This window comes from Gastrolobium bilobum, unplaced genomic scaffold (assembly GCF_033153095.1).
Source record: "Gastrolobium bilobum isolate Gb01-03AN ecotype WA unplaced genomic scaffold, APGP_CSIRO_Gbil_v1 utg82612, whole genome shotgun sequence".
Taxonomy (NCBI): domain Eukaryota; kingdom Viridiplantae; phylum Streptophyta; class Magnoliopsida; order Fabales; family Fabaceae; genus Gastrolobium; species Gastrolobium bilobum.
Window position 1 is genome coordinate 1 of NW_026898510.1, and position 54613 is coordinate 54613.

Sequence of the window (54613 nt, forward strand, 5' to 3'; positions counted from 1 at the left end):
GCAACATCAATGGATTGAATAGTTCAAAATATATAACAAAGCATTCAAATGATTCAAGTAAGTGCAAATATGCCATGAAAGTGGATTTAAACCTCAAAGTGCTCAATATATCATAAATCCAACACAAATTATCCATACAAATCAAGACATACAAATATAAGCACATGGTCCAAGTACAAAGCATTTATATCACAAAGATCTAAGATATGCAAATAATAATACAATGCGAAGCATCAAATCCTAGTTGAACATTGTATAGAATATTGCAAGAGATATGACAAATGATTTTCTCCCATTTTTGCTAGCATAAAATAATATGCGCAAGTTGTAGGCATATGACTAGCATGACTTTGATAATAGCAAGCATAAGATTCGTAGACATGTATTAAGGAAGTGGCTTTAATAGCATAAATCATTCGAAATATCTACACAAATATTTATAGCAATATTATGTCATATGCAAGCAATTAGAGAGATTAGGAGACTTAGCCAATTTATGGAGTATTTTGCAAATTAAACCTTTTTGAAGTATCTCCAATATCGTTATTCTCCATTCCTTTGTAAGCTCTTAGCTTTGTTCTTGTTGTTGAGGTGAATTTTCAATTATGACTTCGTTCTTTTGCTCTCATCTTTTTCACTTTTCTTATCACCAAAAGAATGTAGGTCAACTTTCCTACAATATAATCATCACAAACATTCTTTCTAGGCATAATAGAGTTAGTCTTTTTAAAAACAAGAATTATTGACTCTTCCATTGTCATAATTATTTTATACGCCAAGTGATGGATATAAAAAATAAATGCTAGGCTCTCCTTCAAATCATGCATACTAGTAAAATATAAGTCATATGATTACACATGCATGTATTAAGAGAAATATATCCATTGTTATGCATATAAAAATATCAATCAATAATGGATATGTAAGATATTTTAAAAATTAAATAATTGATGATGGCAAGTCATAAGAATTTCAAAACGAAAAGGTTGAACTAGCCATTATAACATAAGATGGATCAAATAAAACATGTTTTACCTAACCAAGTAAGCATGTGAGAAAGATGAAAATATTTTGCATCAAAAGCACATATTCTTTGAGTGTAAACTAAGAACATTTGAAGTATCTTTCCTTAATTTCTCATTTGTAAATCTTTTCAAAGATTGAAGTTTGGAACTTTCTAAAATTTTCTCTCAATATTAGATAACTTTTTTTTTCAAAGCAATTGGAGAGAGTATTACATATATATCATGTATCCAAACATTTTTCCAATTTTTAAGATAACAAAAAGGTGAAAGATACTTTCAACATCTTGAAATGGTTCTCAAGGGTATAAGATTTTTAAAATCTTCTTTCAAATGACATAAGAGGTTTTTCTTCAAAATCAAGTCAAAAGCTCATTTAATAAAAAGATTTTCACAAGAATTGTATCACTTAGAAACAAGATGATTATTGATTAAAGTTTCATCTTGCTATTGGAATCAAAATATGTAAATATTCAAACAGTGTTTACTCAATATGCAATGACAAAATTCAAGATATAAGATCTAATTATACATTTTTTTCCATGCTAACCATATTTCTCATGCAAGGAAGGAACAAGTATCATATCATCCATACTATAGAATTCCATAAGAGTTAGGGATAGTGATACTTATCGAGATCAAATATGATGTGATGTTCCTTATTCATGGTGATCATAGCCACTTGAGCTTTCTTCCTTTGAGTTTTCCATTTGTGAGTAAGTGAAGAGAGTCTCTTTTGGTGCTATTCAGTCATCTCTTTCTTTGTCCACATATGCTTGACACTTTAATATTTGGTTGCCATATTTGATTACCAATTGTAGAATTAACTTTTAAAGCTTTTCAAATAAAAGGTTAGCAACAAATATCATTTAAGCACATCTCCAAGCATAAATTAGATTGATGAGCAACATAAGCCATTTATCATATTCTTAACCACAAATATATATATATATGCAAACATAAATGAAGCACATATTATCTTGAATCTTAAAATGTATATTTAAGCATAGTCAAAGCATGATTCAAGATTAGCAAGAAATATATGACCATTATTAAAACATATTGGGATATTTTGAAGCAAGTAATGATCATATAAGTCATGTTATTATAGATGGGAAATTTTAAACATAATCACATGTTAATCCAAAAGATATTACTTCTTTTCAAAAAACTAATACTTGAAAGATCATGGAATTAGCATTTTACACAGATTTTTCTTGTTTTAAGAGTATGGCATATGTCAAGCAATTAATACAAGAAGATATTTAATTTCCTAATCTTCAAGTAAGCATGTGATACATTTAAACACATAACAAAGAAGTCAAATCATTTTTGTGCATGTATAACTCCAAGTAAAAACAAGGATATACTATAAAGGTCAAGTTCAAAAAGATTATCATGCTATTGTAACAAATACATGAGCCTACTAGCATATATAATAACATTTAGTGCATATTGCTAAAATAACACATCAATAGAATGTGTAAGCATATCAACTAAATCTCAAAGAATTCCCTAATTATTATGTATATAGCATTTAGAGCACAAAGAGGGATAGAAGTAACCGAATTTGAATTCTTTCAATTTAGAATATGGCTCCTTGAGATTATCATGAATATCCTTGTACTTTATCATGCTTGCATCCCTTCTTGGATGTTGGATACTTTTATGCTTTCCAAGTCTCACGTTGAATAAACTTATTTCATTTGAATACATTCTTGAGGTAGTTATAATCCTATAATTCAAAACACTTTTGGTATCCACTTTGGATCCATAGAGGTTAGTCATTGATCATCAATTCATTATTCTCTCATAAAGATAAATAATACCACACACAAATTGAGCATAACAAGTTAAATAATCATTTTAGCATTGAGCACAAAGTCAATAACATTTCCACAGTTTCTTTTTCATAAACCCGTAATCTTGTAATTAAAACTGGGAATTCATCAACACTTAAAAAATTCTGAATTTTGGATATGTTATAGTACACATCTCGAGCTTTCTAACAAGATATAGATCATGTCAATCAGAGTTCTATAGCTCAAGATATGATCAGTTAAATTTGTTGCATTGAAATAGAGTATTTAACAAAACAGTCACATCCCCGAATTTACTGGAATAATGTACGCTTCCAAAAATTCTAAAAAATTTCAGTATTAAACTTGATTGAACTATCTTTGTAGTGCCACTGGTTTCATGCTTAAAGGATTTGTATAGCTCAAGTTATGTTCATTTTAAGTAAACTATTCCGTAACAGAATTTATGACAAAACAGCTATGTTCACGAGATATCTAGGAGCATTATACATGACTAAAAATTATGAAAATTTCCAGAATTAAATTTTGTCAAGTTATCTTTCAATGGCCACCGGTTTCACTTAAAAACAATTTCTGTAACTCAAGATATGCATAAAACAATTCAGCTGTGTCAGAAATCAACATATAAGTGAACAACAATATATATAATCATGTTCTATTCATAATTTTAAACATTTAAATCAAGAGCATATTATTTTATCCATTACCTAAGGCCTAAAAGATATATATCTCATATTCATTGGATTCACATGTGAATAAGCATAAGAGGTAATTATATTTGATACCTTGGCCTTTGTAATCAAGTGAAGACTTTTTCTAACCCATTGCTTCTCTCTTTGGATTTTGAACCTTTTAGGTTCCACCTCGCGGATGTGAGAAGCTTTGGCTGTAGTTCCATTACTTCTTTGATTGATAATTCCATCATTGGGCCTAGTAAGCATTTTCCTTGATGATTCCTTTTTCCCTTGACCTCTTTGTCCATCATTTTGAATAATTTTCTACGCATTGGAGAAGCTATGAGGACTTTTTGGTACCCATTTCATCTTGGGTCCTTGAGCGTTGGGAATAACATTTATAGAAGTTTTGACAACCCAAGCCAACTTGTTTCTCATGTAAGAATTTCTTCTATGATAGCACAAATGAGAAATATGTCCTACTTTACCACAATAATTACATACAACGTGTTTGCAAGATAACTTGTTCTTTTCAAGCTCAACTTTCAAATTTTTGACTTTCTTGCTATTATCATTATTCAAGCTATTATTTCCACAATCATTTATAGTTCTTCCATGTACAAAAGTATCATTATTATTTTCATTTTCAAACATGGAATATGAGCATGTAAGATTATCAATTATGGAAAGTTTGGATGATAATTCCTCAACTTGATTATCAACATCAATGCGATTTTTAAGAATGATTGAGGGTTCACATTTCAAGGATATGTCATCTTCTTGAAAATCATATATATTTTTCAAATATTCAATTTGATTTTCAATGAAGAATATACTTTGTATAGAAGCCAAATTTCTATTTTTCAAGTTCAACAGGTTATCATTTAAATCATCATATGCACATTGCAAATTATCATGTTTAGGACTATAATCAAGGTTTGTATTATTTACCTCAACTAGAATGTCATCATTGTCACAAAGAGGTTTTGAGCTTCTTTGATCACTTTTAATCTCTTCTTGAGTGCATTCATCATCTTTTTCTTCTTCCAATGGATTTTGCTCTTCTTACTCTCTATATGCATCTTTATGCACAAAATTATCATTGACAAGATAGATAGCAATAAGAATATCCCATATATCTTTAGCATTCATACAATATTTAATCTTAGCATATGCATCATCATATACACTTTTTCTAAGCATTTGCATAGCCTCAATATTAAAGGCAAAACATCTTTTATTGAAATCATTCATGCATTCTTCTATTTTCAATGAAAAACCTTTATCTACAACATGCCACATACAAAGATGAATTGATTTAATAAAAACTTCCATTCTTTTCACCCAATATTCAAAATCATTACCATCAAAGAATGATGGTTTATCACATTCAAAGCCTTGCATTTTTTGTTTGATTTAAAAATAAATTATATTGGAAGCCCCAACAAAGATCTTTAACTCTAGGCGGTTAAACCTCTAACTGAGCACTAGACTCTGATACCACTTGTTAGGAATGTGGCTTCCATACTCAAGAGGGGGGGTGAATTGAGTATTACAAGATTTTCGCAAAAGCCCCCTTCTAGTTTCTAAATAATCATTTCAAGCAAACTTTGATATATGAAAAGCTAATCAATACATTCAAACAATTCTTAATATATAATATATCACAATTATAGAATTTATTCTAGCACATTCAAGATATCAAAGAAACAATTAAAGTGCTAGAAATAAAGAGTATAGAGTTTAGAGAATTGCAAACACAATATATTCTGGTTCGGTCACCACCACTTGTGACCTACGTCCAGACTGAAGCCGCTCGATCAACTCTTTCACTAATGGTCAAGCTTCACGGGTGCTTGACAAACCTTTACAATCTTCCAAGACTTCGGGTTCTTGGATACCTTACAATCTCCAAGTTTACGGGTACTTGGCAACCTTACAATTCACTCCAAATTTACTTAGGTATTTGGCTACCTCTCAAACAATGGGTCTCACAACCCTTTCAACTTAAGAATATAAGGATAGAAATATTTGAAAATGAATATACACTCTCAAAGTGTGGATATACAACTTGAAGCACTATGAGTATATGAATTTTCAAGATATGAGCTCAAATATGTTTGATCTTTGAAAGATATGAAAGAATATGCAAATGATAGTGTAAAATCTCTCAAAATATGCTTAATATGTGTAGGAATGATGCCCAATGCGTTTTAGAGTCATTGGGAATGTATATATAGTGTTTCCATTGAAAACTAGCCGTTTATAGCCGTTATATGCATTCTGTCACAGTGGTAATCGATTACCAAATGATGGGTAATCGATTACCTCAAATGGTAATCGATTACCATATTATGGTAATCGATTACCAACCTGACAGCAAGAACATTGTTTCGTATTTTTGGCATAATTTGAGTTATACTTGTCAGATTGATGTGATCTTGGTGTCGTTGAAAAGATAAAAGAAAGATTTACAACTTATATGAAGAACACAAGATCTAAATCCATCATCTTGGATACGAAAAATGTATGGAAGGCAGAAGCAAAATTATGCAACAAATTTTAAGTTCAAATGTGTTCTAACTTTTTTCTAACCACTTTTTGTGAAAGATCTTGACTTGATAAATATGTTTTGAAGTTATAAAATATGTCAAGGATCTTTTCCATGAGTTTTTCAAATTTCTTTCAAGTATATAAAGGTTATGATTATGCAATTCGAAACACACGTTTACTTTGAGAAAAACTTTGAGCTCATGCAATGCAATCTATCATATACCCTTACATATATTCTAAGTCCTAAAAATATATTCCAAATATGATTTTAGACTTAGCTTTATGTCTTGTGTCTTGGATATTTACTTGAACTTGATGCTTTGACTTGTTGGATATGACAATGCTTGACACTTTGTTGGTTTTGATCATTGGTGTTGCTCTTCTAATTATTCTTTGTTGCTCTTGATTCAATGATCTTGCCACTTTGATATGACATCATTCTTCTTGTGTGGCTACATCATACATATTCAATATCCATATATGGTTGATGTTTTTTTTTTCTCTTGATCAAAGCTCTTCTCTTTTTGTTGTTGCCATTTTGTTATCATCAAAACATACCTTGTATCTACAGGTCATTGACACGGTCGAGGTATTGGGTCACTGGTTCAACCAGTAGGTCACTGGTTTAACCGCATGACCCGGTAATTATATGCAATTTTATAATTTATATTAAAAAATTATAAACATACTCAAATATCTAAAAAAAATGATAAAAATTTCAAATATTTTAATATAAAAAATAATAAATGACATTATTATCCAATAAAAGATCATACAAAAATATAATGATCGTAATACGAGACTTTAGGTTAAGAAAATGACATTTCTAACTATAAATCAAATCAAAATTTTCTGTATAGTGCATAATTGAGATAATATTAGTGTTGTAGGTACATAACTTATGTAAGTCAATAAGCAAAAAAATATTCAAATATGTCCATTATGATTTTATTTTTTTTTAAAAATTAGATTATTTTTTTTGGGACCGGGCCGGTTCACTGGTTAACCAACCGGGTCACCGGTTTTCATGAAAATCGGTCGGGTCACACCGGTTCTGATGAATAACCGGTTCGTTGCTTCAACCGGACCGGTTATATGATCGATTTACTGGTTCCCGGGTCGACCCGGCCTGGTCGGTTCGAGTTTCATAACACTGAGCAATACGGTCTATCCAGGACCTAACAAAAAATAATTTTCTTATGCGGTAGGAAAATAATTATCTTATGTATTAGGAATAAAATTATAAGTGCAAATCACATCTGAGAGTATAGAAAAAAAATAAAGATGAGATTCACATCTCCTTTGTATATATTAAAATTTTATTTATGGGAAATATAATCGTTACTCTTTTTTTTTTTGAATACTATAACCGTTACTTTTTAATATAACAGCCAGAGAACTTAAAAAAAAAACTAAACCAAAGATCTTCTTAGTTGTTTGCTAGTCCTTTTTAAAAAACTAATCTCTTTTATTTATTATTATTATTGTTGTTAGGGAATAACATCTGTCATTTTAAAGGATATAAGTTTATATCCTTTTAGATCCTAACCGTTGATTTTCGTCCATCAACAGTTATAATTTATTGGATCAAAATTATTAATTAATTAATAATAATTTTGATCCATTAAGTTTGACCTAATAGATTATAACCGTTGATGGACGGAAATCAACGGTTAGGATCTAAAAATATATAAGCTTATATCCTTTAAAAGGATAGATACTTTTCTCTTGTTGTTATCATCATTGTTTCTTTTTTAAAATCTTTTCTTGCTTTTTTATCTGGTCAATATAGGATAGCAGGTCCATAATTTATAGCCAAGCAAGCACTCGCATGTTTAATGATTTAAAAACAAAAGTAGATTATTTTTCTGCGTGGTACTATGAAATCAATCATGCACGCATGAACAAAAATTCATCCAAAAATTAAACTAAAATGAGTGTTTATATTGGACTTGGTGATTTAAAGTAACATTTTTTTTTTCCAAGAATGAGGTAGGAGACTAACAGAAAACTCGACTTGTCAGGCAAAAGTTTTCCATTTTGGTTCAATAAGCTTGATCGCGGAGCCATGCAGATCGGCACATCTAAAGGCAATGGAAGTTGCCAAAGAGGCTGGTTGTTTGCTTTCCTATGATCCTAACCTCCGTCTACCGCTGTGGCCCTCGGCGGAGGAAGCCCGCCAGCAAATAATGAGCATATGGGAAAAGGCTGATTTGATCAAGGTCAATGATGAGGAGCTTGAGTTCCTTACAGAAAGTGACAAAATTGATGATGCTTCTGCTATGTCATTGTGGTCGATCTAAATGCTTGCTTGCCAACTAGGTGCTTTCAACATTGCTTTTGAGGAGCGTCATGTTGAACAATAAAGTATACAATTTTTATTAAGATATACTCAATTACAACTACTTTCACACTCTTGAACTTTATAAATACTACTTTGAATTATACATTTACACCCACTTATTTTTATTATTTATTCTTGTCAAAGAATAGAGAATAATATATTTTACACTCCCCGTTAAAATCGGCATTATCCTTGCATAATTGCAAAGAGACTGTTTTCTGAATTCGAACCCATGACCTTTCAGTCATGAAGGAACAATTTTACCACTGCTCCGGTTCGCCCCCTTTAGAGAATAGAGAATAATATAAATTATTAAAAAAACTTTTACCCAACAACTTAAACTTTTTGGAGAGCAGAAGTAAAAATAAACGTGTGGAATAAATACATTTACATAAATATATATTTTCTAATTTTAATAAATAATGCATTAAGTTTTCGGTAGTAATACTGAATAAATTTTCATTTTTCTTAATTTGAATCCACACACAATGGTACCATTTGAAGAAAGTTTTTTTTTTGGTGAGAAGGAATAATGTTTTGCTATCTTGCTTTTTAGTCTGGTTTTTCTACAATTGTTTTCCTTTTATATATATATATATATATATATATATATATATATATATATATATAGGGCTTATCGTTTCTCAAGCTGCTTGAGATAATCTTATCTCCGACTACTAAATCATAACCGTACAAAGATGGATCAATGATAATAAAGAAAGAGATAGAAAAAGGAATCATAACCATTCAAAGGTGAATCAATTAATATAAGGAAATAAATTAATAAAACGACGTAATTTTAGATTGTCGGGGATGAACTTATAGCTGCTTGAGAAATGTTCTCATATATATATTACACTTGAGTTGAGACAATCAGGCGCTTCATTGATTAATTTCTATTTTTTATTATTTTATTTTATTTTTGTAAATACATTGATTCATTGTTATTGCTGAGAAAGAATATTAGAGACCACAACAACGTAGACCAAATCCCTTATCAAAGAGGAATCAAGGAATGCATAACAAGAAAAACCTCGATTTGAGTGGTGATTACTTTTCATTTTTCAGTAAAGCTGATTCCATGGATATAGAGCTTACAAAAATTGAAGATAATTTTAGAGATGGAAACTTGTCGACGAATGAATCAGATTCAGCCAATTGGATTCCAAATTCCAATCATGATGAACAAAGAGAGGTATATTTAACTCTAATACAAGATGACAAAGTCTAATTGGCCGGACCTCAGGATCATCAATAATCAATTTTAGTATCCAAACATGTTTTTTTTTTCCAGCATTTTTCAGTCCAATAAAATAGAATTAAAACCAAGTTTTAGTTTTAAAGCAACTTTATTTGGTTCACGAAATGTGAAACGAATTATTGTTAACCAATCAATGAAAGGAATAGTTATACCAGTAAAATATAAATGCGTAATATTATTCTCATGTTATCGGAGAATAACATTACCTTTCTGCAAACACATTTAATAGATAAGTCTTATGTTGCACCGACATCGACACAGGATACAAGATACGACACGACACGATACTCCGACATATTAATTCTAAAAAATATTAAATTTTGACATGTTAGGACACATTTTGATACTGTATAATATCTTTAACTTATGAAGTCTATATTATATTTAATATTCAATAATTTAATAAAAAAATAAAGCTACACTTATAATACCAATCAATTTTATAAAGAAACATAAGATATCCTAAATGTTTATATTAAACTCAATAAAATGATAATCGTAATTGAACGAATCTAATAGTTGGAATTCAAAATGTAACGCAATGTAACCTTTGAACCCTTTTTGAGTTTTTACAACGAGTATTGGAGTGTCAAAAAGTGTCGGAGTGTCGGTGAGTGTCAGACACGACACATCAGGAGTTTTGAAGTATCGGTGATTCATAGGATAAATCTCATAACAAATGTTTCTCTCACCTCATTTTTTTTTCTCTCATGAATTTTTATTTCTGCAAGAAATAATATTATTTTCCGTAATAGGAGTATAGTATTACCCAATAAATAAATATATATATATTTATTTATGTGTATAACACAATCAAATGTATGTTTCAAGGAAGAAATTTCAATTTCAAATATTTTATTTAAATTGATAAAAAGGGCGAAGGAATGTTAAAAGTGAGTTCAAAAGGGAAGTTGGGGGATGAAAGGAGGATCCGTGTAAGGCAACAGTTACCAAAGTGAGTGTCTCATCCAATCCAAATAGCCAATGACGTGTGGGAGACTGCGCCAATGTTATAGTATGATATGAGACAGTTATACTTTCACCTCTAGAATCTCCGGATACAGGAACTTTAGGAAAATTAATTGGACATTGCGTCAAGACTTTGCTTTTCCCTTTTCACTTTTTTTTTTTTCTCGACTAAACCCCATGAACAGAAAGAAATTACAAATCAGAAATTAATAAGTTAGACATATTTCTAGCATCAGCAACTATAAGTTCCATCAACTGAGGAAGAAGATCTTTAAAAATCTTGAAATGAAGATTATTAGTCTGCCCAGCTTTAACTAACCAATAAGCACATTTGTTGTTTTCTGTATTTGCTTTTCCCTTTTCACTCTTTATATTCTCTTTGTCATTGCATATTTTTAAAGAAATGTTTGTGTTAATATAAATTCAGATTTCATAATGAATTTTTTATGATGGAAATAATAAATTTAGCATTAGAAACTTCATTCAAAATTAAAAATAATATACATGTTTATAAAATTTAATAGTACGTTTGTTGTTATTGTCACACAAAGTTAACACAAGTACTCATTTAAGGGAGATGATTTTTCTTCTTTTATCTTTTAGAAATTAGAGGCAATTTGTTCCTTACTCTTCAACTGAATGGTTTGGCGTACAAAACGATCAAATGAATTCGGTTTGAATGAAATGGAATGATTATTTTCGGTTTATAGTTTTGGTACCAACAAAAAATTATAAAATAGATTTCTATAAACAACATAAGTGCTCCTTTAAAAAGTTGTACACCTTCGGATGCAAAAAATATATTAATATTTGTAAAAAATAAATTCAACTCAAAAATTTAAGTTGTTTGGCAAAAATCTTTTTAATTGTTTATATTATTCTCTAACATATTCCCTCGTGCAAGAGTCGGTTGAGATTGAAATGTGGATATTACACAGATCCATTTTTTGTTTTGTTTTATCTTTTGCTTATTTAATTTCATTAGAAATTAGGGGTAAGGATCGAACTCGTTAAATTATGGTTACTAAAGCTCTGATACCATATATATTCTTATACCGGTGTAAGAATAAAAAGTCTTACACCAAATCTTGATAATTAATTTGTTTATATCTAATGGCTCAAATATTTGATAAATTAAAACTGTTAGATATAAAAGATCAACGATTAAGATTGAGAATGTAACTTATATCAATATAAAATAATCTTACCTATATACTGATGAAATTGATAGAACATAACAAAAATGGTGGGTCAGATTTATGTTGTTTTCATTATAAAATTTGCGTCTTTTTCTTCGACAACATATTTTTATTGTGTTATTATTGAATGAAAGAAAAGGACCTAAATTCATAGTGACATTCGACCCTGATTTTTGTTCTTTGTTATTTTCAAGGTATTGGTAGATAGCTTTTTTTTATTTTTTTATTTTTTATTTATAAACCACAAAAGAGATATTCAAGTCGGGAACATTCATATTATGATAGGATTAGCTTTCTCATATGGGATTTTTTGCATTCAGAATGACTTGAACACAAGATCTTACTTAAGCGAAATCCAACATGTACCACTTGAGCCAATCTCTTTTGCTATATTGGTAGATAGCTTTACCATCTCTCTTTCTTTCCTTTTTTGTCTCCTTTTTTGTACAACGTCTAGTTTTCTTTTAACAATTATCCCTAAGTAAAATTTTTGCAACTCAGAGAACATTACGATATTATAAGCCAACATTAATGATTAATGTTATCCCGGTTGTTAGGAATGAATGATGTTCTCGGTGATTAATGTCACTTTATCATTTTAAATAAAAAATTAGATTTCATTACTTTATAAAAATAAACTTCTCCAATTTATAAATTTTGAATTAATAGTTCAATATTTTATATATTTATAATGGGTATAATGTTTCTTATGTTGTAGGAAATAAATTCATTTTCTACACATACATAAAAATATATGGGGCTCATGTGAAAAGAAGAGAAAAAAAAAATATGGGTTCCACACACTTTTATATATATGAGTAGGAGATAAATTTATCTTCATACAACATTATAAACAATAAGCTCATTTACAATTTATATATTATAATTATTAACATTATTGATAATCATAGATACAAGTAATAAAGAGATTGCACCCCTTAACCAGAGGTCTTAAGTTATGTGAATGAAAGAAAAAATTATCTTGTTAGAATCGCCTCAATTGTGGGTTCGACAAGTGCTTAAACCAAAATAATCAGGTAATTGATGAACCAGATGAAGACTATAAAAAATTCGTTAGTCAACATTTTTGTAGATAGATAAATTAAAAAAATTCATATAACTCATTCATTAAAAATTTTAACATGAAGGATCCAATCTCATTTAATTATTAACATAATATTTAAACTTTTATTACTGAATACTCAACAATTTAATATGTATCATAATCATTTTTCAAAACATATACATGATTACAACTTTATGCATTTTAAGTTTAATTTGGACTAGTAATATACTCGAAAAACCATTTAAAGTCCACTGAATTAAGTAAAAAACCCGCATGATACAACTCAAAAGTATCCTTACTTAGTAGCAAACGCGTAGAATGCGCACACACCATCTTGCAAGATCCTTTCAGTGGTTCAGAATTAGTCACCACCTCATACAACCAATGATGGAATGACATGGATAAACTTTTAGCTCAATCGTGTGGGTTGCCATGAGATATCCCAAGATAAAAGAGAGTTGTAAAGGTCTCATAAATGAATCAATCATAATATGTATGGGTATTTGACCCATTTACCCTTTAATTAATTAAAAATTACTAACTCATCCTCGTTTAAAAACATATCATCCATCTGCCCCTATTTGACCGTTGACCTAATTATGTACTCGAGTATATGGATGAATACTCGGGTATATTGGGCAAGAAAATGAATACCCAAGTATAGGACATTCCCTACCCGGGTAGTGTTCATATTCTGAGAAATCTGATGAATTATGTACCCGAGTATCACTATGGATACTCGAGTATCTATCACAGACTGGATTTTTTAAAAACCTCTCCTATCTCATTTTCCCCCCTAACCAATACCCAGGTACATCCTCATAAACCAGAAACCATACCCCATTCCCATTCAATTTCGTCCCGTTTTTCTTCAAATTAAACCAGTTATTTCACCCATTCAAGTGTCACGAACAAAATCCCTATCTTTTTGGGGCCTTCCATCCATGTTTTTGGAGCACAATTTGGGACCAGCTATTTGGCTCGGATTTTGGGTGTTTTTGGCTCGGATCTCTGTTGCTTTTGTGGGTTCTTCTCTTGGTTTGTTATTTCTATATCATTTAAAGCTTTTTCCTTTGAGTTTTGCTTTTCCTTATGTTGATTTTGAATTATGTTGTTTTGTGTACTGTTATTCATTTATTTTTTGAGTTTCCAATTTACAAGACTTCAATAGGTTTTGTTTTACACGAGTATCTGAAATATATTCTTATCCTTTGTTATTTTTTTAGGTTGAAATTCTTCAAAAATGACTGACAGACGTGGTTTAAGGAAAAAGTTATCGATCAAGCGTAGGACAAAGCGTCGTCATGATAGGTCCTCATCCTTTTAGCATGAGCCACATTATGAGGAGGCTGTGGACATGCCTTTTGGGTATTTATTTGAGGATGATGTTGCAGCACACGGATGGTTCATGAAGTCCTTCATGAGTCGTGGCATATGTGAGCTGAAATTGCTCGATTCAACGTTCTTCATATTGGAGAGGTTCAAGATTGTGACGCTGTTGGAACAAACACATTTCCTTGTCCATGTTGAGATGGAGTGCCCCTATTCGGATGTATGGTGAGGGCATTCTACCATAACCTCCACAGATCATAGGCGATCTGACTTTCCGCGTCTACGGTAGTGATATTGTCATGACTGCCTCTATCTGGACGGAGCTCCTAGGCTATGATTTTGATGCTAATGCAGACGCAGTCTAGTATAGGTTACCCGAGTATACCAGCTCCATATGGACATCCAAATTCTGTTTCATGAATTTTTTGTTTATGACTTATTTTGTCACATCATTTACTAGTACCATATGACTTGAGGAAGGGGTTTGTGACTTCATATGGGGTACGGACGTTTCGGGGGCGTAATGGTATCAAATGCCAATCCGGGGTGCGTAATGACACTCTCCATAATACAAACCATAATAACAACCATAATACAATCCATATCACAAACCATAGTCCAATACAAAAGGCAATGTATGCAATAGGGTGAGTACAACACACATTACAAAATATTCAACAACCTCCTCTAATCCTCATTGGACATGTACGTATATTATGACCAACTTGCTTGCAATGCCTACATCTACTATGGCTTCTTGAAGACTGAGATTTAACACAATCCATCTTATTCTGTATTCTTGAAGATTTTGGTTTTCCCTTTACGAGTACCATGTTTGCATCCGAAATCACCGTGCAAGTCATCTTCACCATACAACAACTCCATCACATTATCAAGGTGCGCCCAATTAATGAAGGAATAATGCTGATTTTCATTCCAGAATGGCTCGATCTCTTGCCCTACATCTAAAGCATTTTTTTTTTGTCAAAAGCTATAACAAAACAAATATGAAATGTTCAATAAAAATTGTGATTTAATAACTTACCACTACTAACTGGGTCAACATGAAGTGGTGATATGGTCGAGAAACTCAGGCTTATCGCATTCCTGTCAGTGTCAAAATCACCATCCATGTTAGTGTATGATGAATCACCTTGAGGATTAACACTCTCAGGTTCCCCTTCCTCATCGTTGTCCATATCCTCCTCCTCCTCCTCCTCATCCTCATCCTCATCTGTCTCCCGCAATGTTATATGACTTAATCTTTGAGCAGGTGCAGATAAACTGATAAATGTGTCTTCTTGACCAAAACACTGTGGAGGAGTGCTTGTATTCGTCGGTAAAGATGAAGACTGACCAACGTCAACTTCAACATATATCTTAATAAATTTTAATACTTTACAGTCAACAACTGCATCTGCGACAAACTCCATATCTTCATCATCATTGATATTGTTACCAATGTAGTATATTGTATCTGTATCAATTACAGTCTCTAACTTGACTATCATGTGATGAATATATTGGCTGCCTTGTACCTCAATTTTTGATGAATTATGTCCTTCAGTTCACTGTAAATAGTGCCTTGTTTGATTTTCATTATTTTCGTTTTTCCTTCAAATCAGACACTATTGGGACCTTCAATTTGCCTCCCATTGTGGTAGATAACTACATAATAAGTGCCTGAACTTGAGCTCATCTTTCAACACAAATTTGGTTTAGGGTTTGGCTTGGATTCATATTTTTTTTTAAAAAAAAAATTGAATTTGTAAGTGTATTGACAATGATTTCACAAGATACAAGCTTTAAAGACCATGAGATGGAATATAAACTTCATAGCATGGAATAGAGATGAGAGACGAGAGAGATTTTGGGGTAGTAAACGTGTGAGTGACAAATAAGGCACAAACTCACTCATTTAAGGGTTTCTGTCTCACGTATACTCGAGTATCTGAGGTTTGATACTCGAGTAGGATGATTCATACCCGGGTAAATAATTCCAGAAATGATGAACATCTTAAAGCATGATAATATACTCGAGTATATTGTTCTGTATTCGAGTATAATTTTTGGTTAACGGTCAAACAATGATACGTTGATGTTATGTTTAAGAAAAATGTCAAATATTTTAAATAATTTGTAAACAAGGGGCAAAGTGATAATTTTTAATTATTTAAAGGATAAATGTATCATTAGAACCGCCACACAAAAACGGTCGGTTCAACCTACAAACATGCTATGATGATATTTGGTTTTTGGGTTTTATTTTTCTCATGTTACATGAGATAATTTGTTTCGTACAACACAAAAAAATGAATAGGATCCACTAAAAAAGAGAGAGAGAAAATAAAAAAGTGAATCTCATCTATTTTTTTGTGTGTTGCATGAGACAATTTGTCTCATGCAACACAAAAAAAATGAACGAGACTCACTAAAAAAGAGAGAGAAAAAATAAAAAAGTGTGCCATCCAATTTTTTTATCTCGTCAAAATTTAAAATTGCACCAAAAATATACGACTCCTCGACCAATCCAGGGTCCTAGACAATTGCCAAATTAAAGCTTAAAAAATAGTTACAAAAATCAACTTCTAAAAGTCAAATAAAAACTATCCACTTATTTTAGAAAATAATGATGAAAAATTGACACCGACAATCAGGAACAGATCAAAAAGCACCATTCATGCTGGTAATCAGTCGTTGGATTTTAAACATGTAAGGCAAATTTGAATTTGATTAGCTACCTCAAATAACAAGTACCATGAAAACTAACAACAAAGGGTAAACATAATTTCCGTCAAATGTGATTAATTTCCAAACTGGTAATACAAATATTCACCAATAAATCATTGATTTTAAAAAAATATAGATCTAGCCAACAAGATTAATTTCTAAGTTATGATTTAATTAGTTCAACCAATTATTACCAATTCTTAAGTAAAACTTTATTTTCGTTGGTGCCCATTTAAGTGCCCTTTTGAAGGCGCCCCCGCACCAAACGGGCAAGGAAGATTAAAATACAATTTCCCAGCAGGTTGCAGGTACCATTCAAAATTAGAAGAGAAAAAATGATTATTCAGATTCATGATGGGGACTGGGGACAGTCTAGGCCTGCAGGTTTCGCTTTCTCATTCAAATTAAAATAATGGGACTATTTTCAAAAATAAAATAAAATAAAATAATGGGACTACCCAAGTAAACTCTTATTAAGACACAAACTAGAAAGCATGCATGCTTACGATAAAACACAAATATGATGATATAATAAAATTTGATATATTCACACAAACACGCAGGTAGTTTAAATTATTTAGGAAGTATATTATTATTAAAAAAACCCATTCTTATCATATATATATATATATATATATATATATATATATATATTCTTCTAAATTTTAAATTTAAATTATTTTAGATTAAATTTGTATATTCTTATACAATTTAAATTTTTTATTTTAATATATATTTTAAATTTTACATGAATAAATAATTTTTTTCAATTTTAAATAATTTTTATTAAATATTTTATTAACTTATACTTTTTTATGTTTTATTCAAATTTTAAAAGTACTTATATAGTATATGAATGCATTCTAGTATATAACAACCATTTATCTTTACCCAAAATATTTGTTTATCTCTTATATATAATCCAGAATTGCTAAGTGTCTCATCAATTTTTGAAATTTCATTTGAACTTGAAAAAAAATACGATCTTGTTCTATCCTAGGAGTATAAGTGTCAAACTAGTGGATATGATAGGATAAGAGTAGGATATGATACGGGGCTAATAAGCCTATATCATATCCTGTATTTGATGAGCACCTGATTAACAATCTGAAAAAATTATGTAGAAGGAAAAAGCAGAAAGAAAAAATAAAATATAATCCAATAAATATAAATATATTGGGTAGCGTTGGGACATATTGGATAACGTGAGGATATATTGGGTATCAAATATTGGTATTCTATCATGTTGAATCTTAGCCCAGCTTCCCCCATATGATAAGAAGTTAGGATAAAATGAGACAATAGGATAAGCTAATCATATTTTATTTACCCACTAAACAAGAGATAAAAGTAAGATATGATAAGTTATCCTATCCTATCTTCTTTATTAGGTGTTCCAAACAGGCCTTAAGACTCTTTCATGTATTTATGAAAAAAATACCTTTGAGGTAAGTAAAACATTGTACATAAGTATAACGGCGTAATCAAAAATGTAGTGTATGTATAGTGGTAGCAAGTAATGCGATAGAGTAAGTGTTATATATATAAACTTTACCTATTATTTGTAGAATTTACTTGTGGGTAGACTTTTCTTGGAGCCCTATGCTAGGTCTATAACTATCGTATTAGGATTAATGTCAATCAAGGATTTTTTTTAATTTCCTCTTTCTATTGCTATTTTTTGGATCTTCTACAATATATGCTTCTCATATGGGCCCATATCATATCTAAAGGAGGGAATATATTCAAAATTGAAAAGAAAAAAAGGTATCATAACAAAATTAAAAGATAACATAAAATTTAAAATTAAAAATAACATATATTATCAATTAACGAATAATATAATTAGAAATTAAATTATATTAAACTGTATTAAAATTTAATATACAAGAGTGGATAAACAATTTCAAGATTTGCAATCTCAAATCTTTTAAATAAGTAAAGTCAAATTAAAAATTAGACAACTATGGTATTATTTAAAAAATTAAAAAAGCTTTACCTAAAAAAAAAACCTAATTAGCAGTTCTGGGGCAGCAATCACACGTTATAATATATATATGAGAAAAATATTTTCTTGAAATATATTTATCTCCGGTCATTTATGAAGCACCGACACTTCAAAAACTCTGACGTGTCGTGTGCGACACTTTCCGACACTCCTCGACACTCCAACACAGGTTATAAAAATTCTAAAGAAGGTTCGAAGGTTGCACCGCGTTGAGTTTTTAGTTCCAACTATTAGATTTGGTGGATTACGATTACCATTTTATTGAGTTTAATATAAATATTTAGGATATCTTATGTTTCTTTATAAAATTGATGAATATTATAAGTTTAGTTTCATTTTTTTGTTAAATTATTGAATATTAAATACAATATATACTACACAAATTAAAAATATTATTTAATATCAAAACGTGTCCTAACGTGTCGAAATCTAATATTTTTTAAAATTAATGTGTCGGAGTGTCGTGTCGTATCGTGTCACGTGTCCCGTGTCGGTATCGGTAAAATTATGACATTTTGTTTATTTATTTTCTGATTTTAATTGATTCACCTTTGAATGATTATAATTTTCTTTTTCTCTCTCTTCCTTTATTACGATTGATTCATCTTTGAACAATTATGATTTATTGGCCGGAGATAAAATAATATCAAATAACTTGAGAAACGATAAACAATATATATATATATATATATATATATATATATATATATATATCTTATCATTTCTCAAGCTGCCGGAGATAATTTTATCTTCGGCTAATAAATCATAACCGTACAAAAATGTATCAATGGTAATGAAGGAAGAGAGAAAAAAAATCATAATGATTCAAAGGTGAATCAATTAATATAAGAAAATAAATAAACAAAACGACGTAATTTTAAGGGTGACTGGAGATAAATTTATCTCAAGTTGCTGGAGAAATATTATATATATATATATATATATATATATACCATATTTGCAAGTGGGCTAATATTTCATATTTGAATATAAATTCAAATGGAATCAATGACCCACAGCGAAAAAGTATAAAAATATAAGTTTGAATTTAAAACTGAAAATAGTGTCAAAATCCAACATCAATGTCCCAACCAAAACCAATGACTAATCAGCGAAATTTCAACAAATTAAGGCAAGAATATTAGGCTCTGATTGATTAGTGTTTTTAAAAATTATTTTTTAGTTTTGAGAAAAAAAAAACAAAAAAATTCGTTTGGTAAAGTCTGTTTAAAAAAAATAATTTAAAAACTATAACTGTTTTTTTGTTTTTAGAATCAAATTTAGAGAACATGACTCAGTTGTTTTTGTTTTCTGTTTTGATTTTTAATTTTCAAAACAAAAAAAATACAAAAAATAACTGTTTCTATAACTATTCTACAAAACAGTTTTAAAAACAAACAAAACCAAAACACAATCAGGTCCTTATATTCAACCAAAAAAAAAGAAAAGAATATTATAAATTAAATTAAATTGATTAATGAATGAATCCCTTAATTATCCAATAAAAAAAGGAAAAAAAAATGAATCTCTCTCTCTCTCTCTCCACTACTCCTATATAAACTCCCCCAAAGCATGGCTCGTTTCCTCTCTCTCACTTTTTGCTTCTCCTAACAGTCTTCGAAAATCAAAATACTCTTTTTTTTTTCTTCTCTAATATCTATTCAGAAGGTCCATGGCGTCGAACAATGGCATCCCCAGCACCGGCAACGGCCTCATCGTCAGCTTCGGCGAGATGCTAATCGACTTCGTCCCCACCGTCTCCGGCGTGTCCCTGGCGGAGGCACCAGGTTTCATCAAAGCCCCCGGCGGTGCCCCCGCCAACATGGCCATCGCCGTAGCCAGGCTCGGCGGCAAAGCCGCCTTTGTCGGAAAGCTCGGCGACGACGAGTTCGGTCACATGTTGGCCGGGATCTTGAAGGAGAACGGTGTCCGCGCCGACGGCATTACATTCGACGAAGGCGCACGCACTGCTTTGGCCTTCGTGACCCTACGCGCCGACGGAGAGCGTGAGTTCATGTTCTACAGAAACCCAAGCGCTGACATGCTCCTCAAGCCCGAAGAGCTCAACCTCGAACTCATCAGATCTGTATGCATCTAATCTCCCTCTCTCTCTCTCTCTTCAACTTTTCTCATGAAAGTTTCTGACTTTTTCTTCGTTGTTCCATTTTCCTGAAAAATCAAGTGTTTGATAATGTTTCATGTTCCATGAGATTGAGATGTGTAGCCTGTGGGAGGTGCACGTGATGTCACGCGCGTAAAGGAAAACGTGTGTCGTAAGGGAAAATATATATTGCCGCGTCAGCTTGACTGTAGTGGGTCCCCGTTTCCTAGATCTAGGATACGCCAACCTGGTAACGTAAAAGTAGAACTATAGACTATAATATGATATTATTAAAATTCTCAAAATTCATGATTTTGTTGTCCGAAAGTGGGTTGGCTAGCAACAACACCGATAATGAATTAAAAGTGAGTGGGTGAGGTTGGTGTATTCGCACGAGACGTGCTTCCTTGATAGCTATGTCTACGTGTAGCAATTATTGGAGTTGGATAATAAATCCACTCTATCCAATTTCTCTTTTGTTGTTGTTGTTGTTGTTTCCTTTTAATCCAACAACAATAGCATACATCAATAGTCTTCCATTTTCAATTTTATATAATGTTCATTTTTTTTTTGACAAGCTTTTTCTTCGCCGTTCATGGTTGTCCACGCGCTAGGACGAGATTCGGGGGAACAATTATAGGTTTCCTGTTGTCATCTGCTTTGACTTATACTCATCCCTTTTTTCCTCTTTTTAAGTAATGCTACTTGTTTTTTCTTTTAATACCCGTGGTATGTGTCATGCTGTCTTGTTTGATTGTAGCTTTTATTCTCTCTCTCTCTCTCTTTACAAGTTGTTTAATTTAATATAACTAATTAATAATATGAATACATATACTTTACAGCTTGTTTCCAATAGTTTAATGTAATTTACTGTATTGTTAAAGGGTTTTATAAGTACGAAAATTAATTGTGTAATATTATAGAGATTCGTTTTGTGTGTCTTAATTTTTTTTTATTTTTTTTTTGCTTCAAAAAGTGTAGACCCCACAAAATATTATGTCTGTAGGAAAATTTTTTGTCTTGCATCTTGCCTGATGAATGCAAACCCAATGTTTAAATTATTTTATAGGTTTTATAAGAGTTATGTTGTAGGAAAAGTGATTGTGTAATGTCATATAGATTCGTTTTGCGTGTCTTATTTTTTTTTTTTTGCTTAGAAAAATACGGGTCCCACAAAATATTGTGTGTGTAGGAAATTTTTTAGTGTCATGTGACATAATAGATGCAAATTCCTTATTTTATTTGGAGTTAGTTTTTTTGTATAACCGCGAGAGAACTTAAAAGAACACTATACCTTTTTAAAAAAAACTAGCCTCTTTCTTATTATTATAATTATTTTTTTTTTAAATCTTTTCTTGCTTTTTTTATCTGGTCAATGTAGGATAGCAGGTCCATAATTTACAGCCTAGCAAAGTAGCAAGCACTCACATGTTTAATGATTAAAAAAATAAGTGGATTATTTGGTGGCCTTTTTCATGCGTTGTACAATGAAATCAATTATGCACGCATGTCCAAAAATTAAACTAAAATGAGTCTTTAGATTGGATTTGGTGATTTAACATTTTTTTTTTCCAAAAATGAGTTAGGTGACTAACAGAAAACTTGACTCTTCAGGCAAAGGTATTCCATTTTGGTTCGATAAGCTTGATCGTGGAGCCATGCAGATCGGCACATCTAAAGGCAATGGAAGTTGCCAAAGAGGCTGGTTGCTTGCTTTCCTATGATCCAAACCTCCGTCTACCACTGTGGCCCTCGGCGGAGGAAGCCCGTCTGCAAATAATGAGCATATGGGAAAAGGCTGATTTGATCAAGGTCAGTGATGTTGAGCTTGAGTTCCTCACAGGAAGTGACAAAATTGATGATGCTTCTGCTATGTCATTGTGGCACCCCAATTTGAAGTTACTCCTTGTCACTCTTGGTGAACATGGTTCCAGATACTACACCAAGGTAAAAAAAATCCTACACTTGACAATTACATATTCCTTTTTTATTTTTTAACTTTTCTATTGTCTATTCAAACTTTCTCTTTTGTCTGCTGTAGTGCACTCAGGGTAATCATAGATGTTCTGGTTAGTTAGCTATAATGAGTTGTGGTCGCTCTGAATGCTTGCCAACTAGGTGCTTTTCAGAACATTGTTTCTGAAAAATAAATCTTTGGTAATACTGCTGTACCAAAGATTCAGTGCATCCCACCAATAAGAATATTACATGTCAATTAAAATTCTTTTTTTTCGGTCAAATATTTTCTCTCTCCTGTGATTAGTAATGTTCTCATTGATGGGATGCACTGAATCTAGGTACAGTAGTAGTACCAAAGATTTATTTGTTTATGAGACAGGGCCACCATGTGTTGTTCTGTTTCTTACCTTACTTTTCTTTTTTTCTTTTTCTTATGAAATAAAACTGCTTTGAGCTTTACACTCACCTGTTACGTTACGTCTATATTCAGTGAATTGGATTCAGGGTAGTTGTGGAACTTCCAGCTCACCCTTGTGGCCTTGTAAAATTAAAACTTTGAATATTCCGTGATGGAGAGGATAGTGTTATTTTAACAAAAGTAGTATTTATTACACCTAGTGGTGGAGTTAGCTTTTCTGTTCTTGTAGCATATATGATTTGTTGTTAATAAACTGGAAAAATAAAAAACACTCACAGTGCACAATGATCCTCACTAAAAAACTCCCCCTTTTTTTTATACTTTAAGAGGGGTTCCATTTATCTTTAAATAGAATTTAATGCAGAGAGTTTAATAACAAATATAATTCTGAGTTATGATAAGGATAATTCTTTTCTTTCTCAATTCTTACTAAATTGGATTTAGGATAAGATATCACATCTTTATTTGTTGTCTTATCATATCTCTCTTTACTATCCTCTAATCTTCCAACATTTATCATTGGTCATCTGCATAAACCTATAGGCTATAGTAATCAGTGTGCGGTGACCCACGTACTAAAAATTCTCCTTTCTACATGTACATTTTTTTTTTTTAAAATTGTTTGGTGTTATTGTGTATTATACTTTTACCTTGAATTTGAAAAGAATATGTTCCGCAACGTATGTAAATGGACATATTACTCGGTCTCAATTAGTAATAATTGTGCCCTCTGTTGCATATCTTTGTTTTGAAACATTAACGAATTTTTCTCCATTTTTGAATCAACCAGAATTTCCATGGATCAGTAGACGCTTACCATGTCAATGCTGTTGATACAACTGGCGCCGGTGATTCCTTTGTTGGTGCTCTATTGTCCAAGATTGTTGATGATCAATCCATACTTGAAGTGAGTGCTTATCTACTATGCCCCTTAATAAACATTTGTTTGTGATTTTTTCTAGTCTTATCTAAATGTCTTGGCTAAAATTAAAATTGTTAATTATAAATATCCTTATAAAATTTATAATTGATGATTGATTTATTTCCACTCACTGATTGCAGGATGAACCAAGGTTGAGAGAAGTACTCAAGTTTGCAAATGCATGCGGAGCAATTACAACTACTAAAAAGGGAGCAATCCCCGCCCTTCCCAAAGAGGCTGATGTGCTGAAACTGATCAAGGGGGCATAGAATCTTTTTATGAGATTACTAGCATGATTTCCGTGGAGTTGCTGGCTATTAATTTTGGAGGGAATTGTCTCTTGGTTTTCTTTGTTTCTTTTCTTTTTTTCACCCGTTTTCTGCATTGACCGAAGGATAATGTGCTTTCAGGTTTTGCCAAATAATGTTTTTTTTTTCAAGTTCTGAGATTAGTTGTTGAATGAAATTTGGATTCATAAATTACACAAGTATTATTCGAGTTTCTTTTTTAGTTAGCCAGCTTATCTTCTTCAGTTACTTACTTAGTTATGCTCTGTAATTGTTCCGCCTTTCTTCGTTTCTTGTTTAATTCAACTTAAAAGCTTATGGGATGAGATGGACAATCTTGAACCAATCCCATCATGTAGGTGCCAACTTGCTTGCAATTGTGGTCTTATAAGGCTTTGCATCCTATTCAATTTATTTCACTCTTATTCATGTTGGGGATGAAATCCCAACTTGGAGGGGGATATTACACAAGTATCATTCCAGCTATTTGCGCACATGCATATTTTTAATTAGCTAGCTTATCTTCTTCAGTTAGTTATGCTCTCTAGTTTTCCAGCTATTCCTTCCTTCTTTTCTTTGAAGTTTACTAAGAATAAGCTTGGCCAACTCTTCAGTTTAAGTTGTCATAAGTCTGAGGGTTAGGAATGATATGGAGAATTTATTCATTCAAGTATTATGATTGGGTTTTCCTGGAAGCAGATCACATGATTCAATAACATGAAACGCTTTCCAGTTTTAAGTGTGATATAAGTTAGTAGTTCGAAGTGTGCTAAGTATTATTGGTGTCAATTAATCATCGTTGAGATCGATTTATTTCTTACAGACTTGGGTATTTATCAAATTGCTTAATATAATTAATCAATGCGTCTTCTCCGATGACATATCAAACACAATTAATTTTTGAAAAAAATGTTTATCTTTTTAAATGATACAACTTGTATCATTTCACTTTCACAAAGAAGTGAAACCCACACCTTTATATTTTTTTGTCCACTCTTTCTCCTCCTTTATCTATCTCTTTTTTTCACTTAAAATGACACAACTTTACATCTTTTGAAATGATACACACTTTTCCCTTTTTTTTTTTTTTCAAACCTCCATACAATTGCTACCCGTTAACCTTTACAATGGTCCATGTAGCAAGTTGCAACGTAGTATGATATATCCTTCAACATATTATTTTCTGATAGGTGTTGCCGTTTATTCAATTTAAGTACATTATTCTATTCTCTAAATTACCTTCTTATAGTTTGAGGATTCAAATTCTACACTGCAAAGGTAGAGCCTAGATGAGGAGACAACTATAGCACGATAGCTTGGGGATGACATTCAGTAACCTCCATCTTTAACGACTTCCAAGCATTTGCACATCTTTCCCACTTTGCCCGCATGTGAGCCAGAAAAGCCTCTGCCCATTGTTCATCACTCCCTCTCATACTTAGATCATAAGGCACTGAAAAACTGATCAAACATGCTAAGAATGTCAGCAATCTGCCGATTGACTTAAAAATATTCGTTAGTTTAACTTTCATCCATTATCGTTATACTTTTTTACACTATCTTGTAAACATTATATTAACTATGAAGATGGTGATGATAATTTATGGCTGTAAAGGAGCTATACGCTTCTAAATGTGCCGTTGAGTGGTGGTTTAACATCAACCAAACAGAGCCAATGGTCCGGCAGATGCATACCTAAACACGAACGGAGTGAAAAATATTGATGGGTGCTTATTATATGACAAGCTCTTTGCTTGAAACTGGGAACATGCATGACAATTATCAGTTCAAGGTATGACCTAATTGTGCACATTAATTCTCAAATTCACTAGTCAGGCCAATAGTATAGCCATGTTGTGAATGGCTACTTATGATGCGCCTCCGCGTCTTTATTTTACCTCTCAGCCAATGTTGTTAATGCTCGTTAGAATTTCTCTCTTTCTCACTTATTGCATATAAGCTTAACCATCTTAAGGCTAAGTATTTTGTGCATACCAAAATGTCCATCAATTTAAAGTAGATTAGAGCGGTCTTACACAATTACCAGAGTCCCCCCCCCTCCTCTTTTTTTCTCTCTTCTTTTGGTAAGACCATGAGGTGTGAACTTATGGATTTAGTTAGGACTAATCCCTGCTCAGGTGTGAACTTCGACCAGGCAGCAAGGATCTTCCACCAGGTTTCAAAACCCTACATTAAAACTGAAGTCCACCCATATAGAGCTCGATTGGTCAATTGAGCCACACCAGTGGCTCAATTGCCAAAGATTGTGATAGACTAAATAGTTTTCACAAATCCATATGCAGTATTTACCTTAAAAGTTCTTCAGCTTGAGTTCCTTTCTTGAGAGTACTATTCCTGCAAGAGTTCAAATTTTAATGTACTCAATTTGTGAGAAAGTGTTTTTCTAGACAAAAAAAGAAAGAAAGAAAGATTGTCATCTTTAGAGAATCCAATATAGTTGGCAAGTCAATGATATCAATCCCGATTCCCAAATTAGGTTGAATAGTTGCCAAGCACACATTACACCTTGACATAAACCATCTAAAAGCAGATATCACGTTATCCTTGTTATCTTCCCGCCCTTCTCTCTTTCTTGGCCTTGGTTATTCTTTTTCTTATTTTCAGCTTTTGCGAACAAATTTTTTGGAACAAATTACATTTTGGAGAATTTAACACAATTTGTACATCAGACAGATAATGGGTGTTTCGTTATATAAACCATGAACAAAATCCTATGAAAACAAACCTGCAGATAGACACTTGAAAAATATGAAGATATTTGGTTGAAAGATTATAAATGGCATCAGCAATACGCTCCTTGCCAAACAGATACACCACTGGATAGCCTAGAAGCCATCTGAAGCAAATAAATACACTAAAATGAGGTAGTCCCACCACATATTGTTACATGTTTAATAAGGAATAAGAAGCAAATAGCTATGCTCTATGGAACCACCATTCAGGTGGAACAAATTGATAGTGATCCCCCAAATAGATTTGGTATTTCGCACTACTGCAAATGCCTTCGTACAAACTAGTTTTAACACGTGTATTTTGAGATTAGACCATGACATACCACAACATGTGACAGTATTAACTTGCTACACTTCAGTGACCTTTAAGGGTAAATATAAAAGTGCAGCCAGCCATTTAATCCAAACCATCTCACTCCTGGAAAGAATCAGGTAGGACATGGTACAAACTGAGGATTAAAATCTCGTAAGTCCCCAAAGGGCTAAGAATTAGGCACAAATGAACTACCAATCCAGTAGAAAAAAAATTTAATCTGTAACATACTACTACATGCAATCTGTGTAACATTCCTTGCTAATATCCCATGATATCTGCAAGCTAAATGGAAATCCTGATTTAAAAGACACAGCAAATGGATTATTGGTGCAGTTGTGCGTAACAAAGAATTTAAATATCAGACAGTCTTTTGTGCCAAATGGGAACAAAGCTAATCAACTCTTTCTTTCCAACGAATTTGCAATTATATCAGAGTGAAATTATAGACAGTAGTTATGTGAATGCTAAATTTCCAGAGACATATTAGCATGAAAACCATATTCAATTAATGTATATAATGGGAATTACCCATTCAAGGTTGGCACTGTCACGTCAGTGTTGTCCATGCAGTTACTGAGATCAATGTACTCGGTGGAATGAGCGTTAAAACAGTGAGCAGTGGAGTTAGCATTATTATCCATACATTTTGCCTCCTGGGATGGTGCGGGATTGGTGATTCCCTCAGGACAAAATGATGTCAAAAACAACTTCTGAATTGATATGAACTGCATTGCCAATTGGCTTTTCTCAATCTGTGTTATCATCTGAACACAATTTAACAAAACATACATAAGGACGATGTATGAAATTGAAAAAAGTAAATAATAATATTAATAAAAAGATTACAAGAACCTTAGGGGGTTCGTGTTCAAGGTCCACAAAGAGCAACTGTGGTTTTTCAGAGTTGAAGCTTGATCTAACATGTTGAGCTAGTTCAGTTACATGTATCAAGTATATCATGTCTTGTATAACCATCAATCTTAGATGCTCAAAAAATGGGGAATCCTGAAAAAAGTGTAAATGGGAAATTACAAAACAAAACAAAACAAAAACAAAAACAAAATAGAAAAAGAAAAAGAAAAAGACCTTTTGTGTAAGTTGGAGGAGTGAAGAGAGATGGTGTTGAAGTTCAGGCATCTTTCCACCATAATCTACCATTACAACTGGTCTCATTCTTGTAGAGAGTGCCAGAATATCTGCTACCACAAAAATGAATGAAAAAAGGGAAAATTTAACAGAAAAAAGTAAAAAAGAAAAAGAAAAAGAAAAAGAAATTGAGACCTAATTGTAATCTACGCTTGGTAGAAGGTTTGAGGCGCCAATTGATAAGTGCTAAACACGAATCCAACACCTTCATAGATTCATCCAATTCTGAAGCTTCCATTTTCCAAATCCTCTTCTTAATCACGATTCTGATTAATATCGTTCTTTCTTCTTTCCAGGTTCAGAAGTTGGGTGGAGCATCCTCTGCTTCAGTCACTGACTGTGTCAGTGTCAGATGTTCGGGCCAGCCCAACCACGATCGAAGTGCCATGGCCCATTGTCTAATGCGCGCTTCTTATTGACCCAGCCCAGGCCCATGATACGTTCTGTTTGTGTACTAGTTAGTTTGTATTCATGATGTCGTCCAATTTTAAAGATGTCATATCGAGATACCATTCTATTTAACTCTGTAAAGTAGCTTGCATGTAATGTTTATTCCAAAAATTAATATGTAGAATGCATTTATAGTTGTATAAAAAATATTGGAAAGAGAAATATCAACTTACACGGATTTTTTTTCCCAATACAGTAGGAGTATTAAACTCGGTACTCCTTTTTTTTAAATAGAAATTTTTTTCCTCCATTTAAATCCAGACTTTTATCTATATTTTTAGAATAGATATAGGGATTACGGTAATACCCAAAAAGCTCTCCAACTTAATTATTAAATATTATCTTACATTTAAGTGTTCTAATTTATTAGTCATTTGAACATTGAGTGTTGGATGGAAGTAAAATCAACAGCTAATATTAGATATAAGTCTTTTTATTACACCAGTGTACTTGATTCTTCTAGGTATTTAAGTGTCCTTAATAATTTTGAAACATTATTTCGTAAGCTTTCTCATATGTTCTTATTTTTGTGATTCATACATTTCATCCTAATTTATATTGGCCAAGGTACGTAAAAGATAAATTTGTTGATTCAAGTTGAAAAAAAAAAAAAATCGTTAATTTGACCATTTTATTGATTGAAGGATGAACCTTAAGGTTAAGGGAAGTACTCATTAGTCAAGTTTGCAAATACATGTGGAGCTCTTGCAGTTCATAATTTGGAAAACTCCATTCATACTTATTGTTGATTGGTTTTTAGTCTTTTAGATATATCATTTTTGGCATAAAGGAAAAATACATATTTGACAATGTCATGCATTACGGTTCCCGACACATTCTGCAGCGGGTCTTTGTCCTCCATGGCAAAGAAGAACATGTGTTGGACACCTGAGGCAGTTGTTTGCAAGGCTACCTTTAATGTTTCCTGTTGTGTGAGCAAACTCTGAAGGAAGATTTCCTCTGAGAAAGTTGTGATCTAAATACAATCTTCTCCATGATGTCTGCAGTTTTGTTCCATATTCCTTTGGAATGATACCAGAGAATTGGTTGTTTGATAAATTAATTGCAGTTAAGTTCATTAAGGTCACCAAATTCACTGGCAAATGACCACTCAAATGGTTATCTTGAGCTTCAAGCACTTGAAGCTTTGGTCCATGCCCAGCAGCATAATTGATGGCCTCTAATGTTGAAAAGCGGTTGAAAGAAACATTGAGGTGAACAACCTCACGCATGGAAAGTATATCCCTGCTAATGGCACCTGAAAGCCTATTGTCACTGACATCAAGCCATTTGAGGTGTATGAGACCCTTAAGAGATGTAAGGTGCCCTGAAAGTATGTTATGGCTGAAATACATCTTTCTTAAACTCACTGGAAGATTTGGAATGCCCCCATAGAATTGGTTCATGCTAAGGTCTAATGTGTTGAGTTGCCACAGCCCTATGAGGTCAGGGATTCTGCCTGCAAAACCATTGTTTGACAAGCTCAAGTAGTTTAAGCTTCTCAAGCTAGTAATATTTGGAGGGATTAAGCCTGAAAGTCTGTTCCTAGAAACGTCTAGATATTGAAGATTCTTGAGTTCACTGATTCCTTTGGGAATGGCCCCAGTGAAGAAGTTTTCTGACATAGTAAGTCTGGTTAGTTTTCTTAGTTTGGTAATGGTTTCTGGTATTGGCCCTCGAAATTTGTTGTTGTCAAGGTTGAGTACTGTCAGCTCTGTGAGGTTCCCAATAGCTGGGGTTAAAAATCCTTCATAACCAATGGCATCAAGATCAATTGCTGTTACTCTACTAGGGGAGTTATCTAGAGGCATATTGCACAATATTCCAAGAAATGTTGAGCCAGTGCTTTCACATGGGTCCACTGTGAAGTCCCATGTATTCAGATAGGAAGCTGGGGACACTGAGTTGGGATCAATGGCACGTTTTATTTCAATAAGGGCTAGAGTATCATTTTGAAGGGTTGATGAGTGGATTTTTGATGGCATAAGACATAGAATTATGGCTAAGATGGAAGGAAAGAAGAATTTAGTAGGCATTCTTTTGGCCATCACCACAGAGAAAATTGGACTAATTTCAGAGGTGGTTTGTTGGTATGAATTTCCAAATCCTTTTTTATAAGATTCTCATGGTATACGTGACTGGTTGGATAGCCAAGAATTCAGGCATGGCCAATAGGGAGGAATTATTTTCTAAATAACTGAAATCTCGGGCCACACCAAGAACTTGGGCTACCTAGATACAAATCATAAAGATTAAGCAGCAGAACCTGCTAAACTTTGGTAAAACAATCTTGTAACTTCCTTCATTTAGAGGATGTTTGGTAATGAATGTTTTCCCTTTTGTGACAATAGTTTTTAAAAAGAGTTGTTTATGTTAAATTACTATATTTCTAGTATTATGGTTGAAATTGATCATAATCTATCTACCAAAAAGAAAAAAAGAAATTGATCATAATCAGTGATTACTTAGGATACACTTGAAAAATCACGTTTTTTAAGCTAGGATTTGAAGATTTTGCTTATAATATGTTGTGATTATTTCACAGTTATGAGAGATAAATATCATCTTATTCTCAAGCATATAAAATTTTCAGTTACTCCATATCTCTTTTGTTATTTTAATAATAATAGGAGGTAGAGGATTATGTTTACAAATATTTTGTTTACATACTTTTAGAAACTATACTATGTATTCTGGAAAATACACTCAATTGAAAATATACTCCTCCCGGAATACATAGTACAATTTATAAAATTAGTAAACAAAAAATTTGTAAATATAATCTATCCTTGATAGGAGTCGATCAGAAATCCGCATTAGAGAAAATCGAATGATCTTGTTTGCTGAAATATACACTATAATCTGTATAAAGTTCCTATACCTTGCATGGCTACAATCATTCACATACACAGCAATTTGAAGGGCAAGGGTTTGGAGCCGATGGTCCAAAGGTTAGAACCTATAACGATTCACTATTGTATTATAGTAGTCCAGTCCTCTTTCCAAATATAGGTCAAGTAGGACAAAAGCTCTTCAAGAGACTAGGGATGCATACAAACAAAATGAAATTAACCGTCTCAAGTTCGTGGAGTGAGCACCCCTAGTGTTTGAAGTGTAAACATTGACCACAAATAACAAGGAAAATTTAATCCCCAAAGGTATAGATTCTATGCTATCTAGCAATGAAACACCTGAGGTATGATACTCACCAACTTTCACACAACTTGTGAACAAAATTCAATTCTTAGATTATGGTACTTAGAGAAGTATGAATATACAACCCAATAACATACAGTTTTCATGCAGCAGCCTGTATAGCCATGTGCTTCAACCAAGATCAGGCACAGTGAAATACTCATCATCCTCATCTTCAACTTCTTCAATCCTAGGCTTTTTGTGAGACATGTAGGACTTGGAGGTTCTATAGGAGGCAACATTGCTGCTAGGATGAGTTACTGGAAGCTGAGGGACTTCAGCTGCAGCCAAGGCTTCCTGAGTAAATTGTTCACCAAAAAGACCCACATCTGCCATCCATTCCAGCTCTCCAAATTGCAGGGATTCCTTCTGAACACAGTTAAAATAAAACGGAGTTATAAATATTATAAGGCGCAGGAGGCACGTCATAATTAAGTAATTAGTTAACTATTAATATGGCTGGGATTAAAATTTCAGTATCATAGTCCCTCAAAAGAATAATGTGCACATATAATTCAAAGTATATTTCAAATTATCAAAAAATCAAATAAACCATAATCAAGTCCCGGAGTTTAATACAAAGATATTTGTTAACCTACTGCTGCTAAGTATTCTATAAACATAACTAGCCTCTACGTTGATGGTTCTTTCATGTAAAATTGAATGCTTGATTATGTGTGTGCATGTGCTAAAAAATATTTTCTTTCAGCTAAAACACTCTAATTGCGTAGTTGAGTTAGTTTATCACGAATATGGAACTCCAATTATGAAATGAAGTTGTGTCTTACTTTGTCAGGTGATTCAAAGCCTGTCAATTCCAATAAGTCATCAACAGCCCAAGAGGACGTGAAGCTTGGCACTTGCTGAGAAGGAGTTTCAACAGAAACTTCTTGTGCATTCCTCTTTGGTGGCTCCAAGTGACTTTTTTCATTGTCCTTGGCGCAATTAGAACTCAAGGCCACTCGGATACCAGTAGCAAGGAAGCGCTGGTGGTTCGCGGAAATGCTGCCAGGTGAATGAATTGGTTCATCACAATTCTGACAGAAGAGTGCTCTGTCTTCAACACAAAATATGAAAGCTGCCTTATCCTGTTGTTACATGTTGGAGAAAGAAAAGAACAATATAAGAAATAATTGTTGGAAAGTTCATAAAATATTCATCAGACAAAAAAATCCATGTTCAGCTAAGGTATTAACTCATACACTTGTTCAGGACCCATGTAATGGGCCCATCAGCCTTAGAGAATGAACCTTATCCATCTTCAGGTAAACCCCTTTATAAAAAAAGGGTTAAAACTCACAGGTATGTTCTCTTAAAACCCTAGTCTCTCTAGTTATCACTGTGGATACACACATCCCTTCCTTATTGTTGGTGCACAGTGATTTTCCTCAATAAACACGGCTAGTTCACATATCCCATATTAACTACAATTCATCAGCATCGAACATCACTACTTGAAATATCCTAATCCAGGTCTCAGCACCCCAGTCTGGCGGAAAGTCTACCTTACCTATTAATATGTTTTTTAGAAAACAAAATAAAAATTCTACATTTATTACTTAAGTAGATTCAACTGAAAGAAAAAAAAGGACTCATTTCATTGGTGGTGCTACCAATAACATAGCAATCAGCAATGACCATAAAGTTTTAGTAAAATGGTATGGTGTCCCTAACACATCTATAAGTAACAAGCTCAAAACTGGGGGTCCCATTTTTCATCTCTCTACATTTCATAGTTAAATTGTAGATGTAAAGAACCACTTCAACCCAAAACCTTAAGGTATTGGGTGAGGGTATAAAGCTTGGGTGAGGCTATATTAATGGTTTTATATATCTCAACACGCCCCCTCACACGATAGTCCATTGGGCTTGAAGGGTGGACAATGCACAGGCCTACCTAGTGCGAACAAAGAAATTCCACTTGAAAGAAAGTGGGGGCCGGCGAGGATCGAACCTGGGACACGAGGCTTTGATACCGTTGATACCGTGTAAACAACCACTTCAACCCAATACCTTAAGATATTGGGTGATGGTATTTTTAATGGTTTATATTATTTCTAACAGTAGACTAGATTAAAACAATAAAACTTGAATGATCTAGTAGTTTACCATGTCAATACATGTACCAATATCTATAACAAGGAAAAATTGGCATAATCAAAAGCAATCCAACCACAAGTTACTGAAAGATGATACTATCACATGGTAAGATACACGCAGAAAATTGAGGTGCTTACTTGACATATATCACATCTGGGAAGCTTGTTTGATAGACATTGAAGAAGAAGCCTCTGGTGCTTACTTGCAAGCTTGTTTGCAGCATGAACTTCAACGTCACATTTGGCACACAAAGCAGCCTCGTCCGCACAACAAATCACAGTTGCTGGAGCTTTCTCACACACATCACACTGAATTTTCATATTCTTCTCTTCCTTTGAGCTTTTCTTCCTTTGAACTAGCAGGGAGTGACAATGATATGCTGACAATCTTAAAGAGTAATGGAAATGGGAAATCTTCAGAAGAGCCCTTCAAGAGACACCAGTTGTTAAGCCAAAAATGGCGACTGATGGAGTAGAAAGATATATATATATATTATGAAATGTTCTAGAGTGGGAAAAACATAACATTGAAACAAGAAGGGTGTGAATGGATGAGGTTTCAATGCTGAAGATAAGGATGTAGATCTTTTTCGTATCAAAATCAACAAGGGTGATAAAAACAACACGGTGTAATGGGGTCACCTTGCTATGTGTGTGTGTGGCCATGGAGGCCTCAACAATAACTAAGCTTAGTTTGAGTGGTCACTATATTTTCTATTTATTCTTTGGGATATATTTTTCTTATGTTGTAGGAAAAGAATTACCTTATGTTGTAGAAATAAAAGTATAAGTGGGACCCACATGTAAGAGGAGAGAGAAAAAAAAAGTGGTGAGACCCAACCCTTTTTGTGTGGGTAGGAGAGATGTTTATCTCATGTAAAATGAGATAAACATAACCCTTATTCTTTTGAAACAACTTGGATGTTCTCTTGTTCTAAGGTCCTTTCATTTGACTTTGCTGTCAACTAGTTGGCACGTCCTATACTTTTTAAAGCATTATCAAACTAAGAAATCACATGGACATAGTTTTATAACAATTTTAATTTTAAAAATTAAATTATTCCGTCCTTTCTTAATTCTTTCATAATAATTTTAAGTTTTTCAAGAAAATAAAATAATTTACAATGTAAAGTTTGATTAAGGCATATATATATTTTTAAATTATGATTTCTGACCTAATAAATAAGTGGGATCCACACAAAAATACGTAGACAAAAAAAATTGTGAAATTATGTGTGTAGAAAGAAAAAAATTTGTCATATAAAAATGAGAAAATTAATCTCTTTTAAGGAAATCATATTTTTATATTATATGAGATTATTCTCTTGCGTCACACTCCAATAGAAAAAACATACCTATCTTTTTTACCTTTTTTATAAAAAAAAATTGATAGACTTTATTTTATTTGTCTCTCAATATAAAAAAGCTTATCTCCTATTATATAAAAGAAATAGGGGTTTATTTTTATTATGTTACATAACATAAAACTATTTTCCTACACACACAAATTTTATATGGGACCCATTTTAAATTTTTTCTTTTTTTCTTATTCTCTCTCCTCTCTCTTTTTTTTGTGAGAGTAGGAAATTTGTTTTTATGTTATGTTACATAACAAAAACATTTCGCAAAGAAATAATCCCCGTATTTTTATGGTTGGAGTTTTATTCACCAAATGAAATAATAACAAGGAACTGCAAATACAACAATACAACTCGTGGCACCAAAATAGCTACATAGATATCCACCCTAACACGGGATAGGCTACCAAATACAATTAAGTGTCGGTTGGTGCATTGAGTTAAGCTTCAAAATGAGTTTTGGAATTGAAAATAGACATTTCAATAATTAACATCTTTAAGATTTACATTTGAATTGAAATTCTAATTCTCACTTCAGTTCTATAGAATTTAAAAATAATTATTTTTGAGATTTCTTTTTTGAGAGAACTAACTTTATCATGATATGAATATTCCTATCTCGAATAAAATTGTTTCATATAAAGAATACACATGATTTAGAGAAAGAAAAACTATTTTATAGTATCTTTAATTCTTAGCCTGAACTCTGAGAATTACAATTCCAAACATATAAGCTAAGAATAATATCTTATATTTATTGTTTTTTGTCTTTGTTACATGCCTACCCCATCTACCATTGATATTGATATATTTCAACAACCATGTTGCGGTGCTCACTATGCTGTCAACGTCATTCTCTGATTACTCGTTATGGTCAGCATCCGCTAATCATCGTTATTACTAGCATTCGTCACTAGTATTTTTCAATCACCACTGTCGCCAGTATCCTTCGATTACTCTCATCATTTGACAGGTTTTTTAGCCTTATAATCCTTTATTAATAATTAATTATCAATTTGACCTTGATTATAAACTATTTCAAAAATTTAACCTCCTCAAAAAACTCAACACCAATCTGCCCATGTTTGACCGTTGACCACCAACTCTACCCGAGTACACCCCTCACTACCTGGGTATTTTTTGAAATTTTTTGCCTACCCGAGTAGGTAGGGGTATACCCGGGTAGTGTTCTTCGAATCTGAGAATTTGCTTGCATTATTTACTCGGGTATGGAGGGGTGTACCCGGGTAAATGTCGTCCAGAAACCCCAATATGAATGGGTTTCGGCCATTGTTGCGAGATTTAGGTTTTTTGCCCCCCAAATCTCTGTCCCTTGAGCTCTCTCGACCGAAACAGCAAAAATATATTTCATGTCATCAATTTCTCAACGTTAATCTTTGTAGGACATTGAGATTACACATCCACACTCCCATTTTGTACTCAAAAATCTGAACCAAGCTCTGAACCCAAAACCTAGACCTAATTTTCGTGTGAAAGATGAGTTCAAGTCCAAACATGGTTCCTATAGTTATTTACTACAATGGAAGGCATTTTGAAGGTCCGAACGGTGTCCGATTTGAAGGAAAAACAAAAACGATGAAAATCAAACTGGACAGTACATGCAATGAATTGAAGGAGAGTATTCTCCAAAAAATGGGGTTAGAAGGCATACAATCCATCCACCGCATGATAGCCAGGTTAGAGACTGTAGTGGATATTGATACAATATACTACATTGGTAACGATATTAATGATGATGAAGATGTGGAGTTCGTAACATATGCGTTTGTTGGATGGAAAGTATTAAAATATATTGAGATATATGTTGAAGTTGATGCTGGTCAGTCTTCATCTTTACCGGTGCATGCAACCACTACTGCATACTGTACTGGTCAAGAAGATACAGTTGTATGATCTTCCGCACCTCCTCAGGTAGCATTGGATGAGGATGAAGAGGATGAAGATGAGGACTATGTGGACAACGAAGATGAGGGAGAACCTGAATGTGCTATTCCACAAGGTGATTCGTCAGACACTGACGTCGACGGAAATTTTGACGCTGACACGAGCGCGGTAAGTCTGGGCACCCCATCCTTGTCACCACTTCATGTTGATCCAGTCAGTAGTGGTAAGTTATTAAATTTAGACAATTTATTATTCGTGGTGATAATCATTCAGACAAATGAGAGTTGATCTTTAGATGCAGGGACTGCGGTGGAGCCTTTTTGGAATGAAAGCCAACATTATTCATTCATCAATTGGGCGCACCTTAATGACGAGTTGGAGGTCCTATATGGGGACGATGACTTGCATGGAGGTTGGAAGTTAGGAGATCCATTATTTGTGCAACAAGAATTTGGCTCCAAAGCTGAAATGCAACATGCTGTGAAGATACATTGTATGAAGGGGCGCAGGACAACCATAGTTGAAAAAAGCGACGAGTCAAGATTTGTTATGAAGTGTAAAAACCATGCTGACGGTTGTCCCTGGTATATGAGGGCAATTAAGCCGAAGAAGGGAGCTAATTGGGTGGTCCGTAAATGGGGTCAAGGTCACACATGCCTAAATCAGGGCCTATCACAGGATCATAGATAGATGGATTCAAATGTCATTTGTGCGGCTATAATGAGTATGCATTCTACTGTGTATTTAATGATTCAGATTAATTGAGAATATGGTAAAGTTTTTTTTTTTTTTCCAGATATGTTAAAGGAAGATCCATCCACAAAACCAGCTCTGATACAGGAGAGGATACAGGGAACATATGGATACAACATAACGTACAGGAAGGCCTGGAAGGCAAAAATGAAGGTCATCGTTAAGTTGTTTGGTGACTGGGAGAAATCGTACGGATTCTTGCCCAATTGGTTGACGTATATGACACAGGTGAATGTGGGTTATGTGTTCAAACTTGATACAAATCAATGTTTTGACGAACGTCGGGTTTATACAGACAGAGCCATATTTCACAGGGTTTTTTGGACCTTTCACCAATGCATTGAAACATTCAAATACTGCAAGCCTATAATTCAAATTGACGGCACTCATCTGTATGGGAAGTACAGAGGAACTCTCTTGATTGCAACATCTCAGGATGGAGATGGATATCTACTCCCTATTGCATTTGCTGTTGTTCCTCCAGGTGAGAGATTGGAAGATTGGTCTTGGTTTATGAGCCTCTTACGTTTTTCATGTCACACATATGCACGGTATTTGCCTAATATCCGATCGTCATCGAAGCATCATAAGGGCGGTCAAAGATCACGCTGAGTGGCAGCCTCCATATGCTTATCATGTATTTTGTCTACGTCACATCGGAAGCAACTTCAATACCCGCTTTAGGAATGTGGAATTGAAGAAAACGTTGATGAAATTAGGTAATGTATTAGCAGTTGTGATGCATTATAAATACAACTTCAAAGTGTAACTAACCAATTGCATATGTGATGATTGTTTTGCAGGGTACACATGTTCAAAGATAAATTTCGACATTCGATACAAGGAATTTATCGACAACAATCCTGAAGTGGCTTCATGGTTGGATGCGATTCCGAAAGAGCAATGGTGCAGGTCGTATGATGAGGCAGGACGTAGGTTTGGTTATATGACAACCAACCTATCTGAGTGTGTGAACAATGTGCTTCGTGGAGCACGTAATCTGTCGATAACTGCATTGGTCAAGATGACATTCAGTAGACTCGTCGAGTATTTCGTCAAGAGACGTGAAGCCATTGAAAAGGATATCTCACAAGGAAGGATAATTTCAAAGAAGGTTGAGGCAGCTTTGCAGAAAAATGATGAATTGGCCGACACTTATCGTGTGAGGATATATGATAGTGAGCTGTTACTGTTTGAGGTTAAAGATGCCTACAATCATTCTACACACGAGGTTGGTGACACCATGAGAGTGGACTTAGTCAATCGTAAATGTCAGTGTGGTAGGTATACAGCAATGAGGTATCCCTGCAGCCATGTTTTAGCAGCTTGCAAGGTCGTCAAGTTAAACCATTATGATTATGTGGATGATATTTTTAAAATCCCAACAATTTCTAAAGTATATGCTGCACACTGGTTTCCTATTGGCAATGAATTGTTGATTCCATCCGATTTTGGGCCTACTGTAATTTCGGATTCACGGTTGGTACGTGCAAAAGGAAGGCCAAAGTCTTCAAGGATTCAGAATGAGATGGATTGGGTTGAGTCTCAACCGACGAGCAGTCAGAGCAGATGTAAGCATTGCAAGCAAGTTGGACATAACATTCGTACATGTCCATTGAGACTAAGACAAGCATGATTATGTATTGTTTTGTTTTGTTTAACGAGTACCCTATCTTGTATTGTTTTGTTTCTGTGTACCCTAAACTCTATCTTGTATTAGTTATGTATTGTGTTGTTGAAATGTATTGTTGAAATGTATTGTTGTGTTGCATAATGTGCAATCTGAATGTGTACCATACCCATTTATCCCTTCCCCGAGTCAGTTAAGGTTATGGTATTACACAACAATTCAAAAAATGCCAAAAAAATACCCCAAACAGCAGCTGCTACTGCATAACCAACTGGTCTACCCGGGTAACTTGTAATGATATACCCGGGTACAACCTACCCGGGTAGACCAGTTCGTGGTACCCGGGTAGACCAGTTGGTTATGTAGTTGCAGCTGCTGTTTTGGCCAATTTTTTTGCATTTTTTGAATTGTTGTGTAATACCTACATACAATATGACTTGAAGGTGGATTGATTTCGTAGAAATAGGATGACGGAAGCATGATGTGCACCAATCAATGTCGAACATCCATATTAAAGTACTTTGGGGTCCATTGTTTTCCAAATTACATATGACAATATTAATGCAAAGACCCATATTAATGCATAGAACCAACAAGTCTGAACGTGCGCAACACGAAAATTTCATTCATTCAAATATTGAACATCCAAGTATAAAAAGATCCATGCAATGTAGGTAAAGTTCCTAATTGTACCAAAATGACTACATTACATCCAAAATGGTCATCCTACTAAACCCAAAATAGTCCTCCCCATTCTCATCATCCTCATCCACATCATCACCGTCCGCAACAGCAGCATCAACCTCCTCCTGAGTATGGGCACCATTGCCAACTAAACCTTCCAAGCGTGTAACCCTTGTGTCCAACCGTGTAACCCTTGTGTCCATCTGGTTCCGCCACTTGCTTGTGCTCTGTCTAAATCCTCTAAAGTCAGTACTCAATGAGTCCATGCCACATGTCAGAGCATACAAGGATGCCATGATATGATCAGATGTCCATCCACCCTCAGGAGTTGTCCATCCACCCTCAAGAGATGGAGGAGCTGGTGGTCGCCGACTGCGGGTAGGACGTGTTTGTCCATCATCAACCTCAGCAGCGCCGGCATCGTCATCGTCATCATCAAGGCCTGCATCATAAACCATGAAAAGCACATATTATAAGTATCACATTAGTATTAAAAAAACCAACAAAAAAATGCATAAACCCAAACACATCACCTGCAGGTGCATCCTCCATCTCAGCATCGTGGTGGACTGGGATCTCAGGTGGTTCTAGTGCCTTCTTCCACATCCAGATACCCACTCTGTTCGGCAGGATCCCACACTGCTTCAATAGCCTCTCACCAAATATAGCATTCCAGCCTGTGGCGGTCTTCAAGGTCTCTGTTGCCATAGGCACACCAAATCTATGCAGAATCTTCTGCACCAGGAATGCAAAAGGCAATTCAGCTTTCTTTGACTTGGCAGCCTTCCACATCATTATGCATAAATAATGCCTCCAGTTCACCTGCTGACGGTGAAGGAGGGCCCACAAGATGACAAAGTCCCTTTCCAGCACCTTCGAGGGATTATGCGAGCGCTGGAAAATAATATGTGTCACCACGTAATGAAGAATGCGAGCAGACACCGACAAGTTGCTCACAGGATAATGAGCAAAATGTCCGGGCTCAGCGTCTGCCCTCCTACCCTCCTAGTCTCTGTAACAATGGCCTCCCGGTCATAATCACCAAATATGTGATGGTTGTCTCCATCATATAGTGCTGCTCCTGTGACACCATCAAAATCAAACCCCAGTAGCTCCGTCCAGATAGGAGCAGTCATGTTGATATCAATCCCGCAGACACGGGAAGTCAGCTCGCCTTGCGAGTACCCAAGGTTCTGGTAGAAGGCTCTTACCATAACCTCCGAGTATGGGCACCGCATCTCCGCCAGGTCAACTAAATGTGTCTCCTCAAGAAACGGCACAATGTCGAACCGCTCCAAGTTGAAGAAGGCTGAATCCAGTGATTTCGGCTCGCAGAGCTTCCGGCTCATGAAATACTTCACGAACCTCTCGTGTGCAAGTATGTCATCCTCAAACAGATATCTGAACGTCAAGTCCGGAGCCTGACTCGAAGCAGCCTGGGGCTGAGAGGATGACCCTCCATCGTGACGACTCTTGGTTCTTCTCTCTGAATGGGTCACTGGCAGCTTTGAAACGCGTCTAGAGGTCATTGTGTCACACTATTAAACTGAAAAAATAACCAAAATCAGAAATCAGATACATACATGTTAGGGTTAGGGTAAGGGTTAGGGCCATTTTTTTCAAAAATTAATCGGTCAAAATCAAATTACATAACCATGCAAACTACAAAAACGCAATAAGGGACAAACATATTGGATGAAATCAGAACAGGAAACATCCAAAAAGAAAAAAAAATTAACCTTGGATGGATTTCAATCGGTAGAAGGAAGAGACTCACAATGCACGAACTAATGATCACAACCCCGAAGAACTTGAGCAAGATTTCGTCCTCAATCGCGCAACACAAGGAACTTCCAGCAGCTCTACTCGGGTACCACTTTGTTGGTTTTCCAAATGGGGCTGCTGGCTTGTTAAAAAACCCTACCGTCGACATTTACCCGGGTACACCCCTCTATACCCGGGTAAATAATGCAAGCAAATTCCCAGATTCGAAGAACACTACCCGGGTAGGCAAAATTTTTCAAAAAATACCCGGGTAGAGAGGGGTGTACCCGGGTAGGCTTGGTGGTCAACGGTCAAACAGGGGCAGATTGGTGTTATGTTTTTTGAGGAGGTTAAATTTTTGAAATAGTTTATAATCAAAGTCAAATTGGTAATTAATTATTAATAAAGGATTATAAGGGTCAAAAAGCCTCATTGACATCTTCCAATAATTAAAATTGAATTTATAATTCTAATTTTGTTATCCAAATAGATCTTTAAGGGATATTTGATAAATAAAGGATAAATTTTTTAGTACTCGAAAATCATGATTCTCAAAGATTATGAAAAAGTCACTTCCACGGAAACATTACGAAGAAATTATTTGGTATATCAAAATATTACCAGAATTTTATCCCCAAAAAAGTATAAAATTTTCCCTAACACCTGGGATTTGAATGGCATTTTGAAAAAAAAAAGTGTACACAACAAAATCTCGAAAACATCAAATTTCAGAAAAAACAATTCAAAAATCTTATACCAAATTTGAATAAATAAGATTACCACCACACTTTTCCGAGCCTATACCCTTGATTCTAATTCTAAACAGCAACATACGAGTAATATAATTTTTTAAAATTCCTTCATTACTTTTTTTTTTTTTTTTTGGTGAAGTCCTTCATTACAGGGGACTGATATTTTTAATAATTAATGACTAATATTATTAGTCACTTTTTTTATTAAAAATATAAATATATAAGTCATTAATTACCAAGAAGTATGAAATAATCACGAAAACACAAAGTTACATATGAAACTTTATTTAAGCAATTCTAATTCAGATAACCACAAAAAATTCACCAGACAAGAGCAAAAGTCAGGATTCCAACAATAAATACGTAGAATTTACTTAAAAAGATATACACAATAATCCAGCCAAAAATACAAAAAAATGAGGCCACTCTAAGTTCCTAACTTTTTGTAGTCATACAAAATACTACCATAGGCAAGAATTAAGTCACAAGACAGATGCTCCGAACCCAATCATCAAAAAATGGCTAAAAGAATCACCACATCCAAATGGAACTTCATATCCCTTCAATTCCTCCAGTATATCTGCGGACAATATCATGGTACACAGAATACAAAATGATTAAAACATGTAGGAAATACAGTCAGAGGACAGCAAATTTCAATAAACAATTAAAGCCTAATATTTATAACCTTCTTTATGTATCAGTCGACTACAACTTACTATGGCCAGATACACCACCTCAAAAACTAGCTCAAAGGGTGGTAGTGCCCAAGGTCTTATAAATTCCACATTAGTTGCCCATACAACCAATGTGGGACTCCAAGTCCCATACCTTGCAAATGGAACCCCAACATTCCACCACGCTTCCCTAGTGCGTGCCCCCACGCACAACTCCACGTGATGGATGCTCTGATACCATTTGATGAGACCTTGGGATGCACCACCCCAAAAACTAGCTCAAAGGGTAGGAGTGCCCAAGGCCTTATAAATCCCACATTAGTTGCCCATACAACCAATGTTGGACTCCAAGTCCCATACCTTGCAAATGGAACCCCAACAGTCTTCTGCGAGATGTAGCTTTAGAGTTTAAGTCAGAGATGGAATAAAAACGAATGTAAAAGAATGAGAGAATGCTGTAATAGTACTTGTAGTTTGACAAACACGACTTTCAAGATCAGTTAGAAACTAAATCAGAATGCTAAATCAGCCATCATAATAAAGGAGAAACCAAAAAACGCTGATGTATGTTTAAAAACCAGTTGCATTATCAACGGCTGCAAAGAAGGTTTATTAAAAGTTTAACATGTACACAAATAAGTAAACCTGGGCACTACAGATACTGATCACAATGCACACTTCCCAATCCCTCTCCCTTGGTTAAGGGAAACAAAATAAATGAAGAAAAAAAGGTCTGCAAAGTTGAAAAACATAAGTTTTAAACACGGAGCATATTTTGATGCTGAACTTACATTATCAAAGCTTCTGTAATCATGTTTATCAAAATGATTATCACAACTATATAAACTCACCATTGCTTGACATCAGTCGCACTGTCTTTGTGATCTACTACAATTTTTGCATGTTGTGAGCCAGAAGTAGAGCCATCTTCTTGAGGACCTGAATGAAGAATGTGGGAAAAGCCCTGCCCAATTGACTTCCACCATCTAGTAGGTAAAGATGTTTGTAAACTATCAGAACTCATAACAGATGATGGTTCAATTGTTCTAGCTGAAGCAGGATCGAGGTCAGAAAATCTGAAAGCACCTAGAATTTTTTCTGGAAGCTCTGATTCAGCTTGGCTCTCAATAAGAAAAGCCAGATCAACAGTCAAAGATGAGATATAACCAAATGCCAAATGGACAATTGCGCTTGCAACCATGGAAGACCCTATATCAATATCTACTTCTATGAAATTCTCTGCCGTGAAATATTTACAGGAAAGGGCGCGCCCAATTACGCATATAGCCTGCTCTCCAACAGCCTTTCTAACAATCCAAGGACCTTTGACAATGTTGGCAATCAACTTGAGCCTTGAGTTTCTGAACGCATTGTCACCTTTCAAGAACTTCTCGATCAGGGACCCCTCAGCAACAGGCTCTTTGTTTGTAAAATATGCGATCGCACTATAGTTATCCTTGGTTGGGACTTGAAGATTGAATGCCCATACAAAGGGTTTATCACCTGCTTGAAACTCATTATCAATGACCTTCCTAACTCGACTATTTGGATCGTTTAATATATCCCCGATTTTCACTGAACTTTTAATCCAATCAAAACCAAGAGGCTTGAGCAGATAATCACCAGCAGGAATCTTAACCCTTGTGGTAAAATACTCAGGACCTCTAACCATAAATGCATCTCCAGGAGGGGAAGCCCAACCATTTGAACAATTATCTGGCTCAAGAAGTGGAACGGCTCCTTCAGATATTATCCTATCTATCCATTCGGATTCCTTTCTATCACCAGGGCCAGCCATAAATGTGCCCTGCTTCCCTGTAATAATAATATAAGCTTTATAGTTATAAAAATAAATTGGCAACACTTATGATTACAACTATGATTGTAAGATAAACAAAAACGCTCCAGGCATAAGTCCTAAGTTCATCCAATTTGCCAAATACAAATAAAAGGGAAAGAGATTCCAGTTCTAAAATGGGCAGATGAAACTAGAAGCTAATAAGTATATCAATAACAAAAACTTAGCCCTGACTTGCTATGTAGCACCGATTCCGACACAGCGTTTTCGATACGTTTCCAGTACATTCTCGATACGGGATGTCGATACGATACAATACGTTTCCGATACGTGTATCCAATATGTTGGAAAAAAAATTTAAGTAGTATCGGTGCTTCATAGCTGACTTGTACCCAAAAAGGGGGGGGGGGGGAGTAGACTTTAATTGTGTAGAGATTTCATTTATAGGACTCCTAGAGGATTTTAAAAACTAAATTACTAAACAGATATGATTCATGATCATGGCTTTATTCAAATTTTGTTTGCATAGGCATGTTAACCAAATGAAGTGCAATAATTTCCAAACTTTAATTGTGTAGACTTTAATTGTGTAGAGATTTCATTTATAGGACTCCTAGAGGATTTTAAAAACTAAATTACTAAACAGATATGATTCATGATCATGGCTTTATTCAAATTTTGTTTGCATAGGCATGTTAACCAAATGAAGTGCAATAATTTCCAAACTTTTTTCCACAGATAAAGTGATAAACAACACTTGTGCCATTAACTTGCCAAATTCAATGCAAAGAGTCTATTTCCCAAACATCAACAGAGAATATAGTACCATCACCTGATAATACTAAAGTAAAAATAATTTGAGTTGGGCTATTATATGATGATTTAATTAATATTAGAGCTGAATACAATTTAGAAAGAAGTGTATATTAGGAAGCATTAAAACCCTTATGGAAGAACAGTAGACTAATCACGCGGGGTTTGCCGTAAACAACAGATGGCACAACCCCAGATAACAGTAATAATGATTAAACGAACAACCCCTCGAATATAAGCGGTATATTTAGAAATCAGAATTCAACACAATACCTGTAGTCCTGTACAGTGTGCAATCACTCCTTGTATTGTATCTGCTGTATTCGATTCAGGGTTTTGTTTTGGGACACACTTGAGATTGAGATTAAAGGTTTTTCCTTTATCTTTTCTTCTATCTATTTGATTTCCTTTTCTTTTCTTTTTTCTCTCTTTTCTGAAAAATTAAAAACAAAATTAATTACTTTATTCGCACGCACAACCGACAGAGAGGCGTAAAACTCAACATCTAGGCCCAAACATTTGGGCTATTACTACATTTGTTCAATAATTTGTTTTTATCTGGATTGGTCCAAACAAGTATGTGATTTAAAAATTATATAATTTATATATTTTTCATTTATGGTTTATTGCGTCATATGTGACCCAACCTATTCACACTTTTCAGTAATTATTTACTTAATTTTTTTTAAATACTTTCAAATAGGAAAATAATAATACAATTAATAGGTTTGATTTATTTTAAAAAAAATTTGCTTGAGAATAATTAAAAGTAGAAAGTATTGAGACAATTGATAATAGGGTCAACCTGTCAATAACCTCACTTATAATTGCAATATAAAATATGATTCTATTAAACTATTTCCTTATAAGGGAAAATTCGTTTGCAAAAATGGAAGACAATAATCATTAATTATTAGCTTAAAAAATCAAATTTTTTTAAATATGTTATTTTTTCTTTTACTGATAAAAATTAAGTATGATATTAAGCAAGCCATTCTATAAAAAGGAAGAACTAAGTTAAAAACATAAAGAATTATTACATTCAATTAGATAAGGTGTTGATTCGTTCGATAAGATATAAAATAAATGATTGTTGAACATATTTGGATTTAGAATTGTTATGGACTCGTATAATGAGCCCATTAAGTATCAAGCCCAACAAAGGGGAATCCAAGATATGGATTGATGCTAATCAATCCATACTTATCTTAATGTGACAGCATAGCTATCAGGGCTGGATCCTCATCGTAGCAAACAAGGGCCCATCCACACTACCTACAGGTAACCTCTATAAATACAAGGGCAAACCCTAAAGGTACACACATTCTCTCTCTTATTGTTATTTTGTCACTATGCACACACACACCCCATTGGCTAACGCCGTTATAGTATTCTGTGCACAGTGATCTCCTTGACTCAAGGGTATCTCTCTCATAGATACCTTGGAGAGGGCATCAGATCCAATATTAACGTACTAGCCTAGCTGGGCTAGACATCTTTGTCTCAAGGACAGATCATTGGCGCCGTTTGTGGGAATTTTTTTCTTTGAATCTGAATTTGAAGTTCCCACCAAATCTGACAAGGGATGGCAATCCAGACGAGGAGCAGTAGCCAGCAGCCACCCCCAAACCAGAATCAGCCGTTGGATCCAGTCATTGAGGAGATAAATCAGCCTCACAATCAGATCGGAAACAACGTGGATTACAACCACGTCCAGGTCGAAGATGATGTTTCAGACACCGCCTCGATGCCGATGCGTCGAAATGGGGGAGCTGCAGCGAACGTAGCTCCAACAAGGAGCAACCCTGCCCAGCATCCTGGCGATCTGGCTGCGCGCATTGCTCAATCGGCTGATCCGGATACTCGGATGGCCAACAACGCGTTAAACGCAATTATGGAACGAATAGCAACGCTGGAAACCCGTACTAACTTGCAACGGCAACAAGATTTCAGGGCTATTCGTGAGGAAAATAACAGAGGGATGCAAGACCTGGAGCGGCGATTAACACGGCGGACTACGCCAGGAATAACCAATGTCGAAGGTCAGCCTGCCTATGGTCGAGAAGGACCTAGTAACTCGGTTCAATCATACCAAGTTCCTCATGCAGGAAACCCTGGTAACCTGATAAACCAGGGATACCAGGTCGCTGATGGCCAAGATGCACAAAACCATCAAGCACATGCTGACGGTCAGGAGGACCGGGTTAGAGCTCAGTATCAACAGGATCCTCAAAACATCCGAGGACGAGTAGAACCTGGCGGATACAGGAGGAAGTACAGCAGGGGGCAGTATAATAATAGCCCATTCACCACTGAAATATTAAACGTTGTCTTCCCAGAGGACTTTGACTCGGCACGTTTATCGAAATATGATGGGAGCCAGGATCCGCAGGTGCACATAGATGCCTTTGACACGGACATGTATATTCGGGGAATTGACGAGCCTCTTATATCCCGAATATTTGCTGTAACATTAACTGGGGCAGCGCAGGAGTGGTTCTCAACCCTGCCTGTTAATTGCATCGGATCCTTTGAGGAGTTCAGACAGAAGTTCATATTGAAATTTGCAACCAGCAAGAAGCATCCAAAGTCTGAGTTCGTTCTTGGAAAGATACGACAGTAACCTGGAGAAACCCTCAAAAAATACCTTAACCGGTTCAAGGACGCTGCATTGCAGGTCCCAGGGTTGCAAAAGAATGTCCACGTCCACCTCATTGTCGCAGGTCTGGATGGTGGATCCAGACTCGCCAAGTCGGTCTATAAGGACCCAGTAAAGACATTGGAGGAGTTTAGAACTCGTTCAAAGAAATATCTTGAACTAGAGCAAATGGAGATTGCAAATGCGTAATCTGATGAAGGCAACAGAGTAGGCCCGAGAAGGAGGAGCCCACCCCTAAAGGGAAAGGAACGAGTTGACAGCAAAAAGAAAGATCAACGCCAACGAATCCCGGATATGAGAGACCGCATTGGAAGGTATGATAAGTATACACCTTTGAATGCGTCGCGTTCTCAAATCTGGAGAGAAGTAGCCACGACGGAGATGAAAAAGGTGGAGAGACCTCGTCCCATATTTGACAGAGGAGGATTAGATAAGTCCAAATACTGCACCTTTCATGATGGGTCAGGCCACACAACTGATCAGTGCTGGGATCTCTGAGATGCGGTGGAGAAGTTTGTAAGAGATGGTAGATTACGTCAATATGTAATAAAAACTCAAGGTTCCAAAAAGAACAAAAGGAAGTTGGGAAACAGGAATCGAAGCAAAAGTTCCATTACTGAAAAGAAGAACAAACAGGATAAGAATCAGAAGAATGATTCCAACTATGATGAATTCCCAGAAGTGGAGTTTGATTGTAATGTAATTAGTTGAGCTTTGGGAGGTGGAGGAGATACTGTAAGTGTTAGAAGAAAGTACCTGAAAGAGGTACTCTCTATCCGAGATCGTCCCAAGTTCAAAGAAGACCCAACCAAGCCAGATCCACCTCTTTTATACTTTACTAAAGAGGACATGCGCGGGGTGCTGCCGGGTCATGTTGAAGGACTGGTGATTGCGGGGACCCTAGTGAATTGCCGGGTTAGGAAGATTTTCGTGGATGCAGGAAGTTGTGCTGACATCATACTCTGGGATGCTTTTAAAAAGATGAACCTGGACGAAGAGGACCTCAAACCTTGCAAAACGACGTTGGTAGCCTTCAACGGAGAACATACGCCTCCTAAAGGTTACATTGATCTCAGGTTAACCCTGGGAACAAAAGAAGCGTTCAGATCAGAACGAGTTAGGTTCATAGTGGCTGACTTCCCTTCAGAATACAATATAATCCTGGGAAGACCGACCATACATCAGTGGGACATGCTGGTTTCTACAAAACACCAGAAGTTAAAAATGGTGAGCAATAAGAATGAAATAATCACTGTTTGTGGAGATCAGAAGGAATCCAGGGGCTGTTACTTTGATACTATAAAAGAAAATGAAGGGGGACGTTTGAGCCCACCCCGAATTCACTCGGGGGATAAAACCGGTAAGAATCTAATTCCTCAGCAATCTAAGAAGCCAGTCAATATGGTTGAACTCGACATGAGAGAAGAAGTAATGCCGAGACCCGAACCTGATGGAGAGATTGAGGATCTCACGCTGGGGGGAGAGCCTGGCCAGTTTACCCGCATTGGTAAGGCCATAGACCCTCAGATCAAGCAATTTTTGGTTGCCTTTCTTAAAAGCAACACTGATGTATTTGCGTGGAAGTCGTCTGAGATCCCTGGCATCGACCCCGCATTCTGTTGTCACAAATTGGCAGCTTATCCGGGGTCCAAGCCAGTTTCTCAGAAGAAAAGAAAACTGGGACCTGAAAGGAAACAAATTCTACAGGAACATGTTAAAGAACTTTTAGATGCTGGATTCATTCGAGAGATACAGTACACGACGTGGCTAGCCAATGTGGTGATGGTGAAAAAGACGAATGGGAAATGGATAATCTGTACTGATTACACAGATTTAAACAAAGTTTGCCCAAAGGAAGCTTATCCTATGCCTAACATAGATCAGCTGGTAGATAACTCGGCTGGATTTCATCTGTTGTCTTTCATGGATGCCTATTCAGGATACAACCATATCTCAATGTACCCAGCGGATCAGGAAAAAATGGCATTTATTGCTGAAAATGCCAACTATTGCTACAACGTGATGCCATTTGGGCTTAAAAACTCAGGGGAAACTTACCAGAGGATGATGAATAAAGTCTTTGAAGATCAGCTGGGCAAAAATCTAGAAGTGTATATAGATGATATGATTGTGAAGTCATTTGATATGATGAATCATGTTCAGGGTCTTGAGCAAACGTTTCAAAAGCTCAGAAAGTATCGCATCCGCCTCAACCCGGTAAAGTGCGCATTCGGGGTGGCTGCAGGAAAATTTCTGGGTTTCATGCTAACCCACAGAGGGATTGAGGCAAACCCGGATAAATGCAAGGCGGTGCTTGACATGATAGCACCCCAAAGTAAAAAGGAGGTCCAACAGCTGACCGGACGATTAGCTGCGTTAACCCGGTTTCTTCCAAAATGGGTTGAAAATGCCCTCCCATTCTTTAAACTTTTAAAGAAAGAAGCAACTGACGGATGGAACCCGGCATGCGAAGCCGCGTTTGAAAAGATAAAGAAATGTTTATCAACTCCACTGATCCTCTCAAAGCCAAACACAGGAGATGTTTTAATTCTATATTTGGCAGTAGGGGAGGAAGCAATAAGCGCTGTACTGATTAAGGACACAAACGAAGGCCAGGAGCCAATTTACTTTGTCAGTAGAGCCTTACAAGGTGCAGAGATCAGATATCAAAAGCTAGAAAAGGTGGCTTTTGCCCTGCTGGTCGTGGCTAGAAGATTGCGACCGTATTTCCAAGGCCACCAAATCATCATCAAGACTAACCAGCCTATTCGGCAGGTGTTTCACAAACCAGACCTGGCAGGAAGAATGACTAACTGGGCAATAGAGCTCAGTGAATATGACATAACGTATGAAAGTCGGAAAGCAATCAAAGCACAAGCCTTAGCTGACTTCATAATGGAATTGACACCACAGAACTCGGAACATGAAGAACATGGGGACGCATGGAAGGTCTACTTAGATGGATCTTCCAAAAATAGAGGAAGTGGGGCTGGAATCATATTAGAAAGCCCAGAAGGAGTAACCATAGAGCATTCTCTGAACTTGGGATTCCCAACTTCCAACAATCAAGCTGAATACGAAGCTCTAATAACTGGTTTGATCCAGGCTAAAGAACACGGAGCTAGGAAATTGTACATGTTCAGCGACTCACAGCTGGTAACCTCGCAGGTAGAAGGAAAATACCAAGCAAAAGGTCCTCTACTGATGAAGTACCTGAGTCGAGTTCAGGAAATTATGGCCGACTTTGATGAGGTTCGAGTTTCTCACATCCCGCGAGGGGAGAATAACCGAGCTGACATCTTGTCGAAGTTAGCCAGTACCAAAAATCTAGGGAATCACAGAACTGTGGTTCAGCAAAGTATAACAACGCCGAGTTGCATAATGGTAGTAACCTCTGTAAACGACTGGAGGAAACCTCTGGTTGATTATTTGGAGAAAGGGATACTGCCAGAGGATCGACTGGAAGCTGGTCCGAGATGCGACCCAATATGCTATCGTGAATGACCAGCTATTCAGAAAGGGTTTGCATAATCCCATGTTAAAATGCTTGAACTCGGAAGGAGCCGAGTATGTCCTTGCCGAGATCCATGAAGGAATAAACGGGCACCATATGGGAGGCAAAGCCTTGGCCAGAAAAGCCCTCAGAGCTAGTTATTACTGGCCGACCATGAGGGCAGATTCTAAAGAGCATGTCAAGAGATGTGATAGCTGTCAGAAGCACGACAAGTTGATCCTTTCACCACCGGAAGAACTGAAATCTATCTCGGCCCCTTAGCCCTTCTTCAAATGGGGAATAGATCTGCTAGTACTTTTTAAAGCTGCTGAAGGACAACTCAAGTGGTTGATCGTGGCTGTGGATTACTTCACAAAGTGGATAGAAGCAGAACCAGTCACCACGATCACCTTGGCTAGAGTGCAAAGGTTCTTTGAACGAAATATTGTTTCGAGATTCGGAATCCCAGCCGAGGTGGTTAGTGATAACGGAACGCAGTTTGCTGATAAGAAATTCCAGCAGCTAATGAAAGACCTACACATCACACATCGTTTCACATCTGTGGAGCACCCACAGTCAAATGGGCAGGCCGAAGCGGCCAACAAAGTGATTGTGGAGGGTCTCAGAAAATGAATGTTTGCTGCAAAAGAAAGCTGGGTTCACCAGCTATACTTTACCTTGTGGGGTTACAGAACTAGCACTCAAACTGCAACTGGAGAAACCCCTTACAGACTAACGTATGGATGTGAAGCCTTGATCCTGGTGGAGATTGGAGAACCCTCCTGGAGAAGACTGAATAGTCTTGAACAAGGTGAACAACAGAACAATAGAGTACTTATTGAAGAATTAGACCTTGTGGATGAAGCTAGGGTCACTGCTCACTGCCGGAATATGATGGTCAAACAACAGACTGCAGCAAATTATAATAAGAAAGTGAGACCAAGGAATTTTGAAAAGAATGACTTGGTACTCAGGAGAGCAGACATTGGCAACAAGAATGCCAGAGATGGAAAGCTAGCTGCAAATTGGGAAGTACCTTATCGAATTAAAGAAAAACTCAAAAAAGGAGCTTACATCTTGGAGACAGTTGAAGGCAAAGAAGTTAAGCGGACCTGGAATGCAGATAAGCTGAAGACATACTACAGCTAAATCTGCATTCCTCCGCTTAAATATTTCAAAATGCAATTTTTCTTTCCTCTACTAGGGGTTTTATTAAAAGCCGAATATGCCGGCACATTCATGTAATTCGCAATTTGATATCAATAAATGAGGAATTTTTCTTGTCTATCTTTGATATATCAATACTAAATCCGAGGTACAAATACAATTTTCCATAATGACTCTGATCAAGTCAAAATGTCACTATTTTGGTCATGATACCAAAAAGGGGCAGATGACATTATTATTTTTACCTTAGATAAATTGAGTTATGAAATTCAAATTCAATTAAATGGCTAAGTCAAAAGACAAGGCCCATTATATATGCAAGCTTACCAGAGTGAGTAAGTTAAACAAACATGCGTCATCGAATTGACATAAAGCAGAATCCGTACGATGCTTTGACCTCGGCTAGGTCATGAATCAAAAACTCGTATGATGCACGAGTTTACGACAACAAATTGGGATGAACACTTCACCCAAAAAGTAGTGAAGAATAATGCAACCTCGGTGTATCACTCATCAAGTACGAAGGTGAAATATAT

At 35.1% G+C, this 54613-nt stretch overlaps 5 protein-coding genes across 7 annotated transcripts; 1 reads left to right on the plus strand and 4 right to left on the minus strand.

Moving 5' to 3' along the window:
• Positions 1-20551: 20551 nt before the first annotated feature.
• Positions 20552-24880, plus strand: LOC133316986 (probable fructokinase-4). Of its 2 annotated transcripts, XM_061518782.1 has the most exons (5): positions 20552-21064; positions 22694-22891; positions 22979-23026; positions 24247-24363; positions 24519-24880. In XM_061518782.1, the coding sequence occupies exons 1-5, from the start codon at positions 20651-20653 to the stop codon at positions 24645-24647; spliced, it is 906 nt and encodes a 301-aa protein (XP_061374766.1). In that variant the 5' UTR covers positions 20552-20650; the 3' UTR covers positions 24648-24880. The 2 variants fall into 2 exon arrangements, with proteins under 2 accessions (XP_061374766.1, XP_061374765.1); XM_061518781.1 differs by having other exon boundaries at positions 20562-21064; positions 22694-23026.
• An 825-nt stretch (positions 24881-25705) lies between these two features.
• Positions 25706-29168, minus strand: LOC133316987 (uncharacterized). 2 transcript variants are annotated; one of them, XM_061518783.1, is made up of 7 exons: positions 29016-29168; positions 28821-28930; positions 28587-28739; positions 28263-28498; positions 27412-27522; positions 26976-27020; positions 25709-26126 (listed from the first exon to the last, which is right to left on the minus strand). In XM_061518783.1, the coding sequence occupies exons 1-7, from the start codon at positions 29116-29118 to the stop codon at positions 25967-25969; spliced, it is 918 nt and encodes a 305-aa protein (XP_061374767.1). In that variant the 5' UTR covers positions 29119-29168; the 3' UTR covers positions 25709-25966. The 2 variants fall into 2 exon arrangements, with proteins under 2 accessions (XP_061374768.1, XP_061374767.1); XM_061518784.1 differs by lacking the exon at positions 27412-27522 and having other exon boundaries at positions 25706-26126.
• Positions 29169-30142: 974 nt separating this feature from the next.
• On the minus strand, positions 30143-31425 carry LOC133316988 (LRR receptor-like serine/threonine-protein kinase FLS2). Its single transcript, XM_061518785.1, has one exon. The coding sequence runs from the start codon at positions 31376-31378 to the stop codon at positions 30143-30145; it is 1236 nt and encodes a 411-aa protein (XP_061374769.1). The 5' UTR covers positions 31379-31425.
• Positions 31426-32362: 937 nt separating this feature from the next.
• LOC133316985 (B-box zinc finger protein 24-like) lies at positions 32363-35156 on the minus strand. The gene is made up of 3 exons (XM_061518780.1): positions 34763-35156; positions 33314-33613; positions 32363-32894 (listed from the first exon to the last, which is right to left on the minus strand). Exons 1-3 carry the CDS (start codon positions 34943-34945, stop codon positions 32658-32660), a joined length of 720 nt encoding a protein of 239 aa, XP_061374764.1. The 5' UTR covers positions 34946-35156; the 3' UTR covers positions 32363-32657.
• Positions 35157-43785: 8629 nt separating this feature from the next.
• On the minus strand, positions 43786-47176 carry LOC133316989 (protein ENHANCED DISEASE RESISTANCE 2-like). The gene is made up of 3 exons (XM_061518786.1): positions 47032-47176; positions 44999-45962; positions 43786-44050 (listed from the first exon to the last, which is right to left on the minus strand). Coding segments are annotated over exons 2-3 (948 nt in total). The 5' UTR covers positions 45946-45962; positions 47032-47176; the 3' UTR covers positions 43786-44049.
• Positions 47177-54613: the final 7437 nt, after the last annotated feature.

What these genes read in the sequence shown, in the direction of transcription:
- LOC133316987 (XM_061518783.1), bottom strand. Translation starts at nt 29,118, where the DNA reads ATGGAAGCTTCAGAATTGGATGAATCTATGAAGGTGTTGGATTCGTGT. An exon ending in ACAGTGCCAACCTTGAATGG is followed by an intron (nt 27,523 to 28,262) that starts GTAATTCCCATT and finishes TATTTGCTTCAG; the next exon opens with ATGGCTTCTAGGCTATCCAG. An exon ending in TTTCAAGTGTCTATCTGCAG is followed by an intron (nt 27,021 to 27,411) that starts GTTTGTTTTCAT and finishes GAACTCTTGCAG; the next exon opens with GAATAGTACTCTCAAGAAAG.
- LOC133316985 (XM_061518780.1), bottom strand. Translation starts at nt 34,945, where the DNA reads ATGAAAATTCAGTGTGATGTGTGTGAGAAAGCTCCAGCAACTGTGATT. An exon ending in CCAGATGTGATATATGTCAA is followed by an intron (nt 33,614 to 34,762) that starts GTAAGCACCTCA and finishes ATGTAACAACAG; the next exon opens with GATAAGGCAGCTTTCATATT. An exon ending in GCTTTGAATCACCTGACAAA is followed by an intron (nt 32,895 to 33,313) that starts GTAAGACACAAC and finishes AACTGTGTTCAG; the next exon opens with AAGGAATCCCTGCAATTTGG.
- LOC133316988 (XM_061518785.1), bottom strand. Translation starts at nt 31,378, where the DNA reads ATGGCCAAAAGAATGCCTACTAAATTCTTCTTTCCTTCCATCTTAGCC.
- LOC133316986 (XM_061518781.1), top strand. Translation starts at nt 20,651, where the DNA reads ATGGCGTCGAACAATGGCATCCCCAGCACCGGCAACGGCCTCATCGTC. An exon ending in GTTCCAGATACTACACCAAG is followed by an intron (nt 23,027 to 24,246) that starts GTAAAAAAAATC and finishes TGAATCAACCAG; the next exon opens with AATTTCCATGGATCAGTAGA. An exon ending in ATGATCAATCCATACTTGAA is followed by an intron (nt 24,364 to 24,518) that starts GTGAGTGCTTAT and finishes CACTGATTGCAG; the next exon opens with GATGAACCAAGGTTGAGAGA.
- LOC133316989 (XM_061518786.1), bottom strand. Translation starts at nt 45,945, where the DNA reads ATGGCTGGCCCTGGTGATAGAAAGGAATCCGAATGGATAGATAGGATA.